This window comes from Agelaius tricolor, unplaced genomic scaffold (assembly GCF_023055355.1).
Source record: "Agelaius tricolor isolate 1412-34295 unplaced genomic scaffold, bAgeTri1.0.p SCAF_3, whole genome shotgun sequence".
NCBI lineage: Eukaryota > Metazoa > Chordata > Aves > Passeriformes > Icteridae > Agelaius > Agelaius tricolor.
Genome location: NW_027269263.1, coordinates 10881843 through 10953399, shown reverse-complemented (window position 1 = coordinate 10953399; position 71557 = coordinate 10881843). Strand labels below are relative to the sequence as shown.

The 71557-nt window shown below is 41.8% G+C and overlaps 2 protein-coding genes across 2 annotated transcripts; both read left to right on the top strand.

Annotated features, from left to right (window-relative positions):
* Positions 1 to 34619: 34619 nt before the first annotated feature.
* On the top strand, positions 34620 to 40413 carry FAM180A (family with sequence similarity 180 member A). The gene is made up of 3 exons (XM_071424328.1): positions 34620 to 34704; positions 37068 to 37168; positions 37469 to 40413. The coding sequence occupies exons 1-3, from the start codon at positions 34620 to 34622 to the stop codon at positions 37808 to 37810; spliced, it is 528 nt and encodes a 175-aa protein (XP_071280429.1). The 3' UTR covers positions 37811 to 40413.
* Positions 40414 to 41904: 1491 nt separating this feature from the next.
* Positions 41905 to 69108, top strand: SLC13A4 (solute carrier family 13 member 4). The gene is made up of 16 exons (XM_071422450.1): positions 41905 to 42733; positions 48601 to 48729; positions 51686 to 51822; positions 52023 to 52204; positions 52915 to 52969; positions 54431 to 54470; positions 55185 to 55262; positions 56905 to 57083; positions 58234 to 58353; positions 61162 to 61263; positions 62355 to 62456; positions 63511 to 63608; positions 64709 to 64839; positions 65185 to 65346; positions 66804 to 66941; positions 67657 to 69108. Exons 1-16 carry the CDS (start codon positions 42569 to 42571, stop codon positions 67792 to 67794), a joined length of 1956 nt encoding a protein of 651 aa, XP_071278551.1. The 5' UTR covers positions 41905 to 42568; the 3' UTR covers positions 67795 to 69108.
* The last annotated feature ends 2449 nt before the right edge of the window (positions 69109 to 71557 follow it).

Genomic DNA, 71557 nt, shown 5'->3' with positions numbered 1-71557 from the left:
AAACTATACTAAAAGAGTAGAAGAAAGGATTTCATCAGAAGGCTAGCAAGGAATAGAAAGGAATGATAACAAAACCTTGTGACTGACCAGACAATCTGAGACAGCTGGACTGTGATTGGCCATTAATTACAAACAACCACAGATCCACCTGTTGCATTCCACAGCAGCAGATAAACATTGTTTACATTTTGTTCCTGAGGCCTCTCAGCTTCTCAGGAGAAAAACCCTGGCAAAGGGATTTTTCAGAAAATATCATGGCTACACCTTTGCTTCCATGCTACAATTGCACATGCATTAGACAGGAGGTTACTTCTTCCACACTTCTCCTCTGCTGTTTTCCTTTTTCTGTTTTCCTTTTCTCTTTTTACTGCCTGCCCTGCAGCGTTGCCCCCATGGGATTATTCCTTAACTCCCATTAGTGTAGATTCATTCCATATCATGATATCCTTATCATTTGCTCCCATTCCATATCTCCCTCATCTGCATGCTCTTGACCACTGTGAGAGCTCTTCAGTGTCAGCTGCCTCAGACAATCTCACCATGCCAGGGGTGCTGCAGGGCTGCTCCCCCATGGAGTGGGGAGGTTTTACAAACAGGGGGACGTGTCTGGTGTGGTTCTGCCCAGCTCCCATCACACCTCCCTCTGATTCTGTTGATGCTTTGGTGTTTCCAGCACTCTCAGCAGTGATACTGATGCACCCCCCACACCCCCCCTTGATGCCGAGCTCTTTAAGATCTTTAGAGATTTGAATTCTGCTTGAGGAAACCTCATCTCTGAAGCTTGGGTAAAAGAGAAGATATCTCAGTCATGTGAACACAGATGTATGAAAGGGACACAGGCATCTTGTTTTGCACTTTCGTAGACTTTTTCATGTTCCTACAAAAAGGATTGTCATAAAACCTGTGTCTATAGATAAAAACCTACCACTGCTTTTTCTGGACACAATATGGCCCCAAGGGAAGACAAACTTCTTCATTTCTTCAACTGTTTGCATAATCCTTTTGAGCTTTGTAAGATCAATTAAAAGTACTAAATCCAAGCCATTACTGATTTGAATTTTGGTGCCCAAACCGCACTTAATGAGGTATATTAAACCTAGTTCAGCTTATCATATATCTCTTAAAGGGGCATAATTAATGCTGAGTGGAAACCAGGGGTTCTGCCCTGCAAAAGATTTTCCATTGTCAAAAAATGTTGAGACAAATCCAACACCTTTCAGAGAAAGAGAGGTTTGACTTCACTCCTTTTGTTAAAGAGGTTTCACTTTGTATAAGTAAATACTCATTAAGAAGACAAGTGAGGAAGGTGCTTATTAGGTTTATAAAAGGCTGATGGGATGTGAAGGAGACAAGTTGGAATCCCTGTCTCCATTAATACTGATTTCCTTGAAGGCAATGGAGTCTTTACAGTGGAGGAGCCTGAAGGATTCTCTCCACATGTGGGCAAGTGACAGGTAAGGTTCCTTTCTCAAATGTGGGAGTTACAAGGATTTGAATCCAAATTTTCCATGTTTTGTAGCAATACACTAAAATATTTCCTTCATTCACTGAGGACTGAATGCTCTCTTAAATTGGCCCAACAATTCCCTCTGAGTTTTAGAAACATTTCCTGCCAGAAACGGCACACATATTTTCCCTGACTCAGAAAATTTTGGTTTCATTTAGTTGATGTTTTCCAAGCAGGAACATATTAACCAGACAGTTCCCTGCCACCTCTTTTAACTGAACTTCATTGATTTTACTGTTTAGAAAAGGGAGATAGGGCTTTCTGTCTCTTCTGAAACAGGAAGGAAGTGGCGGAAGGAAGTGGTGGAAGGAAGGAAGGAAGGAAGGAAGGAAGGAAGGAAGGAAGGAAGGAAGGAAGGAAGGAAGGAAGGAAGGCAGGCAGGCCAGGGTCACTCTGGCCTCCATGACACTTTTTGCTATTGTGTGTGACAGAAAGATTTGGGAACAAAAGTAATGGTTCAAGTCCCACTGAAGTAAAGTAACTCAGCCGTAGGGAATTGTTCAGCTCACAGATAGGATGGAAGTCTCAGTGCTGAGTGATCCTCAGTTCACTGGAGGCTTGGTGCAAGTCAGGCTAATTAGAGTGTTCCCCTGGTGTCTTGGCACTTGACACAGCCCAGGGTGCAAAGGAGCAGCTGATACAACCTCTGAAGAGTGACACCCATCAGAGAGGGAAGGTTGCAGTAGATTCTGCACTGCTGGGATTCACAGGCATGAAAGACACCTTGTCCCCTGGCTGAGGAAGCTGCTGCTAGCAGTGTCCTGCTGTATGATCACAGACAGACATGTGTACATGCCTCCATCTATAGCTCTTCAAGGAAAACAGAGGAGGTGAGAATTTCCTGCTTTTTCCATTACATTTGCCCTCAAGCTTTTGTGCCAAGCTGAAGAAGAAAGTGAGAGCACCTCAGAGAGGCACCAGTTCACACCCTTCTCAGCAGCAAGAGAGGTATTTGGTTGTGTTGTCAACCCTGCACTGTGACATGATCAAGAAATCCTTGCAGATAATAGGAATGCTGTGCTATAATATTGGATGGTTTGTGGGTGCTAGCACAGCAGGGGCAGCTTATTCTGGGAGGGATCAGAGAAATGAAGCAGGCAGCAGCAGCAGCAGCAGCTCCATTTCCCCCCCTCCTGAGGCAGCAGTCTGACACAATTGGCAGCTCATTTCTCCTGCCCTGGGATGTGAGCTGCCTCTGAATGCCTCCCTTGTGCTAGGGCTGGTACTGACCTAAACGTGGGCCTGGTGCCAATGATTACAACTCCCATTAGCTGGAATATACATTAACTGCAGAGGTTTCAGACCTCTCCAGCAGGGGAATTGCCTGCTGTATGCATCCATTATTTTTCTGGAAGAGAAAGAACTCTGTTTCGTGCCTGTTATTCACTCCCACAATCTGTTTGTTTTGGTTTATTCTGGGATTTTTTTAGGAAGCTGGCACTGTTAGAAACAGTTTTATAAAGGCCCTGAGGCAGTTTTGTCACCACAGTGTAGTATTTTATGCTGTCATGCAACGTGGCACTGGGTGGCTGCAGCTGCTGGGGATGGGGAGGTGCACCAGGACAGGCAGAGGCAGCTCCAGGAGCCTGGGGGGATGGCTGGAATGTTGCATCCACCACCTGTGTGCACACAGGCTGAGAGGATGCCCTGTGAGCCCCAGCAGAGAGCCAGGCATCACTGCTGGGAAGAGTCTCTTGAAAGTTGTAGTGATTTAAAGCAGTTATGGGAGCTCTTTTAAAGCCAGGGCATTACCTGTGCTTTCCACCCACCTTTGCTTCTTTATCCTTGATCAAATCTTGCATCCTGGACAGATTTTAGCTATAAGCCTGAGTTGTTAAATCAATGAGTTCAGTCCTCTCTTGAAGCCCAAGATACAGTCTAGGGCTTTAAGATGCTATTCACTTTACAGTTGTTTATCAAGAAAAATCGTGGTTCACAAGTCTGAAAACAATGTGTTTTGAACAAAAATCCAGCACTTCATGCATTCAGGTTATTGATTTTTACTTGAGTCTGTGCAGCCTAGGAGATTTAATTGGTTCTGACCTCCATTTCCTCTCCAACCTGCATGTTATTTTCTGTGCTGTCAGTAAAGCTGTGTCTCAGCTCTTATCACTATGATATAGTTGCTGTTTCACTAAATGCAGCCAAAGAAAGTCCTGGAGAGGTGAGTAGATCTGCAGTCTCTCTTATGTGTCCTCTCTACATGTGAAACAGGTGTCTTGATTTTTAATCTGAAGAATCTGGTCACTTTGTTTCATCTCCTAAGGCTTCCCAACAAATCTGTGTGCTAAATATTGCTGTTGGTTATGTCAGCTGGGAATGCTTCATGGTGGGACCTGTTTGAATAAAATAAAGTGAAAATTCCTCTCTCCCTTCCTTCATCTTGGTGCCTCATTGCAGTCATAGGCACAGAATGGGGGATTGGTCAGACACCTAAAGCACCCCAGGGCATCAGCAGAAGTGAGGGCTTTGTGTGCTCAGTGTGGCACAGACAGGCTGTGGCTGGAGGATTTTAGAGTCTAAAGAGATAAACAGACAAGGAACAAGGGCAGTGTTGTCCTTCCTTTACTGCTCACAGGTAAACAAGGCAGAAAAAATGTCAGTGTTTTACTCAAAGTTTGCCTTTTACCTGAAGCAAATGTTTGCCTGCATCACACAAAGAAGGATCCCTGGATTACTCTTGAAGACCTTTGCCACAAAGTTGTTCTCCTATTTGAAAACTTGGCTGCTTCAGGAAATGATGAATTGGTTCCCTGGAGGCGTGACAGCCAAGTGTACTGGTAGCAAAGAAAAGTAACTCTTGCCTCTCTAAAGATCTGCACATTCTCAGTGGATCTGAGGTGTCACACACACATCAGACCTCCCATTTTTTTGAGGATGCTTTGACTTCCTGCATCCCATGTAACTGCAAACTGGTTTAAGGGTCTTATTTTGGAGACTGTGAGCTGTAAATATTCGTTCAACAGAGAAAATGCAATTGGTTTGTGATTTCTCAGTGTAAAAAGGCTTGGTGTGGTAGGGAATGCTCATTTTCCAGAGGAAGTGTTTGGTGTCTGGAGGGTCAGGCATTGCTTTGCAGACCACCTGGTGCATCTCTCCTTGCTTTGTTCACATGGCTGCCTAGGAAGAAGGGAAGAGCTGAACCACCCTTCTGCTTCAGCCTGAAGGGAATAGTTTGAGTTGCCCTCTCATCTCTCCTGTATTTAGTCCCCCATCCTTCCCTGAAGAGCCCCAATGTCACATTCACATTCTCTGAAAAGTCCCTTTGCCCAGGATTTTTCTCCTGGGAAGCTGAGAAGCCTCAGAGAAAAAGGAAAACAATAATTATCTCATTTGCTTCTCCTCTGTTTTGCTTGTCTGGAATGTGTTTGGAGATTGTTTGCCCACAGGTGATTGTTTCACTGGTTTCTGGAGTGAGTTCCTTTCACTCATTGGCCAGTCAGGGCCAAGCTGTGTCAGGACTCTGGAAAGAGTCACGAGTTTTCATTATTAGCTTTTTAGCCTTCTGTAAGTATCCTTTCTGTATTCTTTAGTATAGTTTAGTATGGTATTCTTTAATATAGCATAGTATCATGAAATAATAAATTAGCCTTCTGAGAACATGGAGTGAGATCCATCATTGCTTCCTTTGTCTGGGGGCAACACAAATACAATACCCCACCAGTGTTCCCCTGGAGTAAACAAGTGGCAATATCAGTGTGTTAGAAGGCAGAAGCAGCAGATGAAAGTTTTCAGATCATGCACCAAACTTTCACATTGCACTTCCCTTTTGACTCTGTTCAGCTCCTCTGTCTGTTTGCTGATGTCATAACCTCACCTGCATCTGGCACCCACTCCTCACCCTTCCCCTCTTCTGTCATCCTCTTTGCATGATCCAATCTCATCTCACTCCAGTTTGAGCCTTCATGCAATGCTACTTCATTGCACCCCACCTCTAATACTATCACCACATAATCCATCCTTTTTGTGTCTCTAATCTATCAATTTTATAATTATTAGCCAGAGTCTTTGTCTCTCTCCTTACCCCAGAACAAATTTATCCACAGTTTTGATAAGCTGCTGAATCATAGACTCTGAACTAAAATATAAAATGTCTAGAATGCTCTGGTCTGGCTATTCTTGATAATGAGTGGGAAAGAGCTTGTGTTCAGCATTTGGTGTTTTACTCTGCTCCTGAGATAGCACCAGTTATTCCTGAGTTTGCATTGTAAAGCTCTGTTTTTATTTTGCCTTGGATTTAACATTTCATAACATTTACTGAGGAGACTTTTTTCCCCTGCAGTTCTGAGGATTTAATCATGCAACTCCCCCTGTGAACGTTCACTGCTGTCATTACTGGCTTTGCAGGCTGAAAAGCAGGAAATGCTCTGCATAGCTGACCTTCCTTTATGATATTAGCAGTGATTTGTGGCAGATATTTCTTGTCTGCTGCATTTCAGACCCCGTTTTACAGTAGCACTGCTAACAGCACTTTCTGCTGCTGAACTCTAAGTCATGGCCCTGGAGTTTCCATTGGCTTCGTGCCATTGGAGCTTACACTGGCAGCCAACAGGTTGCAGCAAAGCAGAACTGTTGGGATCTGTGGAAAGTTAAACAACCCAAAAGGCTCATTCTGCTTTAGCCAGCAAGGTCTGCATGCTTATAGGCTGATATTAATCCTCAGAGAGGTGTAGCTGTAGTGATTTACACCAGCAGTGCCCAAGCAGCCATGAGGAACGTTAACAGTCTGCACTTTATAAGGTGCAGCAAGAGAAGGAAATCAGCCTCCCATCAGTGATTTCTGTGCTGGATCCTGCTGATTGCTGACTCCTTCTCCTCTCTCCTTGCTCCTGCCACTGCAGATTGCTGCCAGCAGCAGCGCCCTGACTGATGCTTGAGGCACTGAACACAAAAAGCATCTGCATCATGAGGTGGCATCATTAATTTCTTCGTAGTCTAACACACATTTGCCCAGAGCTGCTATACTGAAATATCATTTTTTATGAAGTTTTGGTTTAGGGAAGACTCTGGCTCACTGTTGCTGGGGTGAAACTGTGAGCATCACTCTGAGCTGTATTCACAGCTCCAGTTTCAGTATCTGGGCTATCTGTACAGTGCCTGGGGAGAAAGCCTGATTTCTGAGAATGTTTCACATAATCCAGGCTGAAACACAGAGACTCTCTAAGCTAGTCAAGAGGAAATACCAAGAAGAAAGGGGAGTATTAAATTTTGTGTCTCTTTGGAGCTTAAAGCTAGTGGGAGTTATTCGTCTCTGCTCAAGTTTTCATTGCAAAAATGAGTTCTCTACCTAATTTTTATCTAAAGCAGGAGAGCTTTTCTTAGATACTTAACATATTGAAGTAAGAACCAAGTACCTGGATTCAAATATATCTTCTACTTGAGGCAACTTAAACTTCCATCTTTTATATGAGCTTGGTGAGTAATGCAGTACTGATGGAATGTATCCTGCTTCCAAATAAAAATGGTGGCTAGGCAGTAAAACCTGCATCTTACTTGTGAGTGCTGTGATCATGGCAAAAAAGCACCACCCTCATTTTCCTTCTCTCTGCCACAATAAATATTTCATTACCTCCCACAGATAGTAAGAGATTCAGCAGCAGAGCTGAAAAGCTCCAGCCCAGAAGATCCTGTAATTTGGGTCTTAGGGGAGTTTCTTGTGGTGTACATCCACATCTCCTCAGGCAGAGAATGGGCTGAGCCAGGACACCTTATAAAGCAGACAACTTCTCAAACACACAAGTCACAGAGCAAAATATGTTCCCCATCTGCTTCCTGAATATGTGGAAAAAACTGAAATGTGCAACATGGGACTTGAGAGGGGCCTTTGCAATCATATGGTTTTGTGAGTAGTAAGACAAGCCTCAACATTTTGTTTGAAATAAGAACTAGGAAGTAAGAAGCTCTGTTTTTTAAGGTAGATACAGTGATACAAGCATTTAAGAAGCCTCACAGGGGAAGTTCAGGCACACAAGGAATTCGGATATCTGCAAAGCTGCATGTGCAGAATTTAAATTTCAGTTACTTAAATGTAAATCTGTGAAGTATCAGCTCAGCATCTAAGTGCTCCTGTGAATGGGAGCTCAGGCAGCTAGGTGAAGGCAACAAGGGAGCTCTGGGCCACAAGTGTCGGAGCTCAGTGCATCCCTCTGGGTGTCCAGAGGTGCCAAGGACCCTGCTGAGGGCCTCAGAGACCCTGGCACGCAGCCCAGAACACCTGGGGATTTGATTATGACTCCTGGAACAAGTTACCAGCTTTGTGTGAGGACATGAAAGTCACAGAAGTTTGAATAGTATAATAATTAAATTATCACAGGGTGAAAATGTAGATTTTAGGATTTTTGGTATGGGGGTTATATGGACAAGATGGAGGAATCTGGGTGTGTCTAGCCTTTCTTCTTCTTCTTGTTCTCCATTTTCTGCAGTGGTGTTGGCACTTTGGGATTGGTTTAGAGTAGAAGTGCACTGTCTAACATAGGTGATAGGTGTTGGGAATTAAGTGTAAATATGTTATATGTAGTTTGTGGTATAAAAGGACAACACCGCCTCGGGGGCGGTCAGAGTGCCTGTGGCTGCCCTGCTGAGCAGATTTCAGCTGGGCAGGAAGAAAATTTTATAGATAAGAGTTAATAAACAACCTCAAGACTGAAAAGTGAAGAGTCCAGACTCGTTCTTCAGCGGCGCGGGCCGAAACAGAGACATCCTGCACATCTCGGGGCAACAATTATCAACTGCAACCCGAGAACAAGGACAACTGAAAGGTGCCCTAAAGTTCCTTCCAGCTTCCAGCTCGTGGCTCTGTGTGGTCATACAAGGTCCATCCTGGCTGTGGCTTCTCTAGGCTTGGTGGGATTCTGACATCCAAATTGTTGCTGCAGGAAGCTGCAAGCTCAGCTGAGGGGCCAGCAATAGTGATTATGGACTGTGGGGCTCAAATGCCAGTAGTCTGTTTTAAAAAGATCTTTTCTTTTCCTAGGAGCTTGTGCACAGCTATTTTCCCCCCTCTCTTTGTTCTCCTTGTTAAGAGGGTATTTCTTTTCCTCTTGCAGAAGCCACTTTCTCTTTTTGGTAGATGGCAGTGGTGCTGTGTGAGCTCCTGCAGTGTCAGAGCAGCCCTTTATAATTTGGGCATAGGAATGGATGTGCTCTCAGTGTCTGCCCCCAGCTCCACCATCAGTTCCTTCAGTGTGTGAGTCACTCTGGGTGCCTGTCTCCATTTCTCCATCCCTGTGGTGGGCAGGACAGCAGTGTCTGTGTCAGGCACGTTGTTCCACGCTGCTGGAGGCTGGCAGGCAGATCTGCAGTGCCCGTGGCACAGGGCAGGGCTCTGGCTGCAGAGCAGACATTCTTGCTCAGAGGAACTTTCCATATGCACTCTGTTTTCCTACTGAAACAGGGTACATCTTAAAAAAAGAATCTGTCTGTTTGACAGACGATTTGCAAGGGACACCCACAGTGACTGGGGAGTCAGGGCAGACTGAAATCCTGCCCTGGGTTTGGGAAAAGCTCATCAGAGCCAGAGCTGGTATCATCAGCTGGTATTCTCCAGTGAAACAGAGATTATTTTCTTTGGGAGACCCACAGGCTCCTGATCACCCATTGCCTTGCTCCCCCTTCCAGTCACTTTTTAGATTATGTTATTTCACACCATGAGCCACTAAAAAGAAAAAAAGGGACGCCCCACTTGATACACTGGTCACTCCAGAGCATCCCCTGGGAAATTCAGGATTTCTGTGTGTCCAGCTGGCTGAATTTGTTCCTCCAGCATGACAGCATCTGTGATGGGAAGAAAGCTTTGGAGTACCACTACAAGCCCTGCTCTCCCCCTTCCTGTGCTGCAGAGTGCCAGCTGACAGCTTCCCTGTTGGCTCCTCATGCACTCCTTTCCTCCCTGCCCTATTTCCAGGTTTTTCAGAAGGACTGTGTGGGAACAGCAGTGACAGACACTCACTGACAGCATCAGGATGCAGGACTCAAATGGAATATTTGCTATTTAGTATCTAGTCATTGCAGTTACATAAATGTCCATTTTCAGCTCAAAAAGCCTGTCAGAGGCAGCAGTCACACCTTGCCTGGGCCTGAGGGGTCTCACAGGTACTGGGAGCACCAGAGGACTTGCAGCTCCAGCACCTAAATTTGTGAGACTGGGTAAAACACAAATATTCACCTTGACATAACTGTGACACTTAAGTCTAGCACTACACTGATTTAAGACCTGAATATTGTCCAGCCAGCAGCCCTGACCCTCCTGGCTGCACCAGCATGGCACCCTCTCCTTCTGGGTGCATCTTCAGGATGAATTCTTCACTCTAAAGCTCCCCTGTTTATACTTCCAAAGCAACGTAGCCATGGTTAGAATTTATAAATAGCAAGGATTTCTACCCTACTTCAGCATTCATTATAGTTGCAGTGATTCAAACCTCCAGCATAGACAGGAACTGCCTTGAGCTGAAATTGAGCAAGTATCTAATAAAATATAGTCATGAGATGAATAGGAGTTATACAGTTGAAGTGCCTTGAGGATGCTTGAAAGATTTATTTCCTGGCTTCCTCTGGAGGGCTTTTTAGTAGGGAGGCTTGGACTCTGTGTGTGTATATATATCCATAGAGGAGAGAAAAATATTTTAAAGTTTTAAGGAGGGGAGGAAGGGACATTTACACTTCTTGAGGAGGTGCTACAGAGAAAGCATTCTTTATTTTCTGTGGACCTGCTGTATTTACAGCTGCTGAATTTCCTGCAGGAAAACAGATGTGAGAGCATCATTCACAGTCTTACAGGGAAATTTGCCACACTGCTGGGGTACATGCAGGGAGACACTCAAAGCTGTAGTGCCTGGAGACTGCACTGCTCTCTGGGATGTGGGTAGAGATTGTTTGAGCTCAGATGAGGAAGAGGCTGCTGGAGAGGATTCTGTAGCCAGACTCAGATTAAGGAGAAATAAATAACAATTTTAAAAATATATTATGTAACTTCAGAGAACATCTCCAGGGCCTGGAAAAGGAGAGCTCAGCAATCATTTCATACTCTCATGTCCCTTTGATCCGTATGCCTGTCTTACCACACACCTCTTCTGTCCCAGCTGCAATTCCTCCATTGCTCCCAGGATCCTTGCTCCAGGGGCTGGAAGTAGGGGGGAAAGCAGGCAAGGAAATTCCTGGGACTCTTCTCCTCAGCCTTTCTAGGCTGCATACATAAAGCAGTGACAATTTAAAAGTAGAGGAAGTGTCCCATTGCTGCCAGCCAGAAGAGAGAGCCATTCCAAAGGGCTCTCTCTAGAACATGGCTCTGATTCTGGTTTAGGGGGGATACAGCCTGTCTGACCTCCTTAATCCTCTCTCATCAGCTGTTTTTGCCTTAAATGTAAGAAATTACATGATACAGCACCTCAGAAGTTTCCATCCACACTCCAAATAACGCTGTAAAGATGTTCCTTTGTCACCCCACAGGATTTTAGGTTCTCTCATAATTTTCTTCCTTTTCTCAAGCCTGCAGTGTGCCTCCCAAGTAATGCTTTTCCCTTGGTTATCTGACTTTAAAACACCTTGTTCCCAGACCCAGTTGACATTAAGATCATCCTGTGACTGTGTTCACAGGGGTCTGAGGATGAGGGAAGAGACGAGAATGTTGACTCCATATTTCAGAAGGCTTGGTTTATTATTTTATCATATATATTATATTAGAACTATACTAAAAGAATAGAAGAAAGGATTTCTTCAGAAGGCTAGCTAAGAATAGCAAAAGAAAGAATGCTAAAAGCTTCTGTCTCGGACAGAGAGTCCGAGCCAGCTGGGCTGTGATTGGCCATTAATTAGAAACAACCACATGAGACCAATCCCAGATCCACCTGTTGCATTCCACAGCAGCAGATAATCAATGTCTACATTTTGTTCCTGAGGCCTCTCAGCTTCTCAGGACAAAAAATCCTAAGGAAAGGATTTTTCAGAAAAGATGTCTGTGACATCATCATTCTTGATACACATCACCTCAGAATTGGGCAAGGTTGTGACTGAATCTACCTCCTTTGAGAACAACTCATCCTATCCTAAGTGACCTGAACAAAGTACAAATAATCCTCTCTCTTTCTGTCTCCCCCTCTCTAGGGAAGACAGAGCTCAGTTTCCTCCAGCTCTGTAATTTCTGGACAGACACAGGAGTGAGCCCACACCTAAATTTAACCCTGCATTCAGACCCACCCTTCATATGCTATGGTAACAGGATTGTATATAGAGAGCTGCTGAGCCACCCTCCCCTTGAATTGCACCTTTTGTCATCTCCCTGGCATGTAAAATACTGTCTTGCATTCATGTGCTGTTCATGTGGGAGTAACCTGGGGCAGTCTGAGCATAGGAAAATCTGTGCATGTAGGAAAAGAAGTGGAATTGCCTTGAGCAAGACAACCTCATTTGACCCTCCTCCTTCCTTTACAGTTGGTGTTTCAGCTGGGACAGGGAGGAATGAGGGGACTGAGGCTAAGGCCAGATGTTGGCATCAGGCACACAGGAGTTGAACAGGTTTTCTCCATGCCTTCCTGCCAGTGCACATTAATCCTGAGCCACAGTGCCCTCTGTCATTCCAGCTCTTGATCCTTTTCCTTAATCCTTCTATTTATACCTTCTGAGCTGCAGTCTCCTTTCTTATGTGCCAGTTTTACACCAGTATAAATTCATGGATGTCTGTGGATTTGTTACTGGCTTACTCTCACCCATAAAAAAAAGAGAATTAGACTCATCACTTCTAGGTACCAAATGAAGTACCCCCTGCCCCTTGGTTTTGTAAATACTCCTTGTATTCCTATTTTTTATCAGTTTGTTCCAACATACCAGCCTGCTGTTATTTTGGTGCTGTATTCCCAAAATGCAGCCCATGATTCTGAAGCTGTGTCAGGGACAGTAGATACCTGCAGCTTCCTCCATGCTGAGTCAGCCTGGGACAGGCTCTCCCAGGGCTGTGTTCCTTGGCCCCAGCATCAGCCAGGAGATGTCTATCACTAGCCTTTTATTTTTCTCAGCTTCAGCCTTTATTTTTCTCAGCTGAATGTGGAGACATTCAGCCTGGCTAATGTAGCCTGTCTTTAGGGTTGTTCACTGTTCCTCAAAGTTCCATTGAGGAGAGCCAGTTAAAGATTTGGACCTTCCTGTCATCCATAGTGGCCAAATGGAGGAAAATGCCAGGAGCTGTCTTGCCTAGAACTGAAATCTAAAGGCAGCATGGTATGTTCTTAATAAAGGAGTGATTATATGAATCACAGTAGCAAAATGTTCTTGCAGAGCACATGCCCCACTCCCTGACTGCAGTGTCTGAGGGCAGCTGTCCATCATTCCAGGGGAGGGATTGGCCTTGCACAGGGGTTAGTTAGTGTGTAGCCCCCTGTGTTACAGAGGAGTAGCTACAATTCCAGACTCTCTTTTAATGAAGTTTCTTGTGGCAGTTTATTGGACGAAAATAAATTCCAACTGGCCCATATAACAAATGAAACTCAATGACAAAAATGTAATGATATTTATTCACCCAGCTGCCAGCAAACTCACATGCACTATGAGTCATTCCAGATGTGGATAAAAACAAAGTCTGTCTGTGAAAGTAAGTTTCCTGATCCCGAGGAGACTTGGTTTGGGAGAGGAGCTGTGCGCTGACTTCAGCTCTACTCAGAAGAACAGGCAGGTTCTTCTGCAAAGGGGGAGGGGGAGAGGAAAAGCCATCATTTATTCCTGAAAAGAAAGGAGCTGGGAAAATAAAAAAAAGCTACTGTACAGCTAGACATACGCGTTTTAAAGAGAAGGATGCTTTGGAAGACTCTGGTGCTGCTGCTGTTCTATTGCAGTGCTTATGCCACTGTGACCCACAGATGGAGCAGAGGTAAGATTTCAACCTGAAAAACTATTTAAGAGAAAAATTATTTGAGTTGTAGATTTGGTCTCAAATTATGTTGCATTATACATGTGTGTATATATATATATATATATATATACAATTATAATTTTTTCCCTCCAACTCTGGAATCTTTTTCTCCGTTAAACAGGTCAGCTAAAAATATATATAGATAAATAAAAAATACACATGAATAAGTGCAGAAAGGTAAAATGATATATGTATTTTATTATAAAAAAAATTATAGAAAATAGCCCAAGAACCAGAATCACATTCTTGCACTTTTTCCCTTCTTCTTTCTAATTTTTCTCCTGCATTAACAAAAAAAAAAATGTAGCTCATGAAACCTTAAAGTGAAAGCCTGTGCAGTCCCAGGTGGCATAATCTGCTCTGGCAGGAAGATACCTGAGAATAGTAAAGCCAAGAATGCCTGGATTGTACAAGATGCCTGGGAATGCTGCTACCCTACCCTGGCAGGGGAGCACAGGTGACACAGAGGAAGTGACCTGGTGTCTTATCAGGCTTCAGCTGCCAATGTGACAATACACAGTCGTGACATATTTGTAATTCTTTTAAAGTGTGACAGCAGCATATGGAATGTTTGGGGACTGTTGGATGGCACAGGAGATGCTTGCTTCAAAGCTAGTGATGATGTCCTTTCCCTTTTTTGGTTTTATTCTCTCCTCTGGTATTTGGCACTGGGTCAGGAGCTGCTGGAAGTGGAGAAAGGAAACACCTCCCAAAAGATTTCTTTGGTTCTGATACTGAGATTCACAGGCATTTAAAGGAACCAGAGTCTGCTAAAAAAAAAATAGAGCATTTAAATGCCTCCCTCCCTACTCCAGTCTCCTCATCATAGCTGGTACCAGTCCAGTCTGACATTTGGGTTCGGTTTTGATTTTGTAGGAGAGGGAATGGTTGAGGGAATTAATGAAGAGCTACAAAATCCAGCTCAGGCTGATGAATTTTTCCATACAATGCTTAATTATTCCTTTCAAAAATCCCTATTAGTGGGAGCTCACTGGCAGGGCTTTGACCTGGGGCTCACCATGGCAGGTTTTTTCCACAACTTATTCATCAGACTCTTGGCTGATATTGCATGAGTCATTGTACCTGCATGTACCTTACTTTCCTCTTCTGATATAAGACTGGAAATAGCACCAATATTTGTCATAAGATCCTCTAAGTCTGTAGGTAAGAATTTTTTGTTACAGGGGTCACACAAAAATGTGAGAAAATCAGAACTAGATCTGCATATATTAATAAAAAAAACTCTACAGCCCCACCCTTTGGAAGAATGATGTCACATTGCCTAAGAAATGGAAAAAAATTAAGAAAAAGGAGTTCAGTTTCATGTAATAATCACTATTCAATTTAAGGATGTTCTTCACTTTTGCTAACACACTTATTCTAATTAAACAGCATCACAACCCTAAAAGGAATTCATGCAACTATTAAAGTTCAATTTTAATCACCATGAATATTTAAAGAAAAACATCAGAACTCTATTGTGCCTTTTGGGAAAGCAGATTTTTTTCAAGCTGTAAGCTCTAGTGCTTATTTTTGGAGGCTTCAGAGGGAAGAGAAGATTCATTCCCTGTTGTGATAAGGAGTTCAGTTGTCACAAATAGTGTGTGCAGGCTTTTTCTGAGGAGGAAACCAGATTTCCACATCTACTGGGACTATTCTGCTCTAAAGATGTTTTAGAGGCATGACTCCTTCAGCAATAATTGAACCTCCACTGCTTCAGTGAACCTCCCCTCCCTTGAACCGTGTGTCAACCCAACCAAATCTGCAGTACCTTGAGAGTGTCCAAGCACTATCTTAATTTTTTAATTGCTTAGAAACCTCACATAAAATTTGAGTACTGAGCAATGACACATTCTGCCGCACACTCAGAGCTCCTCCCTCCCTCCACAAATGACAACTGAGTCTTGTTTGGGTTAAACTTCAGTCATTTAAGCCTTATCCAAGTCCTGATTTGAGTTTTGCAGTGAAAACCCAAAAGCAGATCAGCATCTGGTGTGAGGGAAATGAAAGACAGATCTGTGTGTCATCTCCATGTTGACTTGTCATCCAGATTGTTTACAAACAGTAGGGCAAAGGTCTTGCTTTAATTGCCAGCAGTTGTTGTCTGCAGTAGAAATGAGCAGTCAATATTGTATACAACAATGTCTGGCTTTGACCATTTTTCCATGGGAAGCACTGGGGCAGCCTGGGATCCCTTGTAACCAATCATTCAAGCTTTGGCTCAAGGAGAACTCAGGCATGAGAAAAGATGAACACACTTGTGCTGACTGGGAACTCCCAACTCCCTTTTCCCTTTGCTTGGAAGCATCAATGAGTGGGGGGGAAAAAAAGAAAAAAAGAAAAACATTTCTGGCAGGAAAACAGATGGCTTTATTCATTCCTTTTTCTTTTTAAAGTGTCTCACCCTTTTGCATTAAAAATCTCACACACACTTCTCAGCCTGCCTTGACTGAGCTGTGGACACAGGTCCAGAAGTCACAGGCAAAGCTTACTCCCTAGCATGGGTGTGTTTAAAATAACAAAGAAAAGATCCTGAATGATGATGAAATAATTTTCTTGTCATCACCTCAAGTTTCCTTGAGCCTTTTGTAGGCTTAGCTGCATGGAAGTATCCTCTCAGATTTTGTGAATCTCCTGTCTAGGGAAAAAAAAAGTAAAGAAAAAAGGTAATTAAAAGTCTCTACTGACTAAGTATTATTCCCTATGCAATGGCAGAGGTGAGGTTATATAAATTCTTCAAGTTCCAAATAAGAATTCCACATCTTAAGAGATGTTTCTTCTGAAGAAACCGAGGAACAAATCCTGGGTTTTAACAACAAAAATAAGCAAAAAACCCCCTTCCATGCAGCCATGACAACCAGTGTCACTGCTTGGTGGTTGCTTCCATCAAACTTTGAGAAGTACCAATCCACTGGAGAGCAGAAGCCAGCCTTATGAGCCTTACAAGAGTTGTCTGTTCCCTGAGGAGAAACCCTAAGGCAATCCTTACTAGCACATCTCAGCTGACAGGAGTTTATTTGCTGTAAAGGCTGCCTGACTCTAATAAATGGGACACACAAACAGCAGCATTCTTGCTGTGTGTTTACTCTGGATGCAGATTTCCTATGGTTGTGGCTTTTGGCCAGTGCAGGAGCAGCTGCAAGGGTGAGTTCACCCCTCAGTGGAGGCTGGAAAAGGAAATGTTAAAAAACACAAAATAAGAAGGTAGAATGCTTTTCACCCATCAGTGTCAAACGGATATATCAGCACCACAGAGGTTTCATGCTTTTGGGGAGTTCTTGTGGTGTTCCTTCTAGGCCTCAAAAGCATCACTACAGTCCCATCAGATCTATCTGGTCCATGTCCATTATTTTCACCAGTGGCTGGTGAAAGTGAAATGGCTGTTTGAGAGCACCAGGGGAACAGTCTGCTCTCCTTAAAGCTTTTCTGCAGAAGGAATTGCTTGAAAGAGCAGAAGGTCCATCCTCTTTAATTTCCCCACAACATTGCAGACTCTCAGTATTTGCTCTGGTGTGGGGGGAGCTCAGTTTGTGGGTGAAGGTGACGGAGCAGCTGCTGCTTGAGCAACTTTAGCCTGGTACTTCTGCTTGTGGGCTTAGCCTGAGCAGGCTGGCAGCTCTCCAGGGCCAGGAGAGGGGACACTGTGTAGAAGAGAAAGAGAGACTGGCTCTTGCTTATTGTATTTGCATTACCACCAGACGAAGGAAGGAATGATGAATCTGACTTATGTTCTCAGAAGGCTAATTTATTATTTTATGATACTGTATTATATTAAAGAATACTGTACTATACTAAAGAATACAGAAAGGATACTTACACAATGCTAAAAAGATAAAAATGAAAACTCGTGACCCTCTCCAGAGTCCTGACACAGCTTGGCCCCAGTTGGCCAATGAGTGAAAACAACTCCAGAATCCAATGAAACAATCACCTGTGGGTAAACAATCTCCAAACACATTCCACATGAGCACAACACAGGAGAAGCAAATGAGATAATTATTGTTTTCCTTTTTCTCTGAGGCTTCTCAGCTTCCCAGGAGAAAAATCCTGGGCAAAGGGATTTTCCAGAGAATGTGAATGCCACAGTTGCTAGAAAGACAGCCAGTACTTTTGTAGGGGAGCATTGTTTAATATGTTCTAATCTCTGTGGTCATTTGGCTGCTGGTGATCTCTGCTGTGTGTGCAAAGACTGAGTGCCTCAGAAGTTAGAGCATGCCCTTTATCCCCACTCCTTTTCATCCTATTTCCCCCTCTTCCCTGCTGCATCTCACATTGCATCCCTACAGCCAGGCACTTCCTGCTTGAGCAACTTCTGGGATTCCACCACTGACAGTAACTCTTGGTTGACTTTTTTGGCTTGGAGAGCATGAGCAAAGGGAATGGGGCCTGAACACAGCCTGTAATTGCAACAAAAATGGTGAAACATACACATTTAGGTACCAAGGAGTCCTTCAGTAAACCAGGTTATGCCCTGTGTTATTTGATATGTGACAAGGTTTCCAGAGATCTGGCCCAAGCTTAAAAAAAAGTTACATCAGCTGGTCCAGCTACCAGAAATTTTGAAATTGTAATGTCTAGCCAACTTCTTTTCATTTCTATAAATTTCTATTAATTTCTGTAAAGACTTTGTTATTCAATTCTTTAAATGTGCAGTGCAAATGAAAGAGACAAAAACGCTAAGGGACAGCACCAACCCTGTCTAAGCCTGGCTGTGAAAAGAACATTACTTCTTATGAGGAAAATGCAATATTTCCCTTTCCTCTGGCTCTCATGTGATCACTTGGAAAACTGCCTCAATTGCCCCCGCTTCCCTGCTTGTTGGGTCCATTCCAACAACCTCACTGGAGCTGCAAAAGGTGATTGATCTCCTGCAGGGGTTTCTCCCACCTACCCTGAGTCTGTTCCATGAGTCTGACCAGTTCCTTGGAATGCATGTTTGTGGTCTGGAGTCCCCTGATGCAAATTATTTCTGCACCAAATATTGCAACTCTGTCTGTGAGGAGATGTAGGCATGACCTGAAGAAGGTCTGGGGAGGGGTTTTACTAGTTTTTTAGGTTTTTTGCTAGTTATTAGTAAAGCTGCTTGGTGTTGCAAAGGTAGCTAGAATATCAGTCTCTGAATGGATTTTAACCATGGAAGGATAAATATCCAGTAAGGCAGGGCTGTGACTGTAATCAAAATCCATTCTAGCATGTCCTGATTCCCCAAATGCTCCTTTAGGGTCAGACTTTAATTAATTTAACCTGCATGGAGGATGATCCCTGAATCAGAATTCACAGTGGATACCTGAGCCTGAAAGACTTGCAAAGGATGCTTGAAAAAATTAAATAAATCAAAGTTTCCAATCTCTTCTAGGGCAAAGATGCTAAACTCTGATGAGATCAGAGGGAAAATAGATTATGGAAGTTTTCACATTTTTGTTTAGATCACAGATGGATTTTGTACTCTTTAGAAGCACTCATGCTGTTAGGAAGGAAGGATCTAAGCAGGGATTCTGAGACTTTATTCACCACAGGAAGCAGCCAAAAAATGGCTAAAGCTTACTGCTCACACAGTAAAACTTAAAAAGAGACAAGAACTAGACAATTTTGAGGAAACCTGAGTAAACAAGAGGAAGACACAAGAAATAAAGCTGTTTTCTTTTTGATATGTCCTTGACCAAATGAGATCAATTTGCTGAAAGTGGCACCTGTAGAATCCTCCAGGTGATCCCAGTTCCATCCCAGGACTGAGGACTGCCAAATCATTTAGACATTTGCTGCCACTTTGGTCATCTTTCTCAGAATTCCTGCATGCTGTAGTGTCACATCTATTTGCCCCATTTCCAGGGGCGGAGCTGTCCTGGGATCTGGATCAGTTTGCACAAAGAGCCTCCTGCCCCAGCAAAGCTCATCTGGGAAGCACCTCCTGCCCTTTAAGCCACTCCTTCCACTTTCAGCTGGAAATATCTCCCTTCACCTCACCCCTAACAACCACCTCAGTGCTCTTAGTGCCAGTGGACCAGGCAGTGTTCTCTTCCAGAGTGAGGCAGCTCTGTGATGAATGAAACATTAAACTTGTGCAAAGAGTGTAAAACACTGTGAGTGCCCTCTGGTTACCTTAACTGCTGGCCCCAGACACCTCAGTGGTACCTGGCTGTTATAGTAACTTCTTTGAGCTTAATTAGTTTTTGGAGGCCTATAACACACCTAAGATAGCTTAGCTGCTTTTGGAGGCATAAAAATCAGCAGGATGGCATCTGTTGCAGTTTTGGAAACAAAAAGGTTTAATAAAAGGCAAAATAACAAACAGAAAAACTGAGTTAGGTGTAAGAGGTTTTTGTTTTTGGTAAAACACTTTACAAAAGCAATTAGTTTCTTTGCTCTCTTCTTTTTCTAGTAAATGGCCTAGGTGAGACTTTTTGGCTTTAGTCTAATTAGCTATCCTTAAGTTTGAGGTGAAGTCTTCTGAATCTTATAAAGTGTCTTTTCACTTGATCGAGGAAAGAAACTTTTAGGCTGCTTTCCTTTTAAGGGGACAAAGAATAGTTTTGTCACTCCATCAACAAAAAACACACTCCTACACCTGGCATTATACAAACACACTGAAAAAAAAAAGAATCTGTCCTTCTCCAGAGAACTCTCAGTGTAATTAAGGAGAGGAAATATTAGCATCCTTTTTTTGTTGTGAGGCACAGAGTCATTAAATGCCTTGCCCCAGGATGGCTGTGTGTGTATTTAGTCCTGTGTATTGTTAATAGCTGTGGTTATTTTATTTTTTAATTCTATTTCTGAAGCATAAAGTGCTTTTTCTTGTTTTCTTGGGATAGATCATGCCAAATGCAGCAGGAGTGTAATGACTTCTCAGGCAGAAAGGAATCCTGTCAGAAGCACTGAATGGTACAATCTAATTGAAAGGGAAGCCAGAAGGCCTTAATGAACATCATCAGGCTGCAGAGGCTCTGATTATTCAGCTGGTGACAGGCAAGATGCAAAGAACTGAGTGGGGCAGCAATTAACTCTGCAGCAGCGCCTGTGCCCGGGTTCAAGGCAGGGCAGGACCCACAGGGCAAGGCCAGGAGGAGGAACTGGTGATTGCCCACAGGGACAGGGCTCTGTGAATGCCCCTGCAGCCCAGGGTTCTGCTGGGGGAGCTGAGTCCATGCAGGATGCAGAGAAGCCAGCTGGGTACCTGGACCTGGCTGCAGCAAAACAGGGAGCTGTGGGAGTGTCCTGGCTTGAAGGGCACAAACCTGGCCCTTGTGTTAACTTTAAAAGCACTTCAGTGTGCAAACCAGAGTGACAAAAGTCAACAGTAGCTTTTCTGCTCTCTGGAGTGAGGCCACAATTTATTATCTGAAATTTTGTTTCCTTGCTTTTTAAAAATCTTCCAGCCCAAAGCAGGTATTTGTTATTTAAAGGGTTTTTCAGCAAAATGGCACTGACATGGGTGAAGGTAATGCAGGGTCAGCTGTACAGAGAGCAGATGCTGGGAAGCAGAGGGGGAAATGTATCAAAGCATTACTGTATTTGTGGGGTGCCACGATGAAGGAAAGAATGATCAATCTGACTCCATGTTCTTGAAGGCTAATTTATTATTTTATGGTACTATATTATAGTAAAGAATGCTATACTAAACTATACTAAAGAATACAGAAAGGATACTTACTGAATGCTAAAAAGCTAATAATGAAAACTTGTGACTCTCCCCAGAGTACCGACACAGCTTGGCACTGATTGGCTATTGACTCAAAACAATTCACACCAGAAACCAATAAAAGAATCACCTGTGGGTAAACAATCTCCAAACACATTCCACATGAGCACAACACAGGAGAGGCAAATGAGATACGAATTGTTTTCCTTTTTCTCTGAGGCTTCTCAGCTTCCCAGGAGAAAAATCCTGGGTGAAGGGATTTTTCAGAGAATGTGAATGCCACAGAGCATCATTAAAAGGAGAAAAAAAAAAAAGGCAGCTTGAGAATAGGCTGCAAATGACACTTGTTATTTAACACAAACCAAAGAGCACTGTTATCTCTGGGGTTTTCCCTCTGACTGGAAGGGAAGAAAGTCAATGTAGGGATCCTATGTCTCTGTTGTTCCTCTCTCTCATTACACCCTAATCCTGTTTAATTTGAGAGTTGCAATGGCAGCTTTATGATATACATCCCCTACAGCATGCTTGCTCATCCAGGTACATTAAACCAGCCCAAATCTGCAGCACAGGCTGTGGTGTTCCCATGACCAGTCCTCAGCCAGTAACCCCCTTCACCCTCCCTGAGGGGCTCCAGGCTGCAGCAATGACCTGTCTGCCCTTCTCTCCTGTCCCAGGGCTTATTACAGCACAGCTCAGTGTCAGGCTGGAGGCTGAGAGTGGGAGGAGGAGAGAAGCAGAGTTAAAAAAGCTCCACTACTCCCAGTTTCCACAAACATTCCTTTCCTCTGGTGAAAGCATATGTGAGGCCTTTCCTGGCCCAGTTTGCTGGTTAGGTTTGGCAGCCCCCCAGTTCCCCTGAGAGCAGCCTGCATACCACTGGTCCTCTGGAAATTCCTCCCCGGCCACAGGGAAACAGGTCAGCAGCCAGGAGCCAGGCTCCAAACCACTGAGTCTCCCTCTGCTCAGGAGGAGCCAGGTGGGTAGCTGAAAAAAAGATGCTGAGAAAGGGAAAAATAAGTTGTTGAGTGCTCAGAGGTTATTTGGGAGGAAATGGGCCAGTGGAAGGACAATGCTTCAGTCTCACGTTGGTGACCCAAACTCACAGGGGCTTCTGTGACACCTGCCTGGCCCTTCACCCCCTGGCAGGGCACAGGGGAGGCAAAACACTTCAGACAGGTTCTGCCTAATTGTAAAGAGAGCAAGGACTGGATGTGGATGTCTGCTGCATGCCGGAACACTGGGATTTAATCATCTCCATCCATTTGACAGGTGGTGGTGGTGTGCCACAAAAATGACCTTGATGCTTCTGATCTCTTCTCTGTCTTGGGAAGAGCAGAGGCTTTCCAATCTGGCAGGGATTGTTTGAGCCACAAAGAGGGAAACAGAGACAAAGGCAAAGGACAGATATGCTGAGGAAGAAAAGGGTGGAGGTAAAAATGAAAATGGTGTAAAGGAGAGGAAAAATGAAGATAAAGGAAAGGTGCAAAGAGAGAGAAAGTTTAAATATGGGTGGAAAATATTAAAGTGGATCACATCAAGGATTAGAGTAGCATTGTCTCCTTTGTCAGCATGGCATGCATCCTCACTTGAACCCACACTTCAGCAGATGCCCATCTGTCACAGCTGGCCTCCATCTTACCCATCTGCCTCTCAGGCTCTTGGAATGGCTGCTTTCCTTTGGAGCTCTGCCTTTTTCTGGTGTAAGCAGGACTCAAGTTTACTTCTAGTGCCCACCAGGCTCTCATCCCTCTCATCCTACTAGGATACTGAGAGCTTCCCGTCTGGGCAACTGACCTCTACTCACAGTATAAAAATTAAAGTTACTGCTACTGAATCATCAGTGTGGTAGGATTTCTTCACTTTTTTCAACGCCTCTCTTTGATCTTCTACACAATGTAGGCAAAAAGACTCTTGCCACTGCCCAAGAAACAGTTTTATTCTGTGGAATAAAACTGGTTTTATTCCACAGAAGCTTCAGGAATCTTGCAGTTTTACAGCATTTCCCATTAACATCAGTCATAGGAAACAGCACCACAACTGCTCAAGTCCTTGTAGCTCCCTATTAGTCCCTGGAGGGATGGATCAAGTTCTGAAAGCCCTCAGTTTCCTCCCTGGTTTTCATAATGCTCACAGCATTGACATTACTTTTTTGTTTATGCTTGGCTCTGAAGAAACACAAAGTGTTTATTGAATTTATTTATTAAGCACAGATTTTATGTCTCAGAGAAGTATTCATGTTTAAAGCCCTCTTTTAAAATAAAAGACATTTAAAACATGCTTCATTTTTTATTTATGTAATTATTCACGGCTTGGCACTGAACAAACTCCAGTTCCAGTTAAACACTATTTGTGGACCTCCTAATATAGAACAGCATGTGTTGAGTGAAGCCATCTATTTTTCATAGTTGCAGCAACTTCTGTTTTCCTAGATTACCATGCCAATTTGGCAGAAAGTTTTGGAAGGTTTTAGTCTAATGATAAAAATGTATACACTACTTGTTCTGCTGCTTTCTACTGCCAGGTTTTTAATAAACAGAACTCAAAGGGGCTACCCTACCTTGACCTGTACTTAGCAAACATAAAGCTCAGTTGGGTCCTCACAAAGGAATGAGGATAGAAAAATATCCAAAGATTTTTCCACATGGGCTATCCCATGGGCTATCCCATAGAAGGAATCGGATGCAATCAGCAAAAATCAGATCTACAAGCCCCAGTTAGACACAAGTGGCAAGGGAAACTGTGTGCCTGCCCTGTTGGGCTCTCCAGCAGGAGAGGACGATGATGAAGATGAGGATGTGGCCCTGTTGACACACAGAATATCTGGGAAAAGCCAGGGTGAAATGAATGGGCATCACAGCATCTGATCTCTCCCTAAAACCATCCTGCTGTTCTGAGGGAAGACAGCAGCCACTGGCTGAGGCCTGGGCACTGCTGCATTGTAGGGATGGAGGGAATCCTGCAGGAAGGCAGAGAGAAGGATGGAGATGTTTAGCAGAGGGACTGAGAGAGTTGGGGCAGTGACACAGGCTGGGCAGTAGTGTTGCCATGGTGCTGCATTTTCCATGTTCACAGCAGGGAAGTGCTGTGGGCTTCAGCTGATGAAGTCTGGTTTTGAAGAATGTGCCTGGTAAATACCTAAGTGTTAGGGATACCATAACAAATTGTATTTCCCTAGAAAGATGCTCCTTTCCTAGCCAGAAGCTGTATTTTGGGAGCAGGCTGCTGGACACTTGCTGGGAATTTCTGGATGCCCTTCAAGCCCTGAATGACTAACTGCATGTGCCATAGCCCATCAATCCATCACCACCCAGTTCTGTCAGCCCCACTCCCTGTGTGTGCTGCTCACAGCCACTGTGCTCCAGCCAAAGGGAATGCCAGAGTTGAAAAACATCTGCACTTAGATCCTCCAAAGGAACATAGAGGGACTCTGAAGTAAAATATTACCATCAAGGCAAAGAGATCAGTTTCTACATGCACAAATTCAGCAGTGTAATCAACTTGTCATAAGTCTTAAATAGTCCCTTTCTATTTTCATGGTCAAAGATGGAAATGTGTGTCATGCTGTCTTGGTTTGGAAAGACAGGAGTCTGCTAAGGAAGGCAGGAGCCTCCCCTGAAATGAAGAATGTAAACCCTCCCCGCCCCTCCGAATTGCTATGAATTTTAAATTAAGGGCGCTCTCAGCCAAAAAATATGGGAGCAGGGAATAGCAGTTCTTTAATAAGGAAGAAAAATAAAAGGATAAAATAAACAATGCAGTACACTAGAACAACACTGACAGAGTCAGAACCCAACCTGACACCCTGTGGGTCAGGGGGTTGGTAGCAGTCCAATTGGAAATGTGGCTGCAGCCCTCCTGGAGTGTCAGGTGTGGTTCTGTTGGAGCAGGGATCCTGTAGAGAAGGATGTATTCTTCCTCCAAAGATCCAGTGGAAGAAGAGGCAGCTGCTGTTCCTCTGGGGAATCCAGTGGAGAAAGCCGTGCTGGTGTCTCAAAACCTCTGGATTATATCTGGGTAGCAATGCTTGGCTCCTCCCTCTGGGTGGAGCATCTCACAATGGGATGTTCTGGTTCTTATCAGCCATGCAGTGACATTCAATAGCCTGTTATCAACAGATGTCTCCCCAGAGGGAGGAGTGATTGTGGTCACTCAAAGAGAGAGATAAGGCAAACTGCCCACTTGACAAAAGATAATCTGCCATACAGATGGTAATGGATACATCTTGCATTGCAATCTGGAACACCTGCCCAGCTGGATTTTCACACCCTCTTGTGATGTTCCCTCAGGAGCTTTTCCCTCCTGGTTGAATTCATACTACCAGAGGATATATATGATATATTCTCTGCTGGACCTGAGGCTGGAGCTCATCACCCCGAGCAGGATGTCTGCCTGCTGAGGTGGAGAAGAGTGCCAGTCCTTCCCACTGCAGTTCCAGCTGGGAGCAAACTGTGCCTTAGTGAGCCCGGTGCATTTCCCTCTGGGTGCTTTTGCTGACAAATTAACACATGTATTATTCAGGCAAAGTTTTAAATCACCTTCTGAGCATTCCTTTCCCAACAAACCAGTGTGCTCAAGGCAGCCTGTCTCTGTAACCCACCACAGTGGTTAACAGCTACTAATCTAAGGAGCTGAGCCATGACAAGCTAGTTTTCATTCTCCTTCATCCTTCCTTAATCCTTGGCACTCAGAGGTCAAAGCAGAACTTAAAGATTAATGGGGCTAGCATTTGGATTTATAAATAAGGAGACAAGTAGTCCCTGCCTTATTTTGTTGCCATACTAAATGTCAGTCTACCCCTACAAAAGACCTCTGTGTCCAGCATCTCAGACAATGATTACCCTAAAGGAAATTATGATTACAAAAGGAAACCATATGAAGATGATGATGTAAGATGGGTATCAATCACATTTTCATAACCAGGGGGTGTCATGCAGATATATCACATGCTGAAGTCCAGCTTTGGCAAGGAGTGATTCTGTAGGCCAAAGCAACAGACAGCAGATGGACCAGAAGATTTTTCTCTAGCAGGATGTAACCCACACACCAGCAAAACTTTGCTAAGCAAGCTCATTTCATTATGCAAGCTTCAGAGTCTCTGAGCTAGCAAGGAGAAAGCCCAAATGTAGAAAACAACAGGATGAGATTTACAATGAGTATCACAGCATCTTAATTAAAGTGCTTCTCCACAGTAACAATGCCTTCACACACAGTCCTCACACACAGAGGAGTTAAACCAAGGAACTGACTCCCAGCTGGTTCCAGTCAGCAGCATGCTAAAGAGTTTCGTGGAAATCAGGCCTTCCTCCCTTTCTCTAAATTTATTCATCCTAAATTCAGAAGATGAGGTCATTTTTTCCTTAAACATTTGCTTACATTATTTTCCCATAAGCCAAAATCTATTTTACAAGTTCAGCTCAGGTGGCTCCAGAAGAGGGTGTACATTGAGGAAAAAGAGCACTGAATCAAATACATCAAATACAAATACAAATTGGCAGGGAGCCACTGGGAGATGGCACCTGTAGGGGCAGGGACTGCAACAGTGAAAGAGGAAGATTTTGAATTTCCATCAACTTCAGGCACAGCTGTCAGCATTTTGTGCCTTTGAGGTCTCTCTCATCAGGAAACAGGATATTTGGGTTATTCTGTTGGCTGTAAGATTTCTGTAACCCTGACTCTACTGTTCTTTTCTCCTCTGTGATCCCAGGCTTGTCTCACATAGCACAGGGTTCTCTGTGGCCTGGCTGCCAGCAGAGCAGCGTCACAGGGCTGGTGGTGCCAGCTCAGGTCATCTGAGGATCTCACCCAGTCTCCAGCAGCCTTTAACAATTTGCAACATTCCAAGTTTTAGCAAGGCTTTCTGTATTTAATGGCGAATCCAGTTGTACATCAGTCTCAGCTTTATTTCAGCAGATCTTGAAACCTGAAAGATCTTGAAATAGAAAGGTTTTAGGAGAGTCTGGAGTAACAATGAAGCTTGCAAAAATGTCAGCTTTGTAAAATGGAAATCCCATATGTGTGTTTGTGAAATGGGGGATGCAGCTATAAACCCAACCCATTTTTCATTCATCCTTTACAGTTCTGTGCTGTGTTTATGGCAATATCACAAAGACTGGCTTGGCCCAACATCACATCTGCACACACTGAAATCCACTGATCAGGTTTAGTGGAGGATTATACGTGAGCTTCACTAATATTTCAATATTATTTCCACAGAGATGCAGACATTAACATAATGGGGCCCAGACATGCAGTCACAGTGTGTGTACTTGACAGAATAGATGTCTTCCCATGCTGATCCTCACTCACCTCTCCAGGAGAAACATGTGTTTGCCCAGACTCTCAGCAGGGATACAGCCCAGCTTTCCATCATTCATGCTCTGCTTATGTAACAAAGCAGCTGTAGCAGTCCAGTTCAGAGACAAACCTAAATCCATCTTCAAGTCTTGAGTCCCTTTCTCAGACTTCTTACCTTTATTGACACTACTAGAAATCATACAATGATTTGAAAGGGCATTGCCTCCAAAAAATAACACATTTTTTTAAAAAAAGGACCTAGTACCCCTATTCATTTTGTTTTCTGGGCAAGGCTGATTTATCCTCTTTCTCATCCAGCACATATTCACGTCATTAAGAAAACCCCAGCAGGTGCACTGACATTTGGAGCTCAATGAACAGCTGGAAAGGCAGCTGGGGTTTCCCTGCTTTTGAAGAGCAAGTGAAATCCCAGAGCTGAGGAAGCAGAAAACTGGTATTTATGTATTCACTTCCTAACAATTTATTTCAATTTGGATGGGGATCTGAAGAAAAAGGGAAGATATTTCTGGTTGTTTTCAATTGGAGAGAGAAGATATGGTAAATCTAATGTTTATTTCTCCTCAGTTCTGAGCTGTGATATTCATACTTAGTGAGGATGAGGAGTACCTTGTTGTTTCATGTGTGTGAGCAGTTCATACATGAATAAAATAATAATAATTGCAATCAGATCAGAGACTGCTCCTAGACCCACTGTCAGACACTTGAATTTATTTGCCAGTTGAAACCATTCACAGATGGCTTAAGTGAATAATTCCAGGGTCCCTGGCATTTCTGAGCTGTCATGTGATCATGAAAAAAAAATTCCATACTACTCCTTGCTAGGTCTGTGGTCCAAACTGGACCTTTGATTCTTTTCTCTTCATCCAGTTTGGGAAAAAAAATTTACCTATTCTTTGTGCCAGTTGAATTTCCTCTGTTAAAAGCTCTGTGGGGTGTAAGCACAGAAGGGGAAGAAGTGTTTGGCAGCTGATCGTCCTGCAGCCAACCCTCTCCTCCAGCAGGTTGAGGTGGCCATCAACAACAAAAAAAAGGATCTTATCCATCTGGTGGTTAGATCAAGGGTGTGCAGGCATGTTGAAGGGCTTCTGCTTTTCCTCCCAGGGCTGATTTCTATCCTTAGGTCATCTGAGGACTTGAATCATCACCAGCTACACCAAGAACAGAGCACAAGTGCGCTGGGAGTTTCTCACGCGTAGAAACGCTGCTGGCGTAGCAGATGTGTTGTGAAGTGAGACAGCTGAAAACTACCACTGTTTTTTTTTATTTGCTTTTTCCTTCATTCACAACCAGGCAGATTCCTGGCTTAGGTGCCTGTGTGGCCACACAAAGCAGTGTCAGCACCAAGGGAAGGAGCTGCCCCTTGCAGCCACAGCTCCATTAGGTCAGGCTCAGCAAAACCCTCGCCAAGCTGTCACCTCTGCCTGCCAAGACACAAAGGAAATTCAGCCATTTTTAACTACTGAGTGAATACCTTTTCTGCATGCCCAGTGACTCAGCTCTGAGGAAATGCATACCTAGGAGGTGGTGCAAGGCTTGAGCCCACCCCTTTGGGGTCTGCGATGTTGATATAAAAAGGGCAGAGAACTGGTGAGAGTGATTTGGTGTTGTGAGAGACAACTGCTCACTTTGAAAATTTAAATAGGTTTATTAAACCTTGACAAAAATACAACAAAAGGACTACATAAGGAAAAAGCTGCAGTTCTGGAAACTGCCCTCATGGATACCACATGGCCAGTTTGTCTTCAAGATGGATGGCTCAGTCTTTTATACCCCTGGGGGTTGCATCAGCCAGCCCTGGCCCCTCCCAAAGTCTGTCAGTCAGCTCCTCTTTGCCATTGATCAGTGGAGATGCTTGCTTGTAACTGGATTGGAGGTCAGGTGTTGCCATGCTGCCCCCCTAAGCACCCCCAAGCTTTTCCATTCCCCACTGCCCCATGCCAGGGACACCTGTGCAGCCTCTTTGTACCTGTCCTGGACAGCCCAGGCTGTCTGATGGCAACAGTACAGGGGGGAAAGGGAACTGTGGGGAGAACAGGGGACATCTAAACTGCAATAACATAACTGTACATCTCTAAAGCTTTTCTTAATATTCACACAATAGTGATCTTTTAATTGTGAGAGCCAATCATCTCATTATCCATCTATAGCAGTGTTGAAGGGCTTTCCTTCCAGAGCAGCAATGGCACCATGCAGGAAGCTCTTGGAGCTGCTGCAGTTCTGTCTTTTCCCATGAAGCAGAACTCTGGTTTCCTTTGTTCTCTCTCCATTGCTCAACAGCAGAGGCAGCTGCTTCATTCTGCTCCTGGGGTGTTTCCCCACAGCTCAGCACCAAGCACAAACACCCTGCTGCATTTCTTGTATTTCTTCCTTCCTTCCCTCACTCACTCCCTTCTCTGCTGCCTCCTGGAAGAAATGGCAGTAGATTGGAGCATTGTTGTATCCCTTTGCCTGTTCATTTGTTGGAAACTAGGAAATGTGAAATAGGAAACTGTTTCAAATGGGTTTAATTAAGACTGCTTGGTGTCTTTCCTTTGGATCAGAAGCATTGTGAGCAACACAGGGAAGGAGAGATGGCTCTGCAATGAAGACAGGAATATAAAGCACTGGTCCATTTCCCGACTCTGCCTGAAATTAACTGTGTTCCCACAATTATTTATTGCCTATGAGTTAAACCTGTGGAGCAGGGTTGATATTTCTTTCCTTTATTGCTGCCCTTCACTTACACAGTTTTTGCCATTGTCTATTCCCAGTTTGTGCTAATATAGCAGCAAACTGAAGGGTAAGAAAACAATATATTTCACTTCTTCTTTCCTTCAGTTTCTCTGGGTGCATTTTTTCTCTTCACGCCTTCTGCAGCGACTTCACTCCAGCATATTAAAGGCCTCTCCTGGCTGACTGGAATGTTTTCTTATGAGCATAAATAATTCCAGGTGGGCACCCCTCCTTATCACACCAAGGGAAGAATAAATAACGCAGCATACTTTGTTTCAGCCTGGGAACAGGTGAAAATGCTGCATAATGGAAATTCCATATGAGGGAATAAATTCTCAGACCATTTTAGTTGGTTGGTGCTCGTGATATCTTTGAAACCATTTCACTTAAGTCATGAATGTAAATATCCTCCACCTCTCACAAACACAGGCTCAGGCAAACCATTTTCTTCTCTAGCAATACCCATTTCTGCAAGCATAATGGTTTTTTGGTCTTTCTAATACACCTTTGCATTTCTTACGTGTGCCAAGTAGCTAGGCAGGCTATTACCACTCTAGGTTTTTTTTATGGGAATTCTGTTGCACATTAATCTAATCTCACACATCTCAGGTCATTTATGAAGGGTAGAAGTTTTAGGTAGGAATAGGTTCTGTTTTCTGCAACTGAGACACCCTTTCAGAATGTGATTGTTTCTTTAAAAGGAGGTAAATTAGTAAAAGCTAACTTACTTTGGAAAAAACTGATAATATGTTGCACTAGGAAATTAAATTCAATATGGTTTTAATTTTAGGTGTTTTAAAGTTGTTTTTTTCCCCCTAAGAACAGTATTGCCCGTTGCCAACTTTCGTAGGGAGATCTACTTCCTACATCCTTGTTAACAAAACTTTTCAAGCCAAAGCTTTTCCTTTACCATATTTTTTTTCTTAATAACTAAATATGATGCCAATGTCTATTCTCACTTTAAATCAACACTTATGAGTTAAGTTTAGCCTTCAGAGCTAAGATAGCAAGGATATAAATTTAGAGCAAAAAGAGGCATATTCTCTTGGTAGCTGCTTTTAAACATGTGCTAATTCATGTTGTTTTGTAATTAGAATGTTTTCTCCATCTCACTGCTGTGCTCTCCTAAGGGGCATTGGGATTTAATCCCCCAATGATGGAGATTTAAATGTATCAAATTTGGATAAAAGTCCTTGCATTGCACTTGTTGTCACAGAAGCTACTTATGTCAATAACTGCAAATCCGCACACAAGTTTCAGATGCTAAACTGTAGCACTGCAGCATTTTTTTTTCCTTGTCTTTCTAGGATTTTGTATGCGTTTCCCCCTATTTTATTATCCTTATTCTTCCTCCAAATCCCTACTCTGTCAATTTCTCTGGCACTGGGACAGTGTTCAATGATTTCCAATATAGCAGTTTTGATACAGAAAAGGAAAAAGTGAGGGAGGGTAGCCAAAGCTCATGTTCTGCCCTGGCAACAGCTGCAGGCCCGGGACAGGGCAAACACTTTGCAGATGGTGAAAATGCATCCTTCTGGGGATGAGCCAAGCACAGGACAAGGAATAAAATGCATAAAACACATTAATCCTTTAATAATCCTGCCCTTTTTGTGATCTACATTACCACTTTCACTGCCTGACACACCTGTCACGGGTTAACATCCCCTCACCCTGCTGTAAGTGAAGCTTTTGGTACCACTGCAGAATGGTAAAGGTACCATTTTCAAGGTATTTTCAAGGGTATTTCCCTGTTAGCCTGAGGCAGCAAATAGGGAATAGGGAATTGTTACTCCAGCAATGACGAAACTCGCAATGGACCCACCAAAGTGTCATTAGGCAGAAATAAAATTCTTCATGTATAAAAGATACTTCTGGTTCGTGTGCAAGCCCTCAGAAGTAAGGTTACCAAAGAGAAACATGAAACAAAAGCTTTTTTCAAGTGTATGCAAACTTGGACACTTGTGTCCTCTTCTCTTCTGTACAGCCTGGGCAAGGAGAGTTCAAACCTTTGCTTCCCACGCACAGGTACAGAATCCTCCAGAAAGATGATTCCAGAAAGATCCAGGGCCAGGTTGGGAGGGACCACAGTGGGGCACCTGGTGCCACCTCTCTGCTCAAGCAGGGTCATTCCAGAGCACATGACATGGGATTGTGTTCTGAAAATTTTAAATGTCTCCAGTGTAGGAGATTCCACAACCCCTCTGGACAATCTGCTCCAGTGTGCAGTCACCCACACAGTAAAGAATCCTCTTGTGAGCGTTTCAGGCATTGGCCTAAAAGCCAAAACAGCTTCTAGGAACTACCCAGCAGTCTCTGCAACAAAATAGATCCAGTCAGCCTGCACCACTCATCATTTTTTGCATGGCATTAATTATAATGGCTGATGTATCTGCCTATACAATCACTTTATGGGCAGTGCTGAGGTTTTGTTTTTGTTTTCTTTGACAAAAACATGAATCCATCTTGAAGAATCTAATCCTTCTTGCTCCTCTGCTCCTCCTGTCCTTCATGAAAGGTGTCCTTCTGAAGCAATGAGATAACTCTTTCCCATGCCTCTGATGGCAATCAAAGCCATTCCTTCTGAGTCATAACCCCAATTAAACTGCTCATGCCATAGAGCCCGGGGGAGCTGTACTTGCTTTGGAGCAATGGTCTGCACCGGTCCCAAATTGTGCTTCACACCTTATCATAGGGGAAGGAAAGGGCATTGGTGATGCACAAATAGCTGAGAACTCCTGCAGCTATGCTCTGTGCTTATTGAGCAAACACAGCACAGGAAGCAACTGGGAAATAATGAACAGATGCATGAACTGGAAAGCAAAACTAAACATCTGTACCCTCACCAATCAAACTGCAGGGAAAACCTGGGAGAGGATCACAAATATTTACCACACAGCTAATGAAGTGCAGAAGATTCTGGCAGAATCTCTTAAGAGAGATGAAAACATCTTTAAAATGAGGCTATTGTCAGCCTCAAATGTGATGTTTTGTTTAAGCCATAAAGATGCTTTAGCTAAGTGGTTAGAAGCAAACATGGGTTGGCAAACATGTCTTTTTTTTTTTTAAGAGCCTGGGTAGTTTTGAAGGAGAGTGGAATTGAGTCAACAGAGTAGTAGGAGGCTGGATGGGCTCCTGCAGCAAGAAGAAAATGGAGATTTCTGTGCCAGTTTTGAAGGGCACTTTTAGCCAGCCTCAGCAGGAGAGATGTGGGCTGCCTGCAGTCTCCAGACAGAGGCAGTGATGCACTCCAGGCCATGCAGAGCCAGCCAGAGGGGCCTGGAGGGGGTGGATGTGCTCAGATATGCTGCTCTCTCCGATCCAGCCCTGAGCCCTGAGCAGGCAGCAAGGCAGAACTCCCAAGGCCCCTCTGCAGAAGGGATTTGGAAGAGGATGAGCAGTTATATATAAATATATAATAGAAAATGTTTTCAGTAAGGACAATGAAAAGCTTATTTTTCCTAACTTGTCTCTGTAAATCATAAGTTTTTTGTTACATGACTGACCAGCCCTTAGGACAGAAGCACCCATATCTACATTGGAGATGTCTTAACACATTTGTAAGAGAAATAAAAATAATAAATCAATTGGAGACTTTCCACTGACTTCAGAGATCACTAGGCTAGGCTTTCTCTGTCAATACTAATTGGGGATTGCTGCTTAGATGTTCATGGCTACTGCCACTGAAATGAATTGGCTGCAATATGAACATAAAATCATGCAACAACATAAACTCTGCATCTCCAGTTGCTTGAGAGCTTTATAGAGAAGTCCCTTGAGAAGGAAATTAGTAAAGTGTTATAAACTCTTCTACTGTTCTTTGATGTCCCCAGACAACTCATGTCAGAGATGGAAGTAAATGCAGGAAGTAGAAGTCAGCAAAAAAAGCTTCAAGTGGAATTTGCAATCATTAAATGCAGAAACTGACTGAAAATCTTTCTGTATCTCAGCTTTTGAACTTAGCTGACACATGTGTTAAGGCAGTACAATGCAAATCAGAGGGCTTGCTCCCAAGTGTTCATACAGACTTGGAGGAACTCATGAATTCATGGAGAGGACTGTGGAGGGAGTGATGGTGGAAGGATTTGACTGCTGAGCAGGAAGGAAGAGAAAGGGAAGGACTGAATAAAATGCAGCTCAGGAAAATCAGATAACCATGACAAATACAAACGAGCACTGAAAGACTTTCTGAGTAGAGTCTCTAAGAACTGTAACAAACTTTAATATGTTTTGGGAATGAGATAATGAGACGAGGGAGTCAGTGCTACAGAGGCTGGCATGCTTCTGATGTGCATAAAAATCCCTTCTCACCACAGAGCAGCCCAAGCCCTTGTCCCTTCCAATCTCCTAACAAACCCTTCTTCTTTCTGAGGTGTTACTTGTGACTCAGCAAGTACTGAGTCAATAGCATGGCATTTATTTTTGTGTGAGTCCTTTGCTGAGGCTTTTCTGGGTGAGTGGTGATGGGCTCAAGCTGGTGGCCCCCAGCTCAGCTCCGTGGTGGGAATCTCTGCTTGGATTGAAGCTTAAAAGCAATCAGTGTGATGACAAGAAGCATGACAGCACTGAAGCAAGATGCCACAGACACTTTTCCCATGGATCAGGGGGTATTTGAGATGAAAACCACCTGCAGATGTGGAGGTACTCCATGCTCTGAGGCTGTTTTCACCAAAAGGGCATCTAAAAGCTAAAAGGGATAAAAATGAATAGTCATCATTATGGACTGGATTTCTGCCAGCTGCTAAGTAATTAGAGTTTTAATTGCCCAGTAATAAAAGTTTTTAATTACTCAGCAATTAGTGCTTGAAGTTTCAAGTGCTTCACATGCACTCAGTTGCATCCTTGAATTGTCAAGAGTAAAAAATGGAGCAGCTCCAGCTTTGCCTCAGCAAAGCTCTGAGCAAGAGAGGGAAACACCAGGGATGGAGCAGCTATGCCTGAAACCCATCCTAACTACTCTATCTAACTACAGTATGTTTATTGCAGTTCAAAAAAATATTTTACCTTTTCCCTAGCTAATTTAAGGCCAAAATACCCTTTGTATCATTAAGTATGAATTGCTTCATACTTATCGTGATTAATTTTCCATATGCAGGATAATAAAGGTCCTGAGGCTTTGGTTTCTCTCTTCTTGCTTTAGAATTTAGATATTGGTTTAGAATTTAGATATTTGGTTTCTCTCTTCTTGCTCTAGAATTTAAATATCATTAACAAGCCAAACTACAGCAAAGTCAGCAGCTGCCAATGGTGCAGGAAGCAGGGCTGCATTTAGGGTACAGAGTCTGGAAGAAACTGCATAGATATGATCTGCTTGGGTAACCTCAAAGAGGCAAATTGTCTTATGAACCATGTAGTCAGAGAGTTGGGACAGCTTTTCCATAAAATAATTACAGTTGCTCCAGCTTTCTTTTCTTTTCTTTTCTTTTCTTTTCTTTTCTTTTCTTTTCTTTTCTTTTCTTTTCTTTTCTTTTCTTTTCTTTTCTTTTCTTTTCTTTTCTTTTTCTTTTCTTTTCTTTTTCTTTTCCTCTTCTCTTCTCTTCTCTTCTCTTCTCTTCTCTTCTCTTCTCTTCTCTTCTCTTCTCTGCCCAGAAGAGAGAGCTTTAAATGATGTTCAGGTTTTTTTACAGGCAGTGTGCAAAATCCATCACAATAACTTTGGCAAAACCAGGCAAAATTGATTTAGTAAAAATGTTTAATGGAAAAAAATTCTGGTAGAGGAAGGGCGGGTTGAAATCTTCCAAAAATTCAAAGTAAGCTGCATGTTCTATTACATGTTACTCATAACTCTAAAAAAATCTTAATTTTGACAGAGGAATCATAATGCCTATCAAAATTTGGGGGATTTGTTTCCTTTTTTTCTTAGACTGGTTTCCAAATTTATCTGTTGTCAAACAGAGTTAAAGTTGAGAAGTGAAGTTTATGGGAAACATACCAACAGTCACGTAAGCACAAGTTAAAAAAAATAGCCTTTCCTATGCCTGAATATTAGAAAAAATACCAACAAATTCAAATTATGATTACCCAAACATCAAAATCAAAATAATATACAAATAATAATATACAAATAAAACATTAAAGAGAGTTTTTTTCCCTTCTGCTCTGAAAGTAATTTAGACTCTTTAACAGCACATGGATGGTTTGTAACCTGGTTAATAACTCAAAGCATTTAGGTCTTCTCTAAAGCAGCATCAGATGTTTTCTGTACCCTGGGCTGTCCAGGTCACTAATTCCACACATGCTGTATGTCACTGGGGTGCTGAGTTCAGGGACTGTACATCTGTTTGCTGTCTCATTTCCCTGTGACAGCACAGTGCACTTCACATTGGTGAACAGATACCTGATGGTAGCAGGCTCTGGTTTTTCCAGTTATTACACTGCAAAGTATTAAAGCCACACTAAGCTGGGATTCACCTCACTGGATGTAGCTGCCTTGTCTAAGCTGGTAAGAGGCTCAGTGAAGTGACACAGACATCTGGGTGAGTCACTCCTTCCAAGTGTGAATGCCCAGGACAGATGAGCTAGCTACTCTCTGGTGGATCTGTCTCAAATAAATAAGGAGAGATCAACTTTTAGGCAACTGAAACCAGGAGAAATGTAGACTCAGAAGCATGATAGTAGAAGAATGGACCAAATAAAGTTGTTTTTGTCCAGCATCAGTACTGGTTTCCCCCTTCAGATCCAGGAAAAGGGCCTGTATTTCAGACAATGTTAATGCTGCAATTATCATTATTCCTTTCACCTCTGATGGTGCAACTCAGAGTCCCAGGTTTGGATAACAAAGCACCCTGTGTTAGGCATCCTCTGGATCCAGCTGAACTCCATCCTTGGTCAATCAAGGCCAACGCAATCCCTGCCAGACATTTCATTTACAGTCAAAGGCCCTTCTGTACAGTAAGATTTTGCAAGACACATATTTTTTTACTGGATTCTACTGTTGAAAATGCTGCTTCTTGTCAGTGTTTGGCACCTTACGAAACCTCTCTTTTCCCATTGCTGTTTTCCAGCTGTGCTTTTCCCAGCTTCTCAGAGATTCAAGAGGTCCTCAGCTGCCTTCCTGAACCCAGTGTTACAGAACTCGCTGGAGGATGTGGTCCTGCTCTATGAGGTTCAGTATATGGTTCCTTAAACCTTAACCAAGACTGGGGGTACTGCCCATACTTGGGTTATCCATTATCTGGCTTTGTGTCACTTTTATTCATCCAACAGTAAACCCCTGGCTGTGTGATAGCTCACCAGAAAGGTGGGAGCACGCAGCAACTTTCTGGTCTTCCCCACCTCCATGCAGTGCAACTGTCTCCATTTGACAAAAATTAAAGACCCAAGGACATGTTGTTAATTCACATGTATTCTGTCTAGAGTCTCTTGGAGAAAATAAATAGCTTTCTGTGTTCTGATTTTGTACCAGTTTCTTTTAGCTGAGCTTGACATTGACAAAGGGCAGAGGATCTCCATCAAGGATGAGGAGCTGGCTTCCCTGAGGAAGGCTGCTGACTTTGACACCATCTGCAACGAGATTATCCCCAAGAGCATCCCAGAGATCCGCAGGCTGAGCAGCAGGCTGTCTTCCTACCCGAGGGTCCTCAAGAAGGAGGACTTTGAGAGGACAGTGCTCACCATGGTCTACACGGCCTACAGAGCTGCCCAGTCCCAGGGACACCAGAAGGACACTTGGGCTGAATCCTTTGTCAACCTCTACAAAGCCCTGAAGAACGATTTGATGCTGTCATACAACAAACAGCCCTCATAGTGGAAGGGGAGCAGCAGCTCAGCCACCCGCCCTGGCTGGTGAAGGACACCTTGTAGCACGCCCACCACTTTATTCTGTAAAGAGTTTCATAGCCTGCTTCGTGAAAAATTGTTTGTTTTCTGGCTCCCTCTTGTGGAGTCCTCTTTCTACTTCCATGCTAAATGGTGAAAATGTCTTCAGTCCTGAGAATTCGATTTTTGTGCTGGCTTGGAGGCGCCTTCTGTGACAGGAAAAGAAGGCAGTTTGGTGCACACCCAGACAGATCAGGCAAACCCTTGGTTCATCCTTTGGGTTCCCTATAAGCAATACATAAATATACTGTTCTTGTGCTCACATGCTGGTGTGTAAGTGCTGGAGGGTGCTGCTCTCCTAGCTGGGGAAACAAGTTCATGTTTTGGCTGGTCAGTAAGAGAATATGACACAGAGATGAAGGCCTGCTGCAAAAGGAAGAGGTTTCATAACTGTCAGCCTTCAGAAATTATGCCCCATATTATCCATTCCAAATGTCCTCATAAATAAGCACCCTCTGATTCACTTTATTTGGCTGAGCCAGTGTTAAATTGCAATAACATTTTCAGAAGACAAAGGGCATTGTGAAGACCAGCAGCAAACAATGCCTGTGAACTTATTCCCTGCTTCCTGGAGCTGTCCTCCCAAACAGTCTGCAATGATTCTTTCATTATTTGCACATGACTTTGCTTCTGCTGCTTGTTTTTTTTTTTGGTGTTTTTTTGGTTTTGTTTTTGTTTTTGTTTTTGTTTTTGTTTTGAAAGGAACATGTATTTGTCCTCAGTGGAATCCCAGGCAAGACAAAAGCCCTATTTAATTTAATAATGACACATTTTTCCTGGTTAAAATCACTTGAACATAAGTCATCTAAACCTGTGCTCCAGAATCCCACTGAGGCAAGGGAAGAAGTTGCATTAAAACATACCTGGTGCTGAATTTGGCACTGTGGCTCTTTTTTTTTTTTTTTACAGTAAATTGTATATTCATTTCAGTATCCTTGTGTTTGTGTGTGTGTGTGTCTGTGTTCATGCATGTTGTGTGCACATGAGTGCTGAGTGCATAGAAGAATCCCAAATTGTTCAGTCAGTGAACAATTGCCTCTGACCACTTGGCAGAAAAGGCTATTTACCAATTCAGTGGTGCAAATTATGAGTTTGGGACCAGCAAAGGAAAAACTGTAGAAATACTGCAACCAATTATAATGAACTCCCAAAAACGTTGTGAAAGGCAAATAGACAGAAAAAGGAGATCTATTTTGTCAGAAGGATGACTAGCTATCAAAAATCCAAACTCTTCTGAATCAAACCCCCTAATGTTTGTGCACAGGAGATACAAACTCTGTTTTCCTATTGATATTAGAGGTGCTTCTGCTTCCAGACCATGGGAAAATAGCTGAACATTTATTTCATCCTTTCATATCATCATTCTTTATTTTTCTAGTGCATAATATATTAAGGATGCAGGTCCAAATCACAAATCCCCAAGACTAAAACAGACCTAAGGATTCCAGCCCAAGTTCTGAATCATGTTTAACCGCTTTTGCATCACTTGAGCAAAAGGAATTAATTCTCTTGTGTCCCTTAACAGGGGTGCTTCAAGGATTGGAGCTGAAAAAATCCACCCAGAAGCACAGCAAAGAGCACAGTGCAAGCAGTCAGAGCACTGGCTTTGGCAAACAAACCCAGTTTGTGGGTTTGGGGAAGCACAGCAGCCTTGGGGCAGTCTGGCCATGGCATTAGCAGCTACACAAAGGGCTTAAAAAAGACAGACTCAGTCTTGTTTCCCCCAGGAGTTTCTGGGTTTGCGTGTACAAGTGTGCATGTTCATTTAGACACACAAATGTGTAAGTGCCTTTTATACCTGGAGAATTTTGTTGGCCATCTTCGAAGCCTGTCTGGCAGATGGCAAAGGAAACTGCAAGCCTCAGGCAGAAAGCTGTGGGCCACAAATATCTGTGTCTCCTCTGCTGGCATACACAGAGCTCAGCACCCCCAGAGCGGCCTTGCTTTGCTGCCCACGTGCCCTTTGAGCCCTCAGCTTTAACTCTGATGATCTGCTTGTGATTTCTTCCCCCCTCCCTCCATGCTTTGGAAACACATGAAGGGGAAATGCCACAGAGTGCAACACTGCCTTTCCAGCTCTGCTTCTTGGCTCCCTGAAACACCACTTGCTGGAAGGGCCTGCAACCAGGGCAATTCATAAATGCCTCATTGCCAGCTACTCCAAGTCTGCAGAAATCACAAGAAAGAGAACTAGAGCAAATATTAATTGCTGTCAGATAACTAGAGCAAACATTAATTGCTATCTCACCAATCAGAAAGATACCTCCCAGCCATGCTCTTCACCCCACAATAGGACTGCCCCGCAGAGTTTACTAGTCATAAAATATCCCATAAAAAAGAATTACAGATAATTTTTGGTATATTATAATTCCCTATGGCATACATACCTTACCACACTTACAAATTGGTAACTGAAACATTTATGTCCCCAACAGAAAATAAAGGTTCTATGAGTTTGTTTCCCTCCTTCTCTCACTGTGTGTAATGTTAGAAAAAGATTTATTCCTTGGGAAAGTGCTTGGACTGCCCAGGTTAATTTAACAGAGACTCTCAATGTAATAATAAAAACATTCTACATAAAAGTCCTTGCCTTTGCATTGTATTGATTTCAGGAGTAGATTTACTATTTTGCAACTTCAGCCTGAATAATTGCTTTTCTCAGACTGTGAAACTCTGCATGGGAGCAACAGTACCAGAGAGGAGAGGGAAGGGCTGTTCCCTCTGAAGGAGATAATAAACAGAAATGAGAGTGCCTCCTTTTTCCAGGGCTCAGGGGGAAAGGAGCACTCTGCCTTCAGGGAATTTCCCTGGGCTGAGGGCACTTCCCTGCCTCAGTATTGCTTAAGATGCAGGTGTAGGTTGTCTTCTCCCTATCTCAGTTTTTGTCTTCTCACTTCGGACTGAATCTTCTTTATGGGCAGTTCTTATCTCACAGGTTAGAAAATCATTGCCCCTAAATGACACATTTTATCCACCCTTTGACCATATGGATCATAAAAATATGAAATAAGATTATATTTTTTCTGTTTAAAATAAAACAAATTTTCATTTTATGAACATTTTAGACCTTTTTTTTTATTATTTACTTAGTTTCTCTGAAACTATTGAAAAAAGAGATCCTGAGCTCTATTGGCCAACCCAAAATCTTCACATTAACTATAGCCTTTCTTCCAGATCTAGTTGTTAAATTTACCTGAAAGGTCTCAAGGTTCTGTTGCTTGATGGAAGCTCTGAGGTATGGAAATCTAAGATGCAATTATTAATTTCAGGAAGAATTCACCCTGCACATCAAACCCCTCTGCAAGGCTGCATTTGCCAGGTTTCCAGTGAAAAACTGAGCTCCCCAGACTGGACTGTGGTGCCTCTGTGACCTGAGTCCTGGAAACCTGTCAGATGCAGCCTTGCAGAGGAGTTTGATGTGCAGGGTGAGTTCTTCCTGTAATTAATAATTGCATCTTAGATTTCTGGCCGAGGCCAGGCAAGCAAGTTTGGGGGGTGTGGAAGATCCTGGATGTGTTCTTCCCATGAGATACAGGGCAAATATACATTTGTCTGTCTACAGATGGTGCATGTAACCAGCCAGTGGGTTCAGTCCTAAATCTCCAGTGCTTTCTGCCCCACAAAAAAAAGCATTAATAACAGAAGAGTTGGAGAAATGCTTTTTCCCCTAGAAGACAAGAGTAGAAAGTCTAAAAATTCTCAATTTGATTTGGAGCCCTGTGGTTACTCAAGGCACAGGACTCAGTAGAGATCAGCCCATGCCTTCTGAATTAGTGACATTCAAGGGTTGTGATGGAAGAAACACAAAGATATTGTTCAGAAAACAACAATTATTTATTTATCATCAGTACAGGGACCTTGCAACAATAACAAACTGTTCAGCAGCCTAAAAAAGGTCTTTTTATATATTTGTGGGAATGTCAGAAGGCTGTTGATTTTCTCAAATGTTCTGACTGGGTTTGGGACAATGGGTGGAGCAACTTCTACCTTCTGCAGTCCTCATTGGTGAATTAGAGTTGCCTGTAGCTTTTTAACAAATTTTTGTCTTGAGATCAAGTATAATCCATGTTGGAATTACTGCCCTGTGAATTCAAGCTCAGGGCAAAAGTAGGGTAAAGGTAGATACAAAACAGAAGCAAAGAAATAAAATCTGAAGGACCTGCAAATGGAGGGGGGGTTTGGTCTTTTCTTTAAAGAAGAAGTACCTGAAAATTTACTTCTATGCATTGGAAGATAAATTGTTTGGTTTAGTAATCTTCCAGCAGAAAAGAAACTGTGTTTGAGACTTTCAGACTATCAAACAAGAGGAAAAGCAGCAGCTCAAAACATATCTTGCCTGGTTTATGAAAACAGAAATAACACCACTAGATGATGGAAGAAAAAAACTTCATAAGACATGGGAATGAGGATACAACACATCTACAACTGTGAGTCTGAATGAAAAAGAAACTTTGTCAAAAGATCACTATGCTCCAACTTGCAAACCTCTGCATGTTATGGTGTGATAATAATTCAGATGTTCTGGTGAGCCCTACTTAACTGAATGTATTTTTAATCAAAAAACCTTTTCAAAACAACAGATTGAAGAATAAAGAAAGAAAGATATTTTAGGTGGCCGTGGGAATAGGAGATGAGGTTGTGAGAGTTTTCTGGGGGAAATCCAGGCACAGGTGAAGGAAAACGTGGCATGAAAATTGGAATATCTGAGGAACCAGAGAAGAATCTGAAGGAGAAGAAAGCCACCAGAAGGAGAATGGCAGTGATGAAGGAGATCCTCCGATCCAGAAATCTCCTGCTCGTTGTTCTCATTCCACTTCTGCTGCTTCCTCTGCCACTCATATACCCCAGCAGTGTAAGTACATTTTCATTTCCTTTTTAACAAAGCCTCTGAGTGCAGCAGATAGTCCTGCTGATTCAGTTTGCAGCGTGCAAAAGGAAAGACAAAGATGTCAAGAAGCACAGATCTTAGAAAAATCAAAGACTCATCTTTGAAGGACTGTGAGGGTCACTGAGAAATCATCACTAAGAGCTAGAGCTGCCTTGAGTTGTGTCACAAGCAGAGCTGAAGGGCCAGGTGAAGCTAGAAAAGCACTGCTTTGAGGCAGAAATGTTGGATCTCTTTCTACAATAATATTGTGGGGAAGGGGGAACAGAACAAACGCATCCATGACATTTTCTTTGACGAGAGGTCTTGAAAAGGAATGTTTATCTTAAAGCAAATCTAAAAGGAAAGCAAAAGTTTTAGCAACACGAAGGGAAATCTTTCGTTTTTTAATGAGAAGTGTGTATGGAGGGACTTTCAATTTAATGTGGGTTTCTAAAGACAGCCCTCAGGTGTGGCAGGAGCTGGCACTGGGTGACAATGCATGGCACTGAGTGCTCCAGAGCAGGTGTGGGTTCCTCTGCTGGAACACTGCAGCTCTGACATGGGCACACTCAGCAATGCAAAGGAGGAATATCCTGTGCTTAACACACAGACCAGGGAAAGGAGTGAGTGCAGCTGGGCTCCTGACCCTGCTTTGGAGATACTGAATGCCTTGGCCACATGGCAAAGTCCTCTTTTTGCACATCTCTACAGTTTTAACCCATAAAATAGCAATGTTTTTTTCTGTTTCCCTGTTCTTCTCAGTTCTTCTAAGCCTTCCAATGTTTACATTCTTGTAACAAACTTTCTCATGCAGTTTTATGTAAATAATTACTGTTTTACATTCTCTTCTGGAGGAGGAGAAATTTGATGGACTATTGGTTTGTCCAGTGTCATTGGAGAGGTGACACTGTCATCCTCCAATCCACTGTCACTTTTGACAATCTATAAATGTTAGAGTCAGAAATTAAACTTCCCTTTTTTTACCTTGGAGGTTCCAGTGTCCATATTATTTTATTTCGTGTGCCATAGCAACATTTTTCTGTCTTAGAGAGGTGGTGATGTTTAATTTATCAAAATCTGCAATGTATTAAAAATCTGCAGCTTGTCCTTCCCCACAGACCTAGACATAAATCTGTCCAAAAAGTGCAGCAATATCCAATTCCACCCTCTACCCTGTTAAAGATTCATTCTTCCTTAAAGTATCAGGGGATTTATGAATGCTGGTATTTACCCAATAGAAATGCAAAGGATTAGAAATTGCATAGCTGATTTCAAAAACAAAACAGTAACATTTTGTTTGGAAAATAAACCAGAATTCATAAAAAGGAAATATTCCTGCACCACTGAACTGTGTGTTGCACTTTGAGTTTTCCTGCTTTGAACTTCAATGTATCTTGGCTGTTCTCTTACAGTGCTTTTTCATCTCTTTTATCTCCAGAGAGGGAATGAATAACAGACGATTGTGCTCTTCAGGGAGCAGAAAGGCTCACCCTTTCACAGAGGCTTGTTCTGCAGAGGGGTTTAATCTCCCCTGATACCACTGGAAGGGTTACATGAAAAGAGATGCTCCCTGGCATGCTCAGCCAGGGGATTGTGAAGCACCTTATGGCAGCTGAAGCAGGAGTTCAGTGACAGGATTGCTGCAGGAATTGCTATTGTACAGTACAGGCTGCTCTGCATTGTTACTCTGCACCTCGTGGTGCTGCTTTACTGCAAAGTGATGGAAAAATCCATCCAGTGGAGATTTACATCCACTTTGTATATATGTGAGTGACCACAGAGGGTAAAGCACAGCTGACAATCTGACCAAGAGCTGGACAAATGTTTATAGTGCTATTAAGAAAACATCTACACCATTTAAACTCAGCCAACAGTACACACTATCCAAGTGCTTTTGTGTAGATTTTATTTTGTTACAACCCACTGACTATGATTACTTTTTAAATATGAAGATTAAATTTGATGCCTGCCCACATGCTTGTATTTTTACAATTATATTAGGCTTTTTGTCTTTTTTATAGGGATTGAAATTGCCAGGTCATTTATATTTGCATTTCTGCAGGGAATCAGCTTGCAGTTTCTTTGATGATACCAGCACATCTCTGGAAAAGTCAAAGGAGCATTACATGTGTAGTGGCAAAAGAGATTAAAGAGAGCACAAGGAGTAAGAATTGTTGGTTGATGCTGCTAATGGGAATAAACTCCACAGCTTCTTTTAGATTATTTTGTGAAAAGAAATTTGCTTGAATTCTTTTTCCCCTTCCAAAGTTACGACTGAACTTGTACCACAGGTTTGGACATCCATAAATGCCTTTCAGGTCAAAAAAAGTGTGTGTGCTTTACAAACTGAGGGTCTTTTCCCTTCTGTCCTTATTTCCTTCATTGTTTACAGTGACATGTGAGCATTTTCGCTTCTTTTTTGTAATCTTTATCCCCCCTTTTTTTTTTTTTTTTTTGGCAATCAAGCCACCAGAGATACCACAAGGAATGCCACATGATTTCAGTCAGCTGGGGACAGGCTTTCTGTGCCCACTGCTGCTGTGGCTACACTGCACCCAGTCAAGGACATTCCTGAAAGTCACCTGCTGGCAGAGCTGTGAGAATGTAGTATCAGGGGATGTTGGCATCTTGATATGCCAAACCAGCAGAATGGACCCTAAAGCACAGAACCTGCTCTGAAGAGCCACAGCTGACTCATTTTCATTCACCTTTGGTTTTATTTACACAAGCTGAAGGATGGAATTTCAGCATGATCCCATAAAATCACAGATGTTATTCCAGAGGCTGGATTACCTCTTTGCAGAGCTTAACCACATGTCTGCATGCAAGATATGCAATGGGAAATAGTTGGGCGAATTTCCTACATAAAATTTATTCTTCCTTTTAACCATTCTGAGATCCTTGGATATTTTAGTTACAGAAGTTTTATGCATGACCCTTAAGTGTGGAGTTTTTAGCCATGGCTTCTTTCAGCTCTTCTTTTAACCCAAGGGATTGACTGAAGAGAGATAATTAGATGATAGTCCATCCAAGCACCACATGTTTTCCTATTCCCTGCTTCAAGCTCTGAGGTGGATTTAACAGAATTTTTCAGCCGTAAAACAACAAGTGAGGAGGGTGAAACAGTTAAAATTACACTGCCACTGCTTCAGTGAAATACTTAGTAGTTCTGGTAACCATTAATTAAATATATAAACTCAGTTCAATTAAATAGAAGAGATTAATATGGTTTCTCTTGGAAACCAACAGAGAAAATAAATAAAGTTGCCAGACAAGCCGATTAAGTTTTTAGTGGAGATTAGCAAGCTTGGCTTTCCCAGTACTTGCTTACAGTTTTGTACCATTTAAAAATGCAATTTATTTGGGTTTTTTCTTTTGTAAAATGATTACAGCCTAGTGTATAGGAAACACAAAGACTTAGTGCCCATCCCAGTAAGGTTTTGGTAGAGATGCAAATTCCCTCTTTCCTATTCCATTTTCACTACCAGCGCACTTTTTTTTGCCACACACAGAGGAGTAATACAAAATGACATAATTGTTCAAAGAAATTAGAGAGAAGCACATTTTTAGAGTGAGAAAATGGTTTGGATACCCCTTGGATCTTACATCTGGACTGCTCTAAAATAAAAAATCATTGATTCTTCTTAAATTAGAAGTTTTTCCCCTCAGACAACTACTGAATCTGACACAGAGCCTATGCAAACATTAGCAGAAGCTAATGAGTTAAAAATTAAAAATGTGTCAGAGTCACTAGGTCAAAAAAAACTCCCTGTGCTCTGCTCTCTGTGGAATATTAACCTTGAGGTATAATGTAGTTAAATGTGATTGAGCAGCAAGTTGGCTTATCCAGAGCTAAATTCCTCCAGCAGCCTTTCAGATACTCTTTATAACCTCTCAAGGAATTGGAGTTTATCTGCTCAAAGGAAGTTAGGTTAATAGAACCACAGTGTCATAAAATCATTAATGTTGGCAAAGACTTCTAAGATCATCAAGTCCAACTGCTCACCCAGCACCACCCTGTTCACCATTAAACCATATCCCCAAGGGCCACATCCACATGTCCTCTGAAAGCTTCCAGGGATGGTGGATCCACCACCTCCTGGGCAATCTATTCCAACCCCTGACCACCCTTCTTCAGTGGTAACTGAAGACATTTTCCCCAATATCCAATATAAACCCACCCTAGCTTTGTTGAATTACAATTGTTTAATGTTACACTTTTCTGAAGCAGGAGTCAGAGCAAGATCTGGCTGCTAATTTAAATCCAAACTTCTGAGTAACTTTGGCTACAATTCTTGCACAAGTAAAGGAAATAGTACATATCAATATATCAATCTATCTTAACTTCCTCTCTGGGCTGTATTCTGCCTGTTATTACCATAAGCTGTACTTCAAAAAAAAAAGATGAACATCTGATTGTGGCTCTTTTTTAGAGGTAATGTATAAATGACATCTATAAAGAGGAACTTAAACACAAACTTTTGATTAATTCCATTGAACCCACATCCCTGTATAATTTCACTAGGCTTTACCATCTTGTTCACAAAACTGATTGAAAACAATGAAATGTAAAACATGCTCTTTGATTTGCACAAGGATCTGGGAGAATTGCTTGTGAGGCCTCTTGAAAGCTGCTTTATTTAGTAGTCATCCAGCCAGGATGGATGTACAATATATAAAATTATATTTTAAGAGACTCAAATAGCATTTGTGAACGGTGAATTTTCTCAACAATGGCCATTTGTGAGCTGTGACTCCATATGGCTTGAGAGGTTCACATGGAGCATCTGGTGCAAAATGAAGAACAGATAAATTTATAGCTGAATTAAATCAGTGCAGACCTATTAACTGCCATAGAACAGCAGGTTATGGCAAGTACAGGACTTGGCTTCAAATTTAAGAATGGAAAAGAAAAGGAAAAACCTTTTCTTGAGGATAGTTTCTGTAATTATTACCAGCAGACATCCCCAGATCTCTAAGTACAGAAACTACTGCTAAGAATAAGAAACTGAGCTTAAGGAGAGCTCCAATGAGAGCCATAAATAAAGACATTTCTAGAGAAATGGACCAGAACACTTCCATTCAGTAGCTGTGTTTTCCTCTAAGAATATTCAGCAGATAGCCCTTTTCTCTATCATATCCCAGCTCCCCATGATGCTCACCATGATGCTCTCATGCCTTTTTCAACCAGAACCTTGGACAGCAGCAAATTTGCTTGATTAGCTCCATTCACCTATTGCCTCCAACCCTGCAGGCCTGTGGTCTTCTTCCAAAGGTCTGTAGAAATTACCTGAGCAAATAAAATCAGCTGACAAATGTGCTTGCACATTGCTTAAAAAAACAATGAAAAACCCCCAACCCAAGTTTCCAGAGCATTTCCCAAAATAACTACAAGGCAGTTTTATGGCAAATATGAATGCTCTCATCTGGTCCTGAAAGCTAACAGTTTCTGTCCTTGTCTGGAGAGAAAAATATGCTGAGATAACAGGTCAACAGGTCTAATCTGAGGAGCCATGATTGAGTGCTTCGTAAATATTGGATTATGGAAGTCAAACAAATATGCAAATGCACTTGAAGCCATTATTTTGCTGATAAATAGGCTTATCCCAAAGCTTTGCTTTGGATTATATGTGAAAACTTTCATTAGCCTCATCTTCTGACTCTCTCCTTTCAGAAGGCAGCCAAGATTTCACACCCAAACAGCTGCACCTTTGGAGGTCACAATGCAGTCCTTTTTATTTTTTTTTAAACCAGGGCACCCACAGTCTGAAGAATCCTAAGAGTGAGTTCCCAGGGCTCCCCAGAGCATGTGGTGGGGCAGTAACACTCATCCTCTGTGCTTGTCCCTGCAGGAAGCCTCGTGTGCCTACGTGCTCATGGTGACAGCTGTGTACTGGGTCTCTGAAGCAGTGCCCCTTGGGGCAGCAGCCTTGGTTCCTGCCTTCCTCTACCCTCTCTTTGGGGTCATGAAGTCCAGTGAGGTCAGACCATTGTGTGTTTTTTATCATTTCATGTTCTTGCTCTCAGCTAATTATGTGAACAAGGCTGATCTTAGTGCAGCAGCAAGACTTAGAGGCATGGCAGGCAGGAGTGTACATCCTGTAAAGTGCAACTGGGTCCCACCAGCCCTTTCTTCATCTGTAGATAGATATAGGATATGAGACAGGCTACAGCAGCCAGGAGAGGTGTCCATCCTTTCAGCTCCTGCATCACCAACAATTACCAACTCCTATTGCACCACAGGATCCCACCTCTGCCTGTCACAGACGCATTTTATGAAAAATCCTTTCCTTAGGATTTTTCCTAAGAAGCTGAGAGGCCTCAGGAACAAAATGTAGACAATGGTTATCTGCTGCTGTGGAATGCAACAGGTGGATCTGTGATTGGTCTCATGTGGTTGTTTCTAATTAATGGCCAATCACAGTCCAGCTGTCTCAGACTCTCTGTCCCAGACACAAACCTTTGTTATCATTCTTCCATTTCTATTCTTAGCTAGCCTTCTGATGAAATCCTTTCTTCTATTCTTTTAGTATAGTTCTAATATAATATATATGATAAAATAATAAATCAAGCCTTCTGAAACATGGAGTCACATCCTCATCTCGTCCCTCATCCTCAGACCCCTGCAAACACCATCACATCTGCCCTCCTCAAACCCATGTGAACAGCAGCCACAGGATTCACTGAGTTTCCTTCCAATTTTATTTATTGTGGATGTGATGTGAGGCAAGAGGCTACATGTGCTAAAACAAGTTCCCATTTACTGAAAAAGACTGGATAATTTTGTTATCCAGATGAATGTCTAGCCTTTTTTCAAAGCTGTAACCTACTGTAGCCATAAGTTTTTAGGCAAAGGAGTAGCTGTACAGAAAAGTTTCTATGATCAGTCCTGAATTTGCTTACTTGAGGTTTTTTTGAATGTTAATTTCTTTCATTATATGCCAAGAATTTCTTTTATTTTCTCTGCAACTTTTTTTCCCCTGCCTTTTTCTATCTCTTTTTGGGGAGTGAGGGGACAGCACATTTGATTTAAGGCAGAGTAATACATATAAGAATGCAGAGGAATATGTAGCAAACATAAAATTGTTGGATTTCTCTCACAATCTAGCACTGGGAATATCCATAAATGGATAGAAACAAGCATGAGCTGAGAGTTTAATGACTGCTTATTCCCCCAAGTATTGTAATAAAATGAGATGCATTTTCATACCAACACAATTCAGTATTTTCACAATCTTTTTTTCCTAACATAAAGGTAAAGTAGTTGGGCATTTTCATTAAAAATTTGGCAGCACATTGGAAAAGGAAATTTAATGTCAGCCTGAGAGAAATTCAATGCAATAGCAAATAAAGTGACAGTAAGACTACTGCAAAGAATGTATTATTTGCTTTAGGAGCTGAAATAAATCCCTGCATGCAAAAATAAAAAACTCTGAAGCATTATTTCCAATCTGCTGTCCTGGATTGACTCTTGCCTAGAAAATTACTGCTATTTAAGCTACAAATTACTCACAGGGGCTTAAGAGCATGAACCAGTGTGTCACATACATGTATGCTGGTATTAATGAGACTATTAGCATTCACTTATTTCTCCAAAATTGCTATGAAAGGAATAAAGGAGAAAAAACCCCAGATTCTTCATGCTGCTGGGTTGATGAATTTCCTTCATTCACCTCATTATTTTTTTGAAAAGGTAGCAGGAAAATAAAGAAAGTTAATGAGAAAGAAACCAGTGGAAGAAAGCCAAAAAGGTGATATTTAAAAGTTCTGGCACACAATTATGATGGCCAAGTCTAGTTAGTCACCATAGGGATTTATTAAATAAATGTCATTAAAAATATAACTTGTTGCAAATTTCACAAAATAACATTATTGTCATTCTTGCATTTTATGGAGGAGCATCGGTATAACTGAGGGCAATGGATTTTAATTGCTTTAAAATGTTGGCACCTACATGTCATTAGAGAACTAGTTTTAAACTGTAGAAATGACATTTTTTGAAAAATATTCCAGCAACTGCCTAGGAAGGATTGCATCAAAATGAAATGAAAAATTTTGCTAGACCCCCAAGCATCTCTTTGTGACTCTTATTTTCTCCCATTTTATTTTTGTTTTGACAGAATTATGTGTGTGTGTTTGAGTAAGAATTTTATGGTTTGCTTAATTTTTCATTTTTGCAGTTGCTTCACAGAATATCTTCTCATCTTTTAGCAAGACCCACATCCACAATTCCAGCTTTGGATATTTTAAATATTTTTGAATATTTTCCTGAGGGAGTGATGGGTTTTGCTCATTGTCTTTAACTTTAAAGTTCTTATTCTTGAAACTTTTCCCTCTTTTCCTGATAAAATGGAAATGGGTTTCCAATGTGACAAGTTTTGACACAGGATTTGTGTATCACTGCAGCAATATACCAACCCTTTTATATTGCATTCAAAGAGCAAGTCCCAAAGGACTTCTCCTATTCTGATGCAGTAAGTTCTAGGGATGCCACATTTTTCCCAAAAGCTGAACAAGACAGCATAAAGATAGGCAAGATAAACAGCACCTCCAGAAGGAAAAAACAGATGAAGCACATGAATAAGCTGCCTTCAGTGCACTTTTGTCTGTGCTTGTTTCCATCTGAGCCTAGCTGAGTATGACTGACTCACTGCAGGCACTGAACATCCTGCTTGCAAATATAACATTTCTCTTGATGTCTTCAAAACTCAGAAGCCTATAAACAACAGGAGATAGAGCCTTATTTGTAAACACAACAAGAAAGAGATTAAAGGGAATATTTTGATTTATGAATTCTTCATTTTCTCCAGCTCCCTGTCATTCTTACTTGAGGGAGCAAAAATGCACTATGCTATATTTCTTCTCATTCTGCATGCTTTCTGTGTAGGGTATTTACTGCTTTTTTAACTGTCTGCTTCCCCCTGGCCCTTAATGCAGGTGGCTGCTGAATATTTCAAGAACACAACTCTGCTCCTCATGGGTGTGATTTGTGTGGCAGCTTCTGTAGAAAAGTGGAATCTCCACAAGCGAATTGCCCTGCGCATGGTGATGATGGCTGGAGCCAAGCCAGGCATGTGAGTGAACCTTTGGCTTTGGGGGTAGTCTGAGGCTGAGAGCAGCAGCTTGAAACCACTCTGATCTTCCCATCCATGGGCAAAAGCTCCTTGGTTTGGGGCATTTTTATACCCATCTTTCAGAGTTTGACAGCTTTCACATCTTCCCCTGTTTTTTCTGCCGCCTCTGACCCCTCGTGTTTCCCTGCCCTGCACTCCAGGTTGCTCCTTTGCTTTATGTGCTGCACCACGGTGCTCTCCATGTGGCTCTCCAACACCTCCAGCACAGCCATGGTGATGCCAATCGTGGAGGCAGTGCTCCAGGAGCTGGTGAATGCTGAGGAGGAGTGCGAGGTCATCGCGGCTGCAGGCAGCACCATTGCTGAAGAAAACAAGCCAATAGGTATTTGTCAATATTGGCATTCACTCTTTTCTCATTTGTTTGTCAGTGACCTCACTTGTTGATACATATTACTGAAATTCTGTTGAGGTCGGATCTCTCTGACTTATGCTGCCAAAAACACTGATATGTACTCTTTGTACTCTGATATTCCTTTTTTTACTCTGATATTCCTTTCAAAAAATGAAAGGAAATTTTATTTGTGATGGAAGAATAGGAGTGGGGAAACTATTTTTACTGAATCAGGGCATCTGCTGTAGCTGTGTGTCATAAACTCTTGGCCAAAGGATTTTACAGGGTTGGAAGGAAACCTTTGGGAATAAAGTCCAGGAAATTTAGAAGAGGTTCAGAAGTTTTCTCTTGACAATCCCATAATAAAAAATTGATAAGAGCTCTAAGGTTCATTTTGTTCATTCCTTCCCAGAAGAAGAAGGCTTAGGAAGAAAAGAATCTCTCTTTTCTCTCACTTTACCGTTTCCAGGCTGAAAATTATTTTGTCTAACCTTGTCTATTACACGTAGGTATCATAGTCTTTTAATTGCCAGATGCACATGATCAGTACAATACAAAACAATAAAATGCCACAACAAGAGAGCACCTGAGAGTGTTTGGACAAAGTTCTGTTTGCAGCAGCTCCTCCAGGTGCAGTGGTGTGAGCCAGGGGCTCAGCTCAGGTCTTCCCCCAAGGGCTGCTCTCTGTTCCTCTGTTGCAGGTCTCGGTGAAAAGCACGGGCAGCCTTCACTGGAGCTTATCTTCATCAATGAGGAGTAAGAATGAACCCTGTACACCAGGACTGGACATTTGAGCCCTACACAGGTTGCAATGAGATGAACCCAGGAGCAGAGCCAGGAAGGGCAAGCAGAACCTTACAAGTGAATGTGTCACATGTGACTGACCAGGAAGGCATTAATGCAATGCTCTGGATCTCACTAAAATTTGCAGTATTCATTTATTTTTTTCAACACTATGGATATTTTAGGGAGAAGGAAAATATTTCTAGGAGTTTGAAAGCTTTTGTTCTGTTCCCCTGAAGGAACAGTGAGGAAGAAGATCCGAGTACAGCACAGGCTGCCCACAGTACAAATCCAGAGGGACATCACTTACAGAGCATTCCTGAAGAAAGTCTGAACTGCCTGCATTCAAGAGAGATGAGAGTGGAGGGCAGGGGAACACGGGGGGAGGGAGAACCCACAAAAAAACACCCCTCCTCCCCTACAAAATTTGTAGAAGATTTCTTTAAATATAGATGAATTTCTTCAGAGATTTGAAACACCAGTAGTTTCTATTTGGGGAAGAATCTAGTAAGGGGAAAGGGTACATCAAGTAAAGGAATAATTTCTTTGTCAAACTATCTAATTAAGTTCAAGATATACAAGACAGTATACAAAGCTAATGTTCTAAAAATTTATTATAGGCCAATTCTGAGGAGCATCTTATAAAGTGTGAGAACAAAATTGCACAGTCCCTTTTTGAGCTCCTTCTGTATTTGCAACTGCTCAAAATAAAAGAGAAACAAGTTTCTTATACTGTAAATTTAAATTTGCTTTAAAACAAATATTATAATTCAAACAGTATAGATTGATGACTTTAAGTTAACTTGCAAGATCTAAGTAGTTTTCTCATTAGTTTAGAGACTATTTGAGTTCTCCAGTATTCCCTCTGTTATCTCTTTTTACCCCAGCCATATTTTCTATGCAATACAGAATCAAATCTTCAGATTGGCATTGTGCCATTAATCCCTTTAACCCCTGTTGAAGAGTATATGTGGGATATTTCAAACAGAACTATTATTAAAATAGGATTACTTGAAAAAGAGCTTTGAATTTGGCAGGAAAAGGAGCACATCTTCTGGAAATAAGTTCAGTGGATTGTTTGCATGATCCACATGCCACACAGGGCAGGTTTTAGGGAAGGCTTTAATGTGGTACAGGTGGGTACTCAGAAACAGCATTGGAAAAGTTTTTACTCCTAGAATGGAGTAAATACTACCAAGAAACGAATTTTTTCTTGCATGGAGGTGGAACTGCACTGTTATACAGCTAGAGATTGAGCTATGAAACATAATAATGACTTACTTTTTGGCCAAGAGCCCCCATAAGAGGTTCTAGTAAGTGGTATTCAGCATTTCAGTAGGCACTAGTTCTCCCCTCCTACCCATGATGTGTGCCTCTTGCAGAAGCTGGATGAACAGGCATTTTTAAAGCACATTTTCCTTTCTTTGTTTTTAGTGCTACTACTACTGACTTCAGCTCCTTGATGCACTCAAAGGTATTGTCATAGCTGGTATCTTCTGTGCTACCCTGTCTTCTAGTGCAGGAACCAGCAGAGCAAAATGCACACAGCTCTGAAAAAAAAAAAGCTGGTCCCTTTATTTCAGATGTGTGATGGTTGTTGGCAGAAATTAGGTATTGCAGAATGTCCTGCTTTGTATTTAACCTGTCGGTTTGCTTGCACAAATCAATTGGGGAACATTAGCTCCAAAACAGCAACAACAGAAGTACAAAACAGTAGAAGCCTGTTGTACTCCTTGCTGGAGTTCCTGAGATCCAGTCAGAGAACTAACAATTCCATATGGTTTCTAGCAAATCCAGATATGATCTTTTGTTTTTCCAGTATTGCCAGCTTCTGAAGCTGAGAATTCTCAAGTTGCTGCAGCAGCTTGTACACATCACAAAGTCACAGGCTCAAGGGACCTGTTAGAGCCTCAGACATGCTAGAGGAGGACCTAATCTCATTCTAATTTGACTTTAAAATCACTTAAAAAAAAAAACAAAGCAGGGGGTTTAAACATTTTTTTTTTCCTCCAATGTAAAATTAACAGTTGGTTTTAGTGGGTTGGATTTTCTTTTAGTTTTGGAACCTTTTTCCTTTTTCCTTTTTTTTGTCCCCAAAGCCTGCCTCCCAATACCTTTACAAAGCATCACAAATTCACAAGTATGGAACACAAGAAAGGCTAATCCAAAGGCATTTTCCTCCTTGCAGAGTATGAATGGTGTGCACATGATAGCCAACCCTATTGGAACAATGAATTCTACCAGCAATGGGCAGCACCTGCCTCAGGTAAGGACATGTTAGACCTGGGGGTGAGGCAAAAGACAGATGTGAACATCACCTGCTCCCTACTGTTTCATATTTGTTCCTTGAGAGGAATCATTCTCCGTCACCTCAGCACAGCCACAGCATGGCCCTTTGCCAGCTCTTGCTCCCATTTAGATGCACCCAGCACGGGTATGTTCAGAAGACCCTTCCCCAATGGCTGGGACAATTAATTTAGCTTTACATCCAGTAATGTGATCACGAGTTTCTTTTATTATTTGACTGTAACAGCCACTTTGTTTCTGCAAATCCTCCTTGGAAAATAGCCCGACTCAAAAATAACAACCCCTGGCACACAAAACCCTACGCAGAATGTAAAAAAAGCAGACCATTAATCTGTTCAACCACTTCATTAGGTACTCTTAGTATCCACTTCCTTTTTGTCTTCCAAAATATCCAGCCTCAAAATCCTCCATCAAATCAATTCATTCCAGTATTTCTACTTCTCTTGAGGGGATCTAAGAAGAGATTGCTGTTTGGATGACAATTTTGTAGTGTCCTAATGGCATAAGTTTATGGGCACGAAAGAATAGGCTAAAATCAACACAACTTTGCATTCACAGTTCAAAAATAAATCAAAATAAAAATTAGTAAATGTAACAAACCTTTCTGAACCACTTGCTATCTTTTTCCTCATTCTACCTTTTTTCCCAGTATAAGGACTTGATCTACCAACATAGACATTTTCCTGTCACTGATATGAAAGCTTCTTTTGGAGCAAAATTTTCTGGCATCTTTTCTTTCCATATTCCCATCACTCAGCCTTTTCCATTCCATTTTAAGATCCCCAGCACTCCATCCATAATTAGAGGCCCTGAGCTAGTTTAAGTGTGAAAAGTTCACCAAGCCTTTGTGTGGTGGCTGCTCCTAAGCCTCAAGGATTATGGATTCCTTCTGCTCAGTGCTGGAATCCTGTCCCTGCAGCCCTCAAAGGATTTTGATATCCCACTGATATTCCAGTCAGACCTGGAGCTGGCCCAAACCTTAGCCAGAAGCCTGATTACTGCTTGTCCTACATTTTTGTCACAAACCAGGCCATTTTAGGCTCTGGGACAAGTTTCCAGGACTGATCCCAGTTAATCCCTGTGAAGAAAAACCTGGCCTCTCTTACACAAACCTGTTGCTTCTCTGGGCCCCCTATTAGAGCAAATCAAAGGTGACTCCAATGAAGGGGAGAGAGAATGATGCATCTGACTCCACGGATATCAGAAGGCTAGTTAATTACTTTATTATACTATACTATATACATTTCATCTAAACTGAATCTGCCAAGCACTCAACTCTGCACACAAGTGCTCACACTGCACTGAACCTCGTGACTGTCACCCAACAGTCCCGACACACAAGGAAACAAAACATCCTCACTTTGGATAAACAATCTCCATGTTCCATTCTACTTTGGCACAACACAGGCACAGCAAGTGATAAGAATTGTGTTTTCCCCTTCTCTGAGGTTCAGAGAATGTGAATCTCAGAAATCCTTGGGAAGAATTGTGCTTGCTTTTCTGTGAAGAGAAATGTGGCAACACCGTATCACTCTGGCATTAGAGCAAGCTGGGCTGCTGTCCTGATCACCTGCTTTGCTTGTGACTGTGTCCCCCCACAGGCTCAGATCCTGGTGCTGCCCCCTGAGCCCTCGGAGCTGAGCAGCAGGTACCAGACCAGGCATGACCACATGGTGTGCAAATGCCTCTCGCTGAGCATCTCCTACGCAGCCACCATCGGCGGGCTGACCACCATCATAGGCACCTCCACCAGCCTCATCTTCCTCGAGCACTTCAACAAGTAAGTGGCACTGGGGTTTGGTGAGAATCATCATCATCCTTGTGGGTCATTTCCTACCTCAAGGAACCCCAGGAAGAACACTCTCCCTGAAGGAAAATATGCTTCTTCCTCTAATGTTACTACCAATGGTTAGTGTTTGAAGGTTGCTACATACCCATGTCTTTCTCAGGTAAAGTAAAAACTCCTCAGTGTGGTAACATTGAAGTTTCTCCAGCAACTTCTTTTGATTTGACATAGTGGTTATCATGAAAGGCAGCAGGCACTCTAGAAAAGTAAACACTAAAGCTATGAAGATAGAGCAAACACAAAGAAATACTCACAAAAGAAGAAATGACATAAAAACAGCTGCTCAACATGTAGTGCAAAAAAACCCAAACAACCAACTTAGACATGTGGCCTTATGCATTTGCTTCAGAGAACATGAGAAGCAGCTCTCTGATCACCTCAGTATTTCCTTTATCATAGGCCCAGGGCTCTCAAAGACATGAATGTTTCAATGTCAGAAACATGAATGTTTTTCTGTCAGGAGACTGGTGGCACTTCTCATGCACAGAAACACATCCAAGCTCAGATCTGCTTCTGCTACCACTACTGCCTTGATATCTCTCATTTCTCTCTCTTAAATGGTGGTAGCACGGAAGAATAAGTTCAGAAGTCATGCTTAATCCAGGGATTTGGATTTTACAGAATTTTCCAAGATCTTGCTTTTAAGACAGTAACATCAATTGCACACATCCAACATCTTTGTCGCAGTACAGCAGAATATAGTCAATATTTGTGTGGCCTGTGAGAAAACATAGAAAGAGGTTCTGGGTGAAATCATTCTGAAGACTGCCAACTCTAAAAGAAGCTTTAATATAAACCACAGGCAGGGATGGAGTTTCACTTCAGGTATCTCCACGTGTTTTTGAAGCTGGCCAGACAATCCAGACCATCTGGTGTTAAAGGTTTGGAGAGCTGCACTGTTTGTCTGTTGGTTTCACTCTGCATAGGTAATGCAGCTGTTTGCAAATGCAAACTGATGGAATATTTCTCTCACCCCATGGGGTGAGATAAATATGCCCGTAGGTGTGTTTGCATCTATGTCTGTTGGAGGTCCCTGTCCCTGTACTGTTCTAACTTCTCATGCATCCTCTTTTTTAATTTACAGCCAGTACCCAAAAGCTGAAGTGGTGAATTTTGGAACCTGGTTTCTATTCAGTTTCCCCATCTCCCTCATCATGTTGGTGCTGACTTGGTTCTGGCTGCACTGGCTGTTCTTGGGCTGCAAGTGAGTGAAAGTTGTTCAAGATACACAGATTACGAAAGCAGGGCATCTGCAGCTCCTCTCAAATATCAGTGTCTCACAAAGAAGTTTTGACTGGCAAATGACAGAATTTAAGGCACAATTTCCTTCTTCTTGCCAGAACAATGACCAGAGGAAATCTCACTGCTTAGCTGCCCTGCATGGACAGCAGTGCAGAGTGTTGCTGCTTGAGATTGAAGTGCCCAGGTAGTGCTGATAGAAATCCATATTAAGCATTCAACTGGTTTGGGGTTTTTTTTTCACTCTAATGAAAATGAGGATTCCTTCTTGGACCAAATGTCTTGTTTAAAGTCCTTTTGGAAAAGCACAGTTTAAAAGATTAATAGGAAAAAACCTGCAAGTGAACAAGGTACTTTTCAGATCTGCCTCCAGTTCAAGGAAATTAACATAAAACCAATTAAAATTAAAGGTAAATAGACTCCATATATATTTCTCTTTAAAGTAGAAGGGACTCACAGCCTAAGAGACAAATACATTTAATACCAGTCCCTAGGCCCCAAAATAAGAAAAAGTTTCAGTCTTCTAGGTCATTTGTACCACATATTGTCTTTACAAAGTTAATGAAAACTGCCAAATGTGTGCATTTAGAATGGATTTGTTAATCTGCATTGAATTGTGATGCAGACACATTTGCTCTGAATTAAATTTGCCTTAATTTGATTTAGTTCACTCTTAAAAGTAAACTGAATTGACATCACTATTTCACCCAGGACAATGAATAAATTGATAATGAGTTCTGCTTGCTGCTGACCTTCACTAGATTTGAAGTAATTTAGAGGTGAATGGCTCCATGCCCCTCTCAGTCAGTCTCTGAGTCTTATAGCTCCAAATTAAAAGGCTAATATAAATTCCCTCTGCCGCTTTTTCCTTTTAATCTTGAGGAGAAACAGGTCCTAACATGACCCTCAATTAATTTGGTTTGAAAACAAAAATTGAAATTCCACATTGCATCCAAGACTTCATGCTGATTAATGTTGTTCTAAATAATACCAGAGACTGAAGCATTATTGACTTCTTGAGAAGTAGTTGATTCCAAGGCTCCTTAATCTCTGACTCTATTCACTGCACTTCATTAAAGAATATATTATGTTGGGAGCTGGGCTTCAGTTCTTTGCCTTCACATCCTCCTGAGCCTGGAAACACTTGGAACCTGTTGAAACAGCTGCTTAATGCTTTAGCATAAATGTTTAATGAATTCCTGTAATGTTATTTTCCTAGGAAGCCCTGTGCTATCAATCTGTTATTGCCTGGCTTAGCTGGAACTGCATTCCAGACTTTAAGGCCCTAGACCAGGTCAAGGGTGAAAGAGAATGGACTCATCAAGGGATCATTGCCAGCAAAGAAGAGCTAAGGGTGGAGGTTACTACAGAACTGTCCTTTATAAACCATAGAGCTCTTCTTTTCCAGCCTGGACAGCTCTTCCAGCCTCATCTCTCCCTGATGGTAGATTTTACTAAATTCTAACAGCAAGATTTGCAAGGAAATTTAAAATATCTATAGATGAAGAGCAATGCTAAGTGAGCTAAAAAATTGTGTTGCGTATTTGCCCATGTGAAATTCAACCCCTGGTTAAGTCCTTCTGTTCACCAGACAGGGCCTGTCTGGATCTTGAGCAATGCAAAGAAATTTGAGGATCTGGCCTTAAGCAGATACATTGAGGGAGATTGCAGTCCATGGTTTGGCCAGGGTTACAGCTTGGGTGTCTAGTGAGGTACCCAATGAGATATTAAAATAGCAGGAACCATAAGAGCACCTATTATCACCTGAAAGAACCATAAAAGTTGTGCTGCCATGGTACCTGAGTCACTGCTGCTGCATCTTTTAGACTGGCTTAGATCCTGTTACACCTCTGTGTGACAGAGGGTACAGCTGGAGTGAAAAAGGAGGGATCTGTGGCTCAAAGCACAGCTAGGTAACACTTCTGGAAAGAAGAAAAGGAGAGGGTTAAAGTGAGCTTGAAAGCATCTTAATTTCAATTAAGAATGTCCATGCTTTCTTACAGAATGAAGGAAAACTGAATAAACTAAGGGATTCACTTAACATCCATACAAGTGTATAGGAGGCTCAATATATCCAGCTAGGAAATATTGTGGTTTTGTGTCCCTGGCAGAAGTACAGGTGTTTTTCACCTGGGCAAAACACCAGGGTGACTCCCCTGGCCTCCGTGGTGCTTTTCTGGCTGTGCCTGATGTATAAACAAATGTTACTATGACAGTGTAAGCAGAAGCAGACAGGTCGTGGCAGCTAATGGGATCACAAGCACAGCTTTCCCTCATTATGAATCCCCAATATTCAAGGCAAATATGGTCTCAAAAGCCAGAGCAGACCCCAGATATGTTGGATAACCCAGGAAAGCATAGTTAGCCCATGAAAAATTCCTATTGATAGCTGACCTCTGTCACAATCTCTCCGTGTGATGATAGACACTAGCTGTAGCTCTGGGAGGTTTCTGGCAGCTCTTTGAGGAAGCCTACGCAGAGGGAGCCCGGCCATGGCTCAAGATGGCTCAGTGATACCAATCAGTACTAGTCAGAGCACGCTGGGAACCTGCCAACTATGTCTAGAGTTGAATCTTAAAAGCACTTGAAATCAGATTAATCAAATAGCATGCACAGTAATTTCCTTTTCCGTTGCCATCAGGCCTTGGCTCAGTCACATCTTCTCCCAACGGCTCCTGATACCAGAATTTTCAGTCTACCCCATTGCTGGAGGTTTTTTTAATTTCCTCCCCCTCTCTTTATGCTCTTGCCTAATTTTATCATGCTATCTCAGTTTTAAAGAGACTTGTTCTGTGAGCAAGAAGAAGAAGACCAAACAGGAAGAAATGTCAGAGAGAAGAATTCAAGAGGAATACAAGAAACTGGGAAATGTTAGGTAAACCAGACCTGCCTTCCTTGGGAATTTGTCTCTCATTGTCTCCTATTGCTCTCCATGATGCCTTGTGCTCTTGTAGCTTATTCTAAAATTCTCAGCTCTTTTTCCTCCCCTCCAGTATAGAAATAGAACAAAATGCAAAAACGAACTAAAATCAAAGACTTTGTTACAAGCATGAGTGCTAACGTCCAACTCATTTATTTTTGAGGAAAAAGGGAAAAGAAAGGAAAGATTCAAGTTTATTCCAGGGTTCAAAGGTTGTCTAGGTTTGTTTTTGAACCCTAAAGGACCCCTTCTCCTAATTCAGGCACACACTTATTTTAGTGGATATAAATTCAAAAAAGGCTTTTTCCCATGCTATGGGTTGTCCAGCCTTCCCAGTTGCACATAATATTTATGCACAATGGCAAGAAATGTCTCTTGAAAAGATTATTTGGCAACATTTTCGTTTTCAAAAGGGCTGATATGGCACAGAATTCCTTCTTCACAAAGCATTTTTGTGCTGTTTAACTGAAATATTGACAGATCAACTGCCTGAATACAATAAACTCTGAAACTAAACTGTTGTTCAGGCTGTGCCAAATATGAAATCACTCTTAATTTAAATCTATGCTAAATTAAAAATCCTCAAGCCACCTCAAGTATCCTCAAGTCACCTTGTGTTCACCATCTGTGCTAATTTACATTGTCATTTGCTCTTAGGCTTTCTATCCTTCTAAAAAATGCAGGAGATTATATTTACAGTGGAATGCTAATATGAACTTCACCTTGTTAACACATTTAATCAGATAATAATGCAAATACAAAACAAGCATTTAGAAATATTTTCCTTCACATCTTGCCCATAAATGATAGCATTACAAATACAGATGGATATTTTTAGCCTATTTCTTACAGGGTTTAGATGGTTCCCAGCTGGGAGCCAAATCTAGAATTCTTTCATTCAAACTAATCTCCCTTGCTATTTTTCATATGTTTTTTATTCTTTTTTGAAGCCAATTTCTACTTTCTTACTTCTTCTGGGACTTGCTCTTGAGTTTTCAGACAGACCTTGGAATTACTTCGTTACTTTCTCTGGTTTTTATTTCTAGCTACCCCGAGATGGTGACTGGATTCTTCTTCATCCTGATGACCTTGCTCTGGTTCACTCGTGAGCCTGGCTTTGTGCCAGGATGGTCATCTTTTTTTGAGAAGTGAGTAAAAATCCCCATAACTACTGCACAGGAATACAACTTTGCTTCTTATTATTTTCTATAATAATTTTTTCCCCCTAAGACATCATCAGACACATTTAATGAAGCAGTGAAAAATGGAGTCTTTATTCAAAAATTAGGAATTTTTTTTCTTAAATTATATTTTTCGTATAGTGAAAAATTCCATTCTTCCTCAGTATTCAAAGTGAGTTAAGCAGAGAAAGTAAATTAAACCATTTCCAATGTAAAAGGAGGGTCAGATTTTGAGGTTAAAACATTTTAGTGCATTCATAAAGAAGTTTTCATTAGAATATACTGCAACTATAATTGAAATTAAAATTTTTGACAAAAAGTGTTTTATCAAGAAAATGTCCATTCAATTAAATATTGCTGAGAATGGTGACTAAAGCAAATAATTTTTCTTTTATTTTAAATAATATTGAAACAAATTATATTAAAGCTTACTATAGCACTTTGCACATCAAAGAATAAGTTATTTGAGTGTAAGTTTACTTTATATTGCTACTGTATAAAATTACTTTAATTTTTCATTACAATTTTGAGAGAAAAACAATTTCTAATACTGTGATTTTCTGATGATCACTGGAGTTTGGTACTCCTCAGAATACTTTTACAGAAAGCCTTTTAAACATTTAATTTAAAATCAATCTACAATTCATTTCTAAAGCATCACCTGGGTTTAGCTTTTCCCCAGAATGTGTTTACCGTTTCTTACACTACAGTAAACACACTATTTTTTTTGTACCTCCAAGTTAATAGATTTGTAAACCAAAAGGGATTATTTGTTTTTCAACCAGAATATTGAAAATTGTTGAGCTGTGATTGAAGTTGCTTACCAGAGTCAGTTTAATAAATGGGAAAAAATCCAATTTGTACCCTTAATATGCAGGCATATTTTTCTAGTAGGCTGTTAGTATGACTTCAGATGTGGGAATACAACTCCACCTGCAGAAATGTGCTTGGAGCTATGTACCTGGTTTGGAAATGTTTCTGTTAATGTGTTTTTATGAAAACGTTGCTATTTTTTTCCTAGGAAAGGTTACCGGACTGATGCCACTGTCTCTGTATTTCTTGGGTTTCTCCTTTTCCTGATTCCAGCAAAAAAGCCACGTTTTGGAAAAAGGAGAAAAGGTGAGGAGAATGCACTAAGAAAGAGAACTGGTACATTTTTCAATGTCTCATATTTTTTGTTATTTTTGTCTGTAAAAAGATCCAAGAAGATACTTTTATTTTGGTAAGTCAAGGATACCAGCCCTTCCTACATCAGACCCCCTTTTCCTTTGCTGTAATTCATATTGTCTCATCCAGAGGATGACAAACAGGTCTTCAATCTGAGACTGCCTCCTCTTCTGTGCTAGCAGAGTTATTAGACCTCAGGACTGAGGACTGAGATTTGGGAAAGGTTTAGATGGAGTTACATATTAAAAAACCATAATGCAAAATCAGCTCAAGATAAACCCCAGTAAAAAAATTAATCATCACTTATACAGTGGAAATCACTGTCATGTCTTAAGATAAACATAAAAGAGGTCATAGAGTGCCAGACAATGTTTCAATTTTGTGCAATGTTTCTCTCACAGTCTTCTTGATAATGAGATTATTTCACATTTCTCTTTGGGTAGCACTCAGTGATTTGATCAGTTTGCTGCACCACTCTTTCAGCAGTGCTGTATGACAGTAGAATTGTCTGCACAGTCTTATGTAAATATTGTAAATTTATAGAAACATATATTTTTATGCTGTCATATATTGTACAGGTTTAGGAAAATATGACACGCTCTAACTCCTTTTTTAAGAAAATACTCAGGCACTAAAAAAAACATTAATGTCCTCAGATAAAATCTAGGGCACTTTATCAAGCATCATGGCCTACTTCATAGCCCTTCTTTGATAATATAACCCCATTGTAACCCCATCTCTGTGCTCTACAGATATATATGCACATGCATATCACAACACAGCACACAGTCCCTCAAAAAGCTGTGACATGAGAATACAAGGGTTAACAATTAGCTACATTAACAGAGCAGCCAAGGGAAAGTCAGGATGTTTGGAATTAATATGCTGCAGTTTGTGAGGCCAGACTATCCAGAGAAATAGGCTATGCACTGCCTCTTTGCCTCTCTCTCAGGTAGTCCCATGCATCTTCAATCATTACTATTCTTGTGAAAAATGTGAGGATCTTTGCTAAAAGGGCAGTAAATACTGGTTACACACTTTATTTCATATAGGAGATGGTGAAAAGTCAACAGAAATTAACCCATTGGAGCCCATCATTACCTGGAAGGACTTTCAGAAGACCATGCCCTGGGAGATTGTAGTGTTGGTTGGTGGAGGTTATGCCTTAGCAGCTGGATGCAAGGTACTGGTGTAGATTTTTTTTAATCCTCCTTCCTAAACATATTATCAACCTGCTCTTTTATTCCTTTGCATGCTTCTCAGTCTGGATTTATGACGTGGATACTTTAAAGCTTGTACATGATGCAGTAGGCAGCACTCCCTGTACTCAATACACGCCTTTCTTGCTATTCATTAAACACTGCAGTGAAATCTAGTTTACTGAGCAAAAGGAAATGCAGAAAGCATTGATCTGAACTTTGTTTATTTGCTGGTGGGATTCTCTGATGCAAACTGCCACAGAAAGGAGAATCTGTTTGACAAACATACCAAATATTTAGTAATTCTTGTGCTTCTGTCCTTTCCCCAGACCTCTGGCCTCTCTACATGGATTGGACGTCAGATGCTCTCCCTGAGCAGCCTTCCCTCCTGGGCTGTAACTCTGCTGGCTTGCATTTTGGTGTCCATGGTAACAGAATTTGTTAGTAATCCAGCAACCATAACCATCTTCCTGCCTATTTTATGCAGCATGGTGAGTTAAAACAGTGACATTTTTAGTCTGTTGTTTCCTCACAGGCTTGTGGGAATTTTTCAGGATGTCAGGGTCTTGGCACTCTGTCCACATGCAACCCAGCCTCAGTTCCCAAGCTACTGTTCTGTAGTCTTGAAACTAGGAACAAAAACATAATTGGGCAGCCAAAAGCATATTTTAGCATCATGGAATTTATAATACTTCTCAGACAAAGTGCACTGAGGAATTCATATGCCAGGTACAAGAAAAGGTGATTATGGAATTAACAAGATAGGTGAATTTCACATGAAGCTTGAGATCCTTTTGTCAATGTTATTTTAAATGTGTTGTTCAATACTTAGTAGTCACCTGCTCCCTACTTGTGAGAAAAGACTGTAGTGCTGAATTTTATTTCAGATTTAGAAGTGTTCAAGGGGTTGATCTGGTAAAGCATATTATATTCTACCGTGGAAAACAGAGATGTTTGCAGGGGGCAGAAAAAATCAGGATGCTATTGACAAAGGTAGAAGAAAGAGAGAGTAAATTAATTTTATATTGGAATAGCAGTTACAGAAAATTTCCTTTTTTAAAAATGTAATAGAAACTTTTCTGTCCAGGAATGGAGGTTGTTAATCGTCTTTCCCTATTATAACTATTTTATGAGATTGTCCCAAAGCATATTATGTGAACAGTTCTGAGTTAATATTAAGATGTGGCCACATTACAAGATGTGATTGTGTTTTTGTGGCTTAGGAGTTCAGATTTGCTTCTGCTCCATGCAGAAAGAGATTCTCCTGAAAAATATTTAGAGCAGTAATCTACTTGTAGTGTGAACTACCATCTTAAGGCAGACTCTCTTTTCAGATTGCAAAAGTAACCTGGAGACACTTCCCTCCCCAAGATGATTGTAGCCTTGTTTATCCTTTCCTTTCCCTCTCATATAAAACTGGGCCAAAGCAATGCAAATGAAAATGGAGCATTTCATCACCACTGAAAACTGCATTCTTTAGCCCACTGTAAAAAATATTCCATCATCTCTGCCTTCTCACCATGCAAATTTGGATCGTGAACACCTGGTTCTCCTAACCAGTATTAAGGAGGATATCACATAATGGTCTCAGCATATTCAGCAACTGGAAGAAGCAAGTTCTTTGTGTTAACCTCTTGTGACTTCTCGTGGATAAAGACTGAAGCAGCAGTCAGTGTTAAACAGAATGACACAGAAAACAAGTGGGAGAAAGAGCAAACGTGTCCTAATAGTAGCAAACTCCACCCTCCCTCAGTGTGAAATGTCTCAAGAGAGATCCCTGGAGCATGACTAGCTCAAAATTATGGCATTGCTCTAAAAAAACCCAGCCAACCAAAAAATACTTTCACACTTAAGTTTAGAAATTAGGCAGGTGTGATTGTCATCACAGTCATTGTCGGCTGTGACTTTATTGATCAGGTGAAACACCTCTCTCCCTCTGTTCTTCCAGTCAGAAACCCTGCTTATCAACCCTTTATACACCCTGATTCCTGTCACCATGTGCATCTCATTTGCGGTGATGCTGCCTGTGGGTAACCCTCCAAATGCCATTGTCTTCAGTTATGGGCACTGCCAGATCAAAGATATGGTGAGTCTTGGCACTGGCTGTATCCTCCCATGCTTCATGCAACTCCAACACCTAAACCCTCATCAAGCACCTAATAAAAAAACCCAAAAAAACAAACAAAAAAAAAAAAACCAAAACAAACAAACAAAAAAAACCCAAAAAACCAAAAAAACAACAAAAAAACAAACCCAAAAAACCCCTATATTGCTGCTAATATTAAGTAGTGATGTCTGCACTGCTCTTACACAATAGAGCTGTCAGGTTAAGAACACAGATCTGTAGGATGCACACATTTCTTATTTGTATTTTTTTTATGAATGTAATTGTCTAAAGAGCTTTAGGAGTATACAGTCCTTTTTGCACTGACCTACTCAGACAAGCACAAGAGAGCATAAGAAATTAGATTTATCACACAGCTCCACAGTAAGTCGTGTATCACTCTGTTATGTGTGGTTTAACTCCCTATTCTGATTATCTGATTGAGAAGTCCAAGTGACAAACTCAGCAGTTCACAATGAACTGCATCAGTCTCTAACCTGAATATTCATTCCTCAATACTCCAACATAGACCTTGACACATATGCTCTCATTTATGCTTTTTTTTTTAGAAATCACTACACATAAATTATCACACTATATATGAGTCAGTATAAATTCTACAAACTGCTTTTTTTTTTTTTTTTCCCTATGTTAACTGTTTTCCATAAAGTAGCTCTGATGCATTTTGCTTTTGCAGGTGAAAGCTGGCCTGGGTGTAAATCTGATTGGCCTGGCTGTTGTCATGGTGGCCATCAACACGTGGGGAATTAGGCTCTTCCAGCTGAACACCTTTCCAGAATGGGCAGCAGTCAGCAACATCACAAGCCAAACATAATCTTCAATGAAAAAAAAGAGCAAAAGTGCAAGACCAAAGCAAGTTAGGACAAAATATTGAACCTATGTTTCACATATGAAAGAAAGAAGGAAGCTTGAACCAGGGAGGTCTTCTGCAACAGCTTTTCCGTTCTGCAAATCAGTGTGAGTTAAAAGGAGAGATTAGCTTTGCTCTATTGTTGCTTTCTCTGGGATACCATAACTCCGAAAAAATCCACTCCTCCAAGTTATTTCCCTATAGCTTTTTCATGCCTTAGAGCAGTTATGTAGGACTTGTATGCAGGACTCCAGTGGCAGAAGACAAGTACACAAACACTGCTGTACTCAGCAGCAGCAGATTCAGGCCTACTATTGACTCCTACACTGAATGTAGGGTGAGCCTTTTCCCCAAATCCAGAGGAGTTTTATAAGTCTACTTCTTTTAAGGCAAATTATTCTTGTTTTTTTGAGATGACTCATCAATGTTTTGCAAAAACCATTTTTCCACCTAACTCATATGACCTGGACAGAAATCCAGCTACCAACTACCAGCTACAGCGCTTCAAAGGGATAATAGAAACCTCCAGAGAGGAAGGAGAAATCCAAGGAGAATATGGGTTTTTTTTTTCCACACAGCACTAGTATAAATTTCTAACATTGCAGTACTTGCAGTGTCAGCTTTGGAAGGAAGAGTTTCAGGAACAGAAAGTTTTGTTCAAGACCTTCTTCATCATTACCGCAGTGGGAGCTCTTTCAGCAGGGGAAGCTGTGACCAGCAAAACCATGTCAGGTCAACAGCCCCTATCACTCTCCTGGCTCTTTGGCTGCTGTTTAATTATGCACTTATGATTCCCCTGACTGAGAAAGTCCCATTCCTGATGGCACTTAGTGCTGCTCCATGAGTAAGAAGGGAGAGGGCTGAAGTGGAGTGGTGCTGGTGTATCACCCCATCCCGTGCATTCACTTGAATCTCACACCCCCTGCTCTCTAGCAGCCCAGAGAGCAGGAACTTCAAAGGTAGGAAATTGTGGCATAAAGTAAATAACTACCAAGCCAAAAGGCCAATCTCTTTATCACTTATCAATAAAGTGAATGCCCTGCTTTCCTCACTGGATCTCTGTGACACTCATTAAGTCTTCTCATGTATTATGTCCAGTTTTTAATAATTTCTTCAATGTCAATACATTTAAGCTGTATATTAGAATGATTGAATCTCATGTAATCACACATACACTTTAATGAATTTTTATGCTTTCCACTTTTAATCTAGGCTCTCTAGATGTGAATGTATTCTGCAAAAATAAAATGTCAATAAAATAAATTATTCACTACTGCACATTCTGGTACTCCATGAGCATACAAATAGGATATATTTCACCCATAACCCACCAAAACCTTAGAGAAGCAGTGTTGAGACAGTAGGAGGTTTTGGTTTACTGCTTCTGTCAAAACGGAGGGATCCCACAGACTGTTTATCTTGAAAATAAACAGGTACAATAAAAGGTCTTAGGCTGGCAGAAGTGAGAAAGAAATATGGGAAAAAAACCAAAAAGCATGTCTTAACCCTGGTTCCAAAAGCAGGAAGCTGCATCCTTTAGCAAAACAATTGCTATTCCTGGTAGTTCCTGTAAATTTCTTTTTGAATAGCAAAGTGTTTCTGTGCATCAGTCACTTAAAGCATCCCCAATGCATAAAACAAGAACTTGGCCTCACTTTTTCAACACTTCTCTCACCTCACCTGTTCCTGTGCTCCCCTTACCTTGAGCCTGCTGCTCTGCTGCACTCCAGCACACAAAGCTCAGGGCAGCCTCTGCCATGCAGAGCCCCCTCATCCTTTCTGCTCCCCTCCCTGCTCAGGGTGTTTCCCTGCTCCCCAGCAGGAGGCTGCTCTGAACACAGATCCTAAAATGGCGCTCAAGGCAGAGGGACTCCTGACAGGAGCACCATCCTGAAGCCCCAGGAGCAGGAGAGGAAGGGGCTGCAATGTCTGCTCATCAACATGGGAAACTTCCTCTAGGACAAGCGCTACAGTGGGTGGGCATGTCTGCAATACCAACAGTTTTGTCCCTACACAGAGCAAGCAGAACATCTCTATGTTCACAGTGCCTAAAGTTACTTTTGATCATTCTTCCCCTGCCAAGAAACTTTCTGGCTTGATTTCTTCCCAGGGCTTTAGCTGCTCTGCACCTTTCACTTGCACTCATCTTCTAATCCTTTGCACTTCATGCTTCATCCACCAGCATCTTCCAATTGCTTTGCTGCTCAGCAACATGAGCAGCAAAATCACTCTCTGCCTTCCTAACGCTGACTCCTCAGCTCTGCTCAGCTCCCACCACACCTTGCTAGCCCAGAGATCTCCCAGGGGATATGAACATGGGATATTCTCATTTGTGAGAGACCAGCAGCTGGCATTCCAGCCAGCCTTATTAGGGAGACCTGGGATTACTCACAAATCAAACAGGGTGCCCAGCAATGCTCTTCAGTAAGAACAGCAAGAGCAGGAGGTATGTGAAATGGCTCTTGCACATCTCAAACAATATTTCTTCAGAAATACTTCCAGGAGGCATAGCTTGTATCTCATGAGATTGGTACAGAAGCATTTGGAGTGAACTCAGGCAAGGACTTTCCCCAACAGAGTGTTTCTCCTGTTTTGGTGCTCTTGGCACACTTCCACATTCACAGCTGCTGGCACTTGTCACTGCCATGTCCCACCAGACAGTGCATGAGGCAGTGAGCTGTGGTTTTGGGATGTAAAACCAATAAACATTCATGTTAGTGAAGTTCTGAGGTGCATCCACCAACTTTATTTGGGTTCTGGCACCCAATAAGCTAATAAGTAGCTTTGCTGTCTGTTTTTTTTGTTTATTTTGGTTATTAACCCTTGACTGTTTAATGGCAGAAGAGTCTTAGGGCAGCATTTTCCAATACTCTGAACCCACAGTAAATGTTTTAGAAGTCTGTCAGTAGCTCATATATTCCTTTCCTCCCATTTTGCCTTGAACCTTCAGCTCCAGAATATGTCTCAAAAGAATCAATACATGAACAAAACTGTTTCCAGGAAAGGAAGGAAGCCTGCATATTTTAGCTGGCAATTTTAGCTATCCACATAGGCATTTGAAATGGACATTCCCAGAGTCCATGTTAAATGGGAAACTTGCTCCTAGGTAACTTCATGGAGCATCCATCTTTTGTGCTCTGCTATGACACCAGTGCACCCAAAGCATTCTGAGCCACCAGATGCAAGACCTGCTTAAAGCACTCATTATCTGTGCTCACCCTCTGAAAGGTAAGGTCAAATTTTAGTATCACCTAGGACAACCTCAGGCTCGGTCAAATGTGTTATACAGAATTTGCAAAGTCCACATCAGCTGTGTTATGTTATCCAGATTTACAGTTTATTATGTGGGAGGAAAAAACCCAGCTTGAGCTAAAATGGAAAGTGTTGCTAATAGTGTGAAACACCTCAAAAATCCTGTCTTTAATATTAATGAGCAGATATTGTTTCCACAGCCTTACAGCTGCAGCTTTTCACTTACTAATATGATAGGAAAAAAAAAAAAAAGAATTCTAACATCTGCTTGGAATGCTTAGCTGAAGAGTCAGCTCCAAAAACACTTTTAGAGTAACTGGCCTGTTTGGCAACAAATACAGAGATTTTGAACTTCTCATCCTGATGTAAAGAAAGGGAAGAACATAAAATATGTTTGAGCAAAGAAATAATCCAATTTTAAAAACTAATATAATTTTACATGACAAGCAAAGAAAAATGAATGGGTTAGAGACAG

What these genes read in the sequence shown, in the direction of transcription:
- SLC13A4 (XM_071422450.1), top strand. Translation starts at nt 42,569, where the DNA reads ATGAAAATTGGAATATCTGAGGAACCAGAGAAGAATCTGAAGGAGAAG. An exon ending in TGGTCATCTTTTTTTGAGAA is followed by an intron (nt 62,457 to 63,510) that starts GTGAGTAAAAAT and finishes TTTTTTTCCTAG; the next exon opens with GAAAGGTTACCGGACTGATG. An exon ending in TGCCTATTTTATGCAGCATG is followed by an intron (nt 65,347 to 66,803) that starts GTGAGTTAAAAC and finishes CTGTTCTTCCAG; the next exon opens with TCAGAAACCCTGCTTATCAA.
- FAM180A (XM_071424328.1), top strand. Translation starts at nt 34,620, where the DNA reads ATGACAGCACTGAAGCAAGATGCCACAGACACTTTTCCCATGGATCAG. An exon ending in AACCACCTGCAGATGTGGAG is followed by an intron (nt 34,705 to 37,067) that starts GTACTCCATGCT and finishes GCTGTTTTCCAG; the next exon opens with CTGTGCTTTTCCCAGCTTCT. An exon ending in ATGTGGTCCTGCTCTATGAG is followed by an intron (nt 37,169 to 37,468) that starts GTTCAGTATATG and finishes ATTTTGTACCAG; the next exon opens with TTTCTTTTAGCTGAGCTTGA.